Below are 60,948 nucleotides of genomic sequence, written 5' to 3'. Positions count from 1 at the left end.
GCATATTTGGTTGGACTGAATCTGGTGAAAATTGATTAGAAAGTTCTCTTTTTTTAAGTTTCACAAAATATTATGTAATAGTCATTCTTTACACCCGCAGGTAAATTCAATAAAGCAGAGTTTTTGCTCAGATTTCGAGGTTTTATTGGAAATCCAGTCCATTACAATAAAAAATCAACAACCATTGACATAAACAACTACTTTTTGACAAGAAAACTACAGAATGACAGCAATTTACCTTGCCTTTTATTGCTCTTTTCATCCACAAAATTAAGAAAAGGAGATGGATCTTATATTTATTGTGATGTTATTATTCAGTTTGTTTTTAGTAGACTGGTAAATATTCTCCAACTTTTGAATCATCTTGTTTTAATTTGAAGCAACACTCAATGAAAGCCATTAGAAACATTTCAACAAAACCTTGGACTTTCTGTAGGATGATCTTTTTTTCGTAAAAAATGACACTGGTTTCGAGTGAAATTTACACAGATTGTAATCTTAGCTCTACCGGCAGCCAAATTGTGTTGATTTCACTGAGCCATGTTTGAGCGCCAAGCAATGAAATAGACAGGCCTACGTCACATAGCTGTTTGGCACAACTACCCCAAGTCCAAGCTCCTGTTAAAACAGTTTTACAGATGTTTTGATATCACAGTTTGAACAAGCATTCTGAGAGTATTGTTTAAGCAATACACGTCCCCTACCGGTTTGTAGAAAGAACTATATATGATATTATCAAATTTGGCCCCCATTATTCGCTATTTTTAAAATAAATCAGGTACATTAATTTGTTGTGTTATTTTATAAAAATGTTGACATAAAATATGTTTTTCACCTATTTATTTGATTTATATGTACGTACTGGCAGAATATGACGTCAGAAGTGACGCTATTTTCATAATTCAATCAAAATCAGTCAAAAATTGACATTTGTCTTATCTTTTTTCGAATGGGAAATATAGAGCGACTCTTTGAACGAGAACAAACTTTTTGTCACATATAAGTATTGGAGAGATACACTTGTACATCTTTGGTGAAAATATTTTGTTTGTTCAAGCAGTCGCTCAATGTTTCCTTAAAGAAAAACTGCTTCAAAACAAGCCGTTTTATGCTAAAAGTGAGAAAATGGCGGGAAAGGTCAACTTTATGTTGTCATAATTTTAAATTGTGGGCACTAAAATCGAAATAAAATTATGAAAAAACTTCAAATGTATATTTGAACATATAAAACGAAGAATTACAATAAAATGACAATGTTCATTTAAGGGGGGCCATTTTAGGCTCAAACCATATACATGTATAGTCCTTTATGAAAACAATGCACTTTTATGCAGAATATCATTTCTTACCGTCTTCTGTACCCCGAATCAACAGACCAACCCGATAACGAACCCGATTGTAACAGTACAAAAAACCCTGTCGATTAAATTTACAACACAATGCTGGACACTATTTTACAGAACTTATTTGTTTGTTAGAAACAATAAAAGGAATGGTCCAAGTAATGCACGATATTATTACTGACTACATACTTTCCTCGTTTATTCAATACTCACTGAACCCGATAACGAACCCGAACATTAAAAAATTGGAATAAAAAAAAATAATTTTCTCGAAAATGTTTAAACATGACGCTACAAAAGTGTAAACTTGATCTGTAGTTTGACATTTTGAAGCTGTTCAGCAAATTTCATATTATTCTTCAAACGCATAAAGAAAAAAAGTGTGGAAAACTGAAGTGGGACAGACAGATGGACGGACAGACGAACAGACAGACTGAAGGACGGACGGACTGACGGACGCAGAGGAAAGCTATAGTCCTCTCCGGTGAAAACCGGTAGGGGACTAATAACATTTTCAATACCTTCATATTTCTGACTGCACTGTATTTAACTCAGAGTGCACTGTAGACCTTATGCTTTCTTCATATGTGAAATATTGTTTCTTTGTTTAAAAATAATAAAATTAGCAGGTTTCCTTCATACGCATATTCTGATAACACTTTTCCAGGCGAGAGTCGATACATTTTGTAGAAAGTGATCTAATACATAATAGATTTCCCTTTGAGGAATAGCGATGATATATAAGTACGTTTAAAGTATGTTTTATCATTATATTTTTGAATGGATTGCGTAATCTTACTGAAGTGGGCAGATGTGTATTGTTTGAATAAAAAAAAAATAACTGCCATTTAGGATGTATAAATATGATATACATGTTCTTATAACATCTTTATTTGAATCCAAAGTCATTTATGATAAATGAAATATATAGAAAGGGATTGGCAAAGGGCATTGATAAGATCATTTGTTCGTTTTATGAATTCACACCATACTTATTTTAACCGCGTGTAGGTGAAAACTGAAAGGCTCATGAAAAGAAATGACTTACGTTGCCATCTGAGCTGAACTTGCCTTAAATTGGCGAAGGCGTACGAAATAGATTAATCAGAAATGAAGTATACGTCTGGATTTCGAAGACACAGAATCCATAACTTAGACGATTGTTTCGTTGTCAGCTGAGTTTTGAAGAAATACGGTTGACAATTTTTATACACAGTACTGTGAAATCTAGAGAATTCATTCTAATTTTGAAAGTCATGTTAATGTCCAGAGGCTTCATTGCAATTTTTATCAATGATTTATTTTTTTTTTATAAAAAAATATAAGGAGCATACGATACAAAGAAATATTTTGATTTAATATGGAATCAATAAATAAAGCATGCCGAAAAAAAGTTATGATTCACAATTTTTAAGCAGTCACACAGGATGAAACTCTGTAACTGAAAGATGACAGAATGATTACTTGTGACTGCATAAATGGCATATCAATTAGTAACTAATAATTGATAATTAAGATGATTTTAGTTCGTGTCTACAATTCTTTAAAACCAATTAACTGGAGTTGAACTGAGAAAAATATTGCATCGTGCCTTCAGTGAGAGCCTCTTATTGACAAACAATCAAGCTTACATATATGCAACGTGAATACTCTTGTGAGAAAGCAAAAAAAAAAATCCAATAGTCACTGTACAGGAGCATCCCCTCCTACGCTTAAGCACGATTCACTTTACTGTGATTCTGTTGGCGCAAATTGTTGAAGTCGGATTTCTTCTCGACGATTGTAAATGCCGTAATACCTTGGTGTCAATTTAAATGGATGTCCCAATAAAGAGATGATTAACAGTGAAAACTTTGATAACGAATCATATTTAATGTTAAGTATATGGCAACAAATATAATATGTAGATATTCATTTCAGCTCAAAATTTTACTAAATACGCAAGAACTGATACAAAATTATTTTTTTATACATGTAAGTATGGAACCGATATCGATAAACGGACATGTAGTTGCCACGGTTTATAAATTTAAATGCATAGTTAATGCCTTTATATCCCGAAGACATTCAATTTATTTTTTTAAACGCCGCAATTTTGAAGACGTAAGACGTCGTTTGCAAATAGATCAAAAAACGCAGGATGGAGCCCCTGGACAGATGCATGTGTATCCAAAACGAACCTCAAAAGCCATTTGATTACACGACAAATAACTGTATTCAGATTGCTCGCCGATGTTACCAGAGAGATTCTAATTGATAAGTATATCAATTGAAAAAGGCAACTTTATGAAAACAGCAAAAAATACGGTGTTTTTTTTTTGTTTTTTTTTAAAGATTAAACTTTGAAAATGCCGAGTGGAAATCGAACTCATGACTTACAGATTCTTAGTTAAACCTTTCACCCATTCCGCTACGCTGTTAGGTTACAATTACCATAAAGAAACTATATATATAGAATTACATTTGATTTTACAGGATTTTTTTTTTATAAATACGTCACAACATGGAAGTGTCCCATACCACCTTAAATACTTTAAAATATTCTTTTCATAAAAAGACTGGCGGACGTTAACAATATATATATATATATATATATATATATATATATATATATATATATATATATATATATATATATATATATATATATATATATATATATATATACTAATCTCTAATCTCATGATATTGTGTTTGCTGAGTATTACTGACAAAAACGCACGTTTAAATACTTATCATCGGAAATTAACATGAGTCAAGACATTCATAGGTGACTCAGTGAGAAAAACAAATTGAGACTGCGAAACACTTACGCCTCCAAAAGCAGCAACTTTAAGGAGGCGGGTTTGTTGAAAAAAAAAAGCCATCAAATCTACATGATTTATAAGCCATAAAGTATTATTTTTTTTCTTTCAAAAGGCTAAATGCTTACCAAACTTAAATCAGAGCATTTTCCTTAATCTTTTTTTGAAATAGACCGTTTGCTAAAGAGAGTAATTAATTTAGTTTTAAAATGGCCACGTCCATGTTACTCTCTTACAAAAGGACGAGAAACATTACGTAGTCGACATTCTAAAATGGTAAATAGTATCTTAGATATTTCCCCCTATTTAGGTGAAATCTTCGATCTAGTTTTTTGGCCAACGCACGCAGACGACCTACATAGCTAATTACACATACACACCTCTTGTACATGGTTTTTATTTACTGAAGTTTGACCTTTCGTTTTGCCTTAAATAAAGCAGTACCTGGTGCACCGACCTATACATGTACATATACCATTATGATATTAAGGGGCTAAGCCACGATTTGAGCTCGAAATTTTAAATTTTATTCCTCCATTTTAAATGTTTAGAATGGTTAATTTGTGTATTTTTAATGCTTTTCAAAATATGAAAGTCAAATATTTAAAAGTTACAGGCAAGATACACAGTTTGGAATTCTTTGTGGTTTCAACAAAGTTCGAGTGTTGTTATAGTTTGCATATGTGTTTTATTGTTATAAGTTTCAATCAAATGTTGCTTTCTTCTGTTGATAATATTATTTATGAAAACATGAATCGGTTAACCTTCTTTGCCATAAGTCATTTTGTAAAAAAAATGGTAATTCCATACTGTACATTATTTGTAAACAAATAAATTATACGACTTGAGCTTTGTTTGAAAACAAACCCTCTGTATGTCCCTTATAACTTGACTTCTATTATAATCAAATTTTGGTATATCATTTAAAATTCGCAAGCAAACCATTTTATACATCAAAGATAGAAAATAAAATTTTGATTTAAAATCGTGTCTTTGTCCATTTAGCCTTCTTGCACTGAGGAAGTTTGTGAAATATTTTAATTCAACGACACTTAATTTTATCCACCCTTTAACAGTGATATAGACACTATAATGGCTTTTTGGATAACTTTTAATAAACTTCAACTTAATAATTCAACTTTCCACAAGGGTCGAGTCAGGTAAGATATCTTTTAATTTTACCTGCGGAATTTATAACTTGACTGAAGTCGATTAAAATAATCTATAAAGCTTTACGCATTTCAGTTTTTGACCAGATACTGAAAACTATATATTAATTGTTTGCTGAGAATTTGTGGGACTTGTATATTGCCAATTATCGAAGAGAAGAATGATACAAAACACTTGTCTGTTGCTTTTCAGTTAAAAACAACGATGACAATTTATGGAAGAAGAACTTTTTGGAATTCGAATAAAGTTACCTTAATTGTATAACTGCATACAGTCAAATATTCAGCATGCGAACCTAAGACTGGTTGAATTCTAAGGTCTCAAATTGTCTCTCATTAAACTTAGTGGGGCGTATTCGAGACGTGTACAAACAATCTGCAAATGTAGAGGGGCGAAAATAACAAGCGGCGAAAATAACCCAATGTACAGTTAGTAGTATTATACTATGGGGTAAATCCAATAACTGGAACAAGTGCTAAAATTTGTTATTAAAGTGATCATGTACAAAGAAACAAACACATTTTATATTCAATATTTGGTGTTCTGTCTGAAAATTTTAAGGATACCATACGTACGTGCTGATACTTATATTGTAAAACGCACCTGAAGTATATTTTGTAAGCAACATGTAAAATTTATGTACAGGACAAAAATATAGCTTAAGGTCAAGATCTAGTAAATGATTGCAGACTGTCTTTTTGGTGCTAGAACCATAATGACATCATAATTGATTTGATGAATCTTTCCAGCGTTTTACGGCTTTAAAGAAATTATGTAGAAAATAAAACAATATTTTGACATTCTATATTTAATCATAGGAAAAGTAATCCCAGTTCCTATATTTAATTTGAAATCATTTTAAAGAGGAGGTCAAGAGCTTGTTTAATACCGTTTTTTTTGAGACACAGTAGGTATTCTAGATATATTTCTTTTGTCAAAAATGGACAAAACCCCAAGATTTGTTACTTTTATCCTTCATATTTCATAGAAAATGGTTGTTTAAAACATGATTTTCCATTGGGTCTTCCAAAAATTTAAGCCCCGGTACCCCCTATGAAACAAACATATTGTTATGAAGCATCATTGCCTGTTGGCACCTTTCATTTACTAGATTTTGACCTTAAACTCGCTTCAATAAAAGCCTTTTAAAAGATATAAAAAAAAAACACCTTGCATCATAATTTTTTTTTCATTTTAGTAGTGAATAACAAATCACATTAAATATTTCCGTCTCGTAAATTGCAGGTCACATTTCCCTCTGTGTTGCATGAACATCTCAAGACAACATTAAAAGAATAAAATCACTGTTTTTTATAAAATGCACATAAAAAATAGACTTCCAAAGATATTCGTCACGTCACCTTTTCGTGAGAGAAAATTTTACTGTTTGCACTGATGTTTACGCATGCATCAATAAAAATCGTATGCTCTACAGCACGATCTTTGTTTTTAGCTTCTAAAAGCTAGAATTTTGCTCTCTCTTTGGTGAATTGAGAAAATTGATACTCATGAAAAGAAACAAGAAACAATGACTTTAGTTCAAAACAATAAACTGCTTTCTTCTTAGGGGATATATTGCTTTATATTCTTTAGCAGATAAAGTAAATAATTTTTAATTTCATTGATCATAAAAGTTATGTACAGAATTGTAATAATACTAGTACATGTAGCAGTTTCTGCAGGAAATACAGTTTTAAACAAACCACTTGGCATTGCTTTAAATAGTTTATGTTCATAAATATCTCATTATTCAAACGATAGCCATTAACTAGAATGTAAAAAAATCTACATTCTTCAATTTGTCAGGTTAAAGGACGTTCGAAAAAGACATCTACAGATATGGATATTTATTCTGCATTGTTAACGATTTGTGTAAACGATCCGTTTTTGTAATAATTAAAGGAAGACAATAATTCAAGTTTGCTTCAATCAAGGCTTCTTAAAAGTCTTTCCCACAAAAAATATAGCTAACAGAAATTTAAAAACCATTATATTTTTGTCATTCCATTTTTTCATGTTAAAGAACGTTCGAAAAATATATCTACAGGTACGGATATCCATTCTGCATTGTAAACGATTTGTGTAAAAGTTCAATTTTTGTAAAGGACGACAATAATTCAAGTTTGCTTCAATCATTTAGGCTTCTTAAAGTCTTTTCCCCCCCAAAAAAAAACTAACAGAAATTTGTAAACCATTATATTTTTTTCATTTCAGTAGAAAATAAAATTTTCGTAAAAAAAAATCAGTACGAAAATGCAGCTCATATTGATTTAAAGAACAACATACAGAAATTTGTAAACCATTATATTTTTTTCATTTCAGTAGAAAATAAAATTTTCGTAAAAAAAAATCAGTACGAAAATGCAGCTCATATTGATTTAAAGAACAACATACACAATAAATTGATTCCCTGTCTGTTTTTTTTTATGTTTCACCAATGACAGAACTATCTGACCAACTGTCATAACCTTACATAAGACACGTGTACATGTATTCGTCAATCACAACATTTGTCTTTGGTCTTTCCAAACTAGTGGATTTTTCTGATCTTTGTTGATTGTCTATCTGTTTCACACTCTCGCCAGGAAATCATTATCAGAGTTTATTTTCAGCGATAAATAGCGTAATAAATGAAAAATAATAACATGATAAATCTGCATGTAACTGGTCATGGATGGTTCCTCGGACTGGTACATTAGTACTACATGCCTGCTTGCGTTAATTAAATTTCATTACGTCAAGATTTCACTGTGTTGCAAAAATCTTAAATTTTAATGGCTCTCTACCTTACTTTTAAAAAAGTATTTGAGAGAGCAATGCATACAAATGTATTTACATAGAGTTAAACACTTAAACAAGTCTATGTACATTAATGTTGTACAAGTATTTGCATGTATAATGTGGTGACGTCATCATTTATACAATATATAAATTGAAAAGTCATCAACATAGTATGACTGGAATCTAGTCCTCAGACTTTGCGAATTTTTTTAGGGTGAAGGGCCGAAGCGCCGTAGTACTACGTACTAAGTCTTCATCTTAGCAAAATTGTAGCTGGCTAAGTACGTATTTCGTCATCGATGTTTCTGTTGTTGCAGATTTTGATGACTTTAAAATCTGATAAATATAGTCTCAGATTTTTTTGCTGGGTTGGGGGGGGGGGGGGTGCGGTGGTGTTAATTTATTTTTATATGCAATTAAAGTTTTAATTTTTTAGGGGAAGGGGGTTGAAAATGCCCCCCCCCCCTCCCATTTCACTGTAGATCACCCAATGATACTTTCGACTGATAGTATGTATATGCATACAGGACATACCTGTATCTTAGTGACCGCTGTTTATCTTTCAAATGAAATCATACATACCTATATATGAATATATCTTAAAGATAACCTGCAATGCTTTATTAGCATTCGATTAACAGTGTGGTGATAAAAACTTCGGGGTACATATATATGTAGTATCAGCTGTTCGCCATGAAAAATACTCTCGTCTTATTAACTTTGTTAAAACTGGGCTGCATTGTTACAGCCCAGGGGACATGTAAAAAGGTGAATTCCTGTAAGTGTAAGCTGGACGATGGGAAAGTTATAGATCTGGACCCATTGGCAAAATCAAACGGGCCGGCGTAAGTATGGACGACCTCCTCACGTGATAAGATCACGGTGTTTACTTTAAAACCAAGTGTTTTTCTCTATAAAATGAGACAGATTTATATGCGAATGCATTTTAAAATGTCATGAAAAGTTTAAGGTAGCCGTCTGTCTCTGCGCAAGCATGTCTCGCTGTCTGCCTTATGTCTGTCTGCCTCTCTCTATCTCAGTTTCTGTCTGTTTGTCTGTCTGTCTCTCTTCCTCTATCTCCATGCGGGTAAAAATTAAGGTACTTCAGACTACAAAATACGCAAATGTATAATCCATATAATCTTTATTTAACACATAGTTGTACCTCTCATTGCGTGATTTTGGCTTTTAAATATTAAAAAAATGTCTCGAATTATGATTGTTTGTTATCATTTACATATATTTGTCATATTGATCATATGACATAAAAATAAAATTGAAGCCAAACATTTCTTTATCTAATGGATATATTACGTGATAATATCTGGCTTTAAAATTGACTGTCTGTGTATCGTGATTAGATATATACAACAAGAGAACTAATTATGATATCTATTTTTAGATTCCTGGACGTGAGTGACAGTGGGGGTGTGGACCTGTACTCTTGGAATCCTTGTAAACCCTTCTCAGAGGGCTCATGTTCTAACGCTGCGGTTAGAAATATTACTTCCTTTCCCCTCTGTCTGTCTCACTGTTTGTTCATCTGTCTGTCCGTTCTTTCGTATGTCTGTCTGTCTGTTTGTCTCTCTGTCCGTCAACAATTACTATTCATAGGCTGTTGTAATCATTGATTTATTGTTGATACATGATTTCTGATTAATTCTTTGCTAGTTACAGCTAACAAATACTATGATAATAAAGACGTTGATGACCGCTATGTTGTAGGTTTGTCAGACTCATTCAGGAACGCAGTACAACTGTGGGACCCAGGACAGCGCCCAGTTTGGTTACGATACCTCAAACAATGTGTACACCGTCACTTATTCTGCTGACACTGTCAGTAAAAGCAACGAACTAAGGTACACACATATAGCATACATTGTATATATAAGGTATATATATATAAAATACAATAATGTGTACAGCATCACTTATTCTGCTGTCACTGTCAGTAAAAGCAACGAACTAAGGTACACACATGTAGCATACAATGTATATAAGGTACATGTATGTATATAAAATACAACAATGTGTACAGCATCACTTACTGCTGACACTGTCAGTAAAAGCAACGATATAATGTACATTTGCATAGAATACAACAAATTGGATGTATATATAAGGTATATCAGATACAACAATGTGTACACCATCACTTATTCTGCTGACACTATCAGTAAAAGCAACGAACTTAGGTACATGTACATGTATATAAAATTCAATTCTGTATTGATAAGATATGTATAACCTGTAACAATGTGTATAACATTACTCAGCTGATACTGTCGGAAAAAGCAAAGAACTTATTATAGGTAAACACGTGTAACATCCGATGATGTGTACATTATCACTTACTTAGCTGACATTGTTAGTAAAATTAATACAAAAAAAATAATAAATAAGGTACATTATTTAAAACCCATTTAACAGGAGCTTGGACTTTGGGAAGTTGTGTAAAACTGCAATGTGAAGAAGGCCAGTCTATTTCATTGATATATGCAAAATACACCTAAATCTACACTATATGATACGAACTCATATGACAGTGCCAAATAAAGCAAACAAATTAGTAGTTTCCATCAACAGTGTGTAATCTACATTGCACCATTGCTTGCTCAGACGACATTGACAATAAATGAAGTGACCAAAATATATTATAATATCTGATAGTGTATTGATTACATTTATCTTTAAAACTGTCTTACTGGACACTCTCAGCAAAACAGGTGTCCATATATAGCTGACACTGTCAGTTGTAATGTGACATCAAGCAAAATGTACATATTTAACTACCCAGCTACCATTGTCAGTGGAAGCATCAAACACTATTCAATGTAGTTTACACAACATGTATAAGTACCGTTTTATTGTTTTGTTAACTAGGCTAGCTTTGTCAGTACTGCAACGATGTATTAAATATCAAAATTATAGTATTCAGTATAGAATATGCATCTTACAACTAACTGACATTGTCGGAACAATCTACAATTTAATGTAGATGTACGTAACATAACATGTATGTAACATTACATGCACATAGCATTTTCTATACATGACTTAAAATACCGTAAACTTCATTTAGAACCATTTTAACAAGAGCTTGGACTTTAGGTAGTTGTGTAAAACAGCAATGTGACGAAGGCCTGTCTATTTCATTGCCGGTCATTTATTCATGACATTTTGAAATCAACAGGATATGGATTTTAATCTAAGATGATGCAATTTGTGCATATTTTTTTTATACTTGTTTTAATGCAAGAATCAGATATATATGTCATACCGAAAGTCCAACTTCTTGTTTAAAAAATCGTTCTATCTTGTTTTTGCAGAACGACTACACTGTACTTATACTGTGATCAAGGCCCGGATATGTTCCAACCAATAGGGGAAGCTGTTCAAGGAACCTACGTTTGTAGAACTCTTACTATCAAACCAATAACATCGATTTAAACCAATAACATCTTTCATAAGGAGGATTGGTTGTCAACAAATTACCCTTTAGAACTACCTTTAACATTTAAAATAAATATGAATCTTTAAACGATTTCCAATCCTCAACAATGTTCGATAACTCTAAAATATCCGGATTTTTTTTTATTCGTACTATAAATCTGTCTTTTGTATAGACAAGTTTAATAAGTCTTATAGTAATCATATAACACCCAGCATATGTTTAAGCCATTTAACTTGAATTTATACCGAGCTCTCTTATAAAGGAGATCAAAAAAGTCTAACAAAAATTGTCACGACCATCCAGCCGCCTTAAATTGTAACAGCGGCTACAGTGTATATAATTTATTAAGGTTGAATATCACATCATCAAAAAATGGCTGACCTCTGATCGAAACGACATTTCGTTTTATGTAAAGGATTTTATCGACGCTAGTAGATTATAACTTACTTCGTAGCCGAGTGGATAAAGTGTCGGACTTAATTGTGATGCTTACATCCGAGTTCTAATCCCACTTGGGCTTTTGTTGTGTTTTACTGAATTGAATTGTTTAGATATTCATTTTTTCATCCCTAAACTACAAATTTTTGGCTTATTTGTCATATATACAGTTTATTCATCATTATATCATTCATAAACAAATAATTACAGTTAATTTGAGTAACTTTTTCCAGGTGTGTTATTCCACCTTAATCTTGCAACTGTACGGCATGACCAAATATGGGGAAATATTGATGCATATATATCTAACAGATGCACATGTCTGTGTATGCGTCCTACCATGTACATGTATAAACACATACAGCAAGTCGATTGATGATACGTCATTTTACAAAATGTTGCCCCCGTTGTATGAGTAATTTCAAGAAAAACATCCGATTCGGATTCTGAAGAAATAATTAAAATGTATTTCCTTGTTGTGACGTAAAGGAAATTACAGTTCTGATCATCATATTATTATGATAACTATAATCAAATATGTTTTTGTATAATCTTTTGAAATGTGAAATAATTTTGAATTAACGTTAATTATATTTTCCCTGTTATTAAAACTCGTCTGAAGCAACAAATAGCAATACTTCCAACGTTTCGTAAAAATTAAGTGCAGTTAAGTTTCATTTTTAATTGTGTTTATGTAAAAGGAAATCAATAAGCTGTTATAAACATATTATATAGATTAATTGAAAAAAAAAATAATGAATAAGAAAGTCAACCCAAGGGCGTTTACATTGTATGTTCTCACTTATCCATAATTACTTTATGATGCATGAGGTCATATAATTGTTGATTCTATTACATGAGAATGAATGATTTATAATTAAAATTTGAAATCATAATTATAACTATGATATATCTTATTGCATGTACTAGTAGATGTACTGTAACATGCTTATATGTAAATTTATACGGTCATGCTCTCTCTCTCTCTCTCTCTCTCTCTCTCTCTCTCTCTCTCTCTCTCTCTCTGGTACTCAATGCTTATTTCAATACTTACAGGCGCTGATCTATAAAGGTAAATACGCCTGCCCCAGGGAGGACACGGGGATATCTGCCGGAACAATACTCATCATTATGTAAGTACTGAGTCAGACCGACGTTTATCCTCCCCCCTCTTCATGTACAGTAAATCAGCACTGTGCAAATTGCCATGTATCTTCATACAATTCGAAAAGGGCTTGATCATTAATATAAACTAATTACTAGCTGGCCTTGATCGGTTTTTAACTCCTTAAAAAACCGAACACAAATCCAATACTAGTATGTATACTCTAAATAATATCATTTTTTAGAGTCATGAAAGATAAAACTGAACCATATTTGTATAATGATTGATTAAAATCATATTTTTATTTCTGTGTAGTGTCCTTTCTGATATATTTCATTTTTTTCAAATAGTAGTCATGTTGTATATTTTATTTGAAAAAAATGAAATATATCAGAAAGGACAGTAGCATTGATTCAAAATGCTATACTGATAGAGAGTTCAGTAACTATATATGTTCATGGCTTAATATTTTATCATTATTCAATGATATTTCTCGTTATTATCTAAATTACCTTTTTATCCTTGGCGCAAAACCTAGTAACTATTATATAATAGTAACTGTTCTCTAGCCTTTATAGGACAACCTTCATTGATGAAAAATAACAAATTATTCTTTCATGTTGATGAAAAAATGATTTCTTTATCTATACATTAATTTCATTTTTTTTCTCCCTGTTATCAGATTCTTTAGTTTGGTAGCCGTCTATTTAATTGGAGGGGTCTTATTCCAAATCTTTGTCAGGAAAAACAGCGGCAAAAATGCGATTCCAAACGCCTCTTTCTGGTTGGATTTCCCGGCCCTTGTTAAGGTATGCTGATTTATAATTAATTTTGAATAATAGAACATTTTTAACACGTAGGAATTATTAAGAGCTTACCACTGAAAGTTTCTGACAACTTTTTGTACGCATGTCATGTATTTGAGTTGGTCTTTTTGGTTTTGTTTTGTTTTTTGTTCTCGTCTGTTATTTCGTTTGACAATGTCTAGTATATGTATACATGTACCATTGTGATTGTACATTTTTCTCTTTCTAGGATGGTGTGTTCTTTATTGTACGAAGAGGAAAAGGGAAGGGCACCTATAACAGTATCTGAAAACTTGAATCATACAAACGTGGACTTGAGTAAAAGTAAAAGCAAGGACGTAGCTTAATACCCGGAATCCGTCCTTCCCAATATTTATTTATTGAACTGAGTGTATTTCATTGTCCACTATAATAACAGAACAACTTGATCTTCCTTTCGTTGTATATACATGTAGATAATTTCGATATTAATATACAGAAAGTGAACACCGGTAACAATATGTTAATCAATAACTATTCATTGAACAAGTTTTTTTGAAATTCCAAAACCAGTTTCACAATGCGCATGAATTCCTCTATGAATCGTACTTAATGAACTTGTCATTAATTGTATGTATGTGTAACTTGTATCGGCTCCTTGATATACATGTGGATGATAGTATATGAAAGAGAGAACAAATTTAACTTTTGTAAACTTGGAAACTTTGAAAGATTAAAATATGCTTTTAGATGTTTTAAAAATTATACAGTGTCATCGATTTTTCTTTTATATCTCAAGTGACTTACAAACTGTCTGCTAGATACATATATTTGTGTTTCTTTGGCATGCAAATCCTATTTACAGATTATTTTTATCTAAAAAAAAAAATCGTCATAAACATGTACACATATGCACATTTTGATTTTTAAAAAATCAATATTTTTGTAAAGGACACAAGCCTAAATTAATAATTTCTCCACGCCATTGTGAAAATGACGTGACTTCCAGTAAGCCTTTCAATCGCTACGGCTCTAAGCTATTGATCATATTATATAATCAAAAAAATTAATGATAAAATGCATTAGTTCTAATTTTCTTTGAAACGGATAAATTCATAGTTTCTGTACTGGGTGTGGGGTTCTTAATGTTTTCGCTTACTTTTTCTAGACTTTATTCTACCTAATAAAAGATTTTGATGGCATTTTATAAATGAAGAAAAGCTTCTACAAGTCTAAGGTGTGACATCAACACACCCTCTTCCATGATCTCTCAAATAAAGAGCTCAAAACAATCGCTTAAACCGATAAAAAACATGCAACAGCTGCAAAAACGGTACAATTAATATGTGAACATACATGATGGAAACTATATTTATTGAGCTTATTCCATTTAACATAATATTATATGTGCCCGTGCCTATGAAAATGATTTCTTATCTTCATTTGATATTTAATCAAAATGAAATATCGCTCAGGCATTAAACATTTTAAGGGGGCCAAGGAAATAAACAAAAGCTGCTTAAGATCTTGAATTTCAACTCTCCATATCATTTTCTAACACAGTCACAACAACGTCCGGGGCCAATAATAAATTCGTTTATAAATATGATTTAATTTTATTACTAATAGCTGGATCAGTCGGTTGACCGTCAAAAAGGTATGTATTTCGTGCCTGCACTTAAAAACCTGTACATAACATGACCTTATAAATTCCTTTTGTTCAAGCGTCCTAAATAAAATTAAGACTTATCTCTAGCCTATCAATTCATCATTATACATATGAGGGTCAGGGGGTCTGCTTTCACCTGTGGTCAGATGTTACTACCAGTGGCGGATCCAGGAATTTGAAAACGGGGGGGCGCAGTTAAAGGCAGGGGGTCTGGGGGCCGCCTTGAGGCCCCCAGTGGGTCCAGGGCGAAGACCTGGTGGGGGTCCAGGGGGCGAAGCCCCCGGAAGCTCCTGAAATCTAGATATTTTGAAAGGCAAAATCATGTTGTCTGGAGGGCCAATTTTTACTTATTTTCTCGTCATTTTAGTCACTAGAAATGTTACCAAAATGTTATGAGACATTTATACTCTGTCCCAAGATATTTTGGATTTACATTTGCCTTAATTGCTTGATATTCATAAATACCTCAGGGTTCAAACGATGTTCATTCAAAAGTATGAAAAATTTCCAAGATTTCTTAGTCGAAACGCCCCCGTTAGCTTATCAGGTTTCAATACAGTGCTAAAAAATGTGATGTCTACGGAGATTTTGTATTGCAGCAAGCCCGGATGATAACGTTGAAAAATTGCGCGACGCATTCCGAGTGTATTCCGAATGGAGAAAAGATGTAAACATTCCCCATTATAAATCTCCGTAAGGAATCTGTTTTCGTTCCTGTGATTTTTTCTGAGTGAAAGATGATAATGTGTCGATGAAATTATCTTGGAAAATATCCCTTTCAACTCAATTGCACTTCTTTCACAGGTATGTGTATTTTTATTAAAAATCGTCCTAATGTGCTGCATAAATATCTTGGGACAGACTATAATTTTGAAGTAACAAAAGCTGCAGAAAGTTTCAATTGAGCTCTTACAAATAAGAAGTATTTATTTCATTGTATCTGGGATAAGACTTTTAACTAAATTTTGTTCATTTTGTATGCTTTTGCAATTTTACTCAATAATATTGTTATTTGTCATAATTGTCCAGGAGAAAAATTGCACCAATGAGTTTGTCGGTCGTAAATAATTAAAATAAATAAAAACAAGAAATACTTCAAAATATCGTACACAATTATAGGTGTAATTACTAAACTATATCGAATAAAATAACACTTCTACATGAATATGCCTACAAATTATAAATCTTTGTATTTTTCATTTTACAAATTGAATTTAATATTAAAGTAAAGCATGACTTTATATGATCAGAAAAAAATTACCACAAAAAAAAAAAAAAAAAAAATCAAACGGGGGGGCGCGCGCCCGGCGCGCCGGCGCTGGATCCGCCACTGACTACATGTAAATGTAATCGAATCAACTGGGAAACGAACTGTGTAGACACCGCTTAATTCGTGACCTCTTTCGGCAAACTGTGTCAACTTCGCTAGACCCTCGAGTACGAAGATGGTGCGAGCATGGTTTATGGACGATTCCTCCGAGGATCAGAGACAACCACACATGACGGATCCACCGCAGTTCGTCTCCCTAGACGACCTTAAGAAGCTCGGGGTCCTCTATTTTGAGGTGGGTAGTGGGTAATTTACGAGACCGACGAATCCACAATTAGCAATTGTTTACGACAGAATCGGGTTTTGGACACTGACAGTATTGTCATTGCTATGCGTTTTACATAACGTCTAGCGCTTGGGGGAGGAATGAACAGTTACACAATGTTGATAAATTATACAATCTCTGATATTAATTAACCTTCATACATTGTACCTGCAGTATTCTCTTTTGAGAAGTGGACAGGCATAGCCTACATCCACATGTAGGCTTATATATAATATGCCTGTCCACTTCTCAAAAGAGAATATACCTGCAGCAGCTACCTGGTTAAGTTTTACATATGCCACCGGCTCATATTTGGCGGGGAGGTGGGGGGGGGGGGGGGGGGGTCGTTCGACCAATCTACCAGTTCACACTTTAAACCTGTTTGTCCTATATTTGTGTTTTTTTTTCATTTTTTTGGACAGAAAATTATTCATTGTTATAATTTGTTTACATTTGGAAATGTTTAGTGAATTCTACTTTCATTGCATAATCAGAATAACATCGATAGCTACCTATCATAATTCATGTACATATCTGTACATTCAGTATTAACTTGGTTGGGGCAATTTTTAGATTTGTAAAAAGCGAACGGTATTAGCGAACGAAGCGAACTCTACCGGTAAGGCGTGTGTGAATAGAAAATTCATGCAGACCAGTTGCACATTCATTCAAAGTATTTTTTAGGTGACAGTTACTCGGACCAGTAATTTCTTGTTTATATCGGTTCTCTGTAAATATGGTTTCCCATTTCACGCTCTCGCGAGAACAAACAAGATAATTCAAGACTATGTACATGCATTGTAAATAAACTGCCGACACAACATAAGATTAACGGAGTTATCACCCTTTAACCTCTGTATTCCAATATACAATTGAGTGATGTCACAATGGTTTTCTTGAACATTGATCAGTCAGATTTTTTTTTGGCATCAGTAAATTTTGACCCACAATGCAGTTCATGCATTGCTAATGGCATTCTCACGTTCCCAAGAGAATCAATGTAAAACTTTTGAGAAGCAAATAAAATGTGTAATTTAAGAACGTACTAAATGCTTTTTACTTAAATAAAACGGTATACTACGCGTAGTTTTAATTATCAGTGGAGTTTTTAAAGGACCATACAACACTAAACCAATGCTCTGACATCACAATCATGTTAAATATGGGGAAATACATATAACTCAATGTATTTACTGCAAACTGAATAACCGAAATATGAAATACTCTCTAAATATTGCAAAAGCTAAGGATTAAGGGCATTTTTTCAGAAATATGAAACTGTTGTAACTTGTACTCATTGAGTTCTCACATTTGATAGATTTTTAGAAGGGTCAGTTGATTTCTGCAGAATTTCCGGTATTCCTGACCCTTGTTTTTTTTTTTTGGGGGGGGGGGGGTGTTACAAATTAAGCCTACCAGACAACAATATAAAAACTAAAATGCCGAAGTGAACAGAAGGGATATTTGGATCTTAATTATTTAACGACATTGTATCCTAGATTAATATCATAGAATCATATATCAATTTGAAGTATTGCTTACCGGTATATACTGCTGCGTAGAAATTATGAATATTGAAAATTAGTAAGATATAATATATATTGTATTTGATTTGTATTCAAATTCATTTATTAATAAGTTGTTTTAAAGTGAATTGTTTTAAAGTGACATTATAATATTTTGTAGAAATTTCAAACTTAAAATTCGACAGGATTATACATTTTTTTTTAAAATTAGTCTTGTTTTTGTGTAGACAACATTTTTTTTATGATATGATTGAAAAAAATATTTTTTCAGCCACTCATAAAGCGCTTAATTTACAATTTCTTCTAAAGACATTTGTGTAAGACTTTGAAACTATAGATTAACAATGTTAACAGTCTTCAAGTCGTACAAAAGAAAGAAGTCAAGTATGACTATCTGTTTTTGCACAAACATGATGAAGAAGAATTACAGTTGTTATTATAGTAAAATTGTTTTTTCTTAACTTTGATTTATAAATAATGAAACTTTTTTTTGCAGATTGACTCTGACCCCAAAAAAGCGGAGGATCAAGTGAATAAACTCCGGAAAGACCGGGGCTATACTTACCAGGACATGATAACTTGTAGCAAGGATAAACTGCCAAATTATGAGGAGAAGGTGAATACTGTAGACAGAATTATTTTTACCCAGGGTTGTCTCTAAAAATTGATGTAGAAGGGAGAAATAAAAAAGGAGAAGGGGGTCTGGAGGTCTAGCTGATAGCTTATAGATTGTGTTTGAAATGAAAAAAATAGCTGGGTAATTACGTCACTTTAGGCGGGGGAATTACCCGGCTCCCGGGTCTTAGAGATAACCCTGTTTACCACATGAATTTTTTCTCCTTCTATATTTGCAAATGGTTTGGCTTATCTCTAAATTTGCCCACTCAAAGATGTGTTACATAAATTTGATATTCTTTCTAATGGAGTAACAAGGGCAAAAGGGGTGAAAATAAAACAGAAAATTCTAAGTTGTCAGTAAATTAATGTTTTTTTTTTAATTGTAAAGCTCTTCTTCGTCAATGTTTCCATGTCAAGTCTAGATAATTATGTAAAATTGAGGTTTTCCCTTTTAAAAGTCTTACAATAAAAATAGTTGAAGCATTTTTGTGACATATGCTGTGTATATGCTGTACACATGTTGCTTAAAAAATCAGACTAAATTTGACTTGTATGGTCATTGTTAAGTCACTTAAGTGTATGATTGTTTTAGACTTGGGCCACACCAATATAATTTCTTATTCGTTGGATCCCGCACGCTCGTATTTAAATAAAACTATAGAAATAATACTATTATTAGGGCCCCGCAAGGATTTGCGGGTGCCCTATAGTAATCACTCTGTCCGTCCTTCTGTCTGTCACTCTTCCGTCCACAAATTTTCTGTTTTTTTCTAATAAAATTTGTTATGGTTGCCAGATCAAGTTCAAATTTGGTATGGTTGTTCAGTAGGCAGAAATACATATTTTGATGCTAACTTTGGTTCTCTATGTCTTCTGGTTTGGAGCTTGGGTGGTGGGGTAGATTCCTCAACTATGCATAAGAATGAATGAGCAAAGAGAGATAACTGCTGAGAATGTTCCCATTGTATACTAGGAAGGCTGTGCAATATTTGTCCTTTGGGATTAATTAACCTTCCACAGGAAGAACATCCTAAGCTTTATCTTTATCTGTCACATTGAGATTAATTACTGCACTGCCTGTGTCTGCAGATGAACTTTGTTTTGAAGTTAAGGTCAGTTTTGAATGATGTGTAGTATTGTGTACATTCTTTGAAATATGGATTTAAAATATAATATTCATACTTTATTTTGGTTAAAATACAGTACACAATGAGTTATGACAATTTTATCGAATTCTAAAATCAAGATATATATTAAGATATCCTTTTTCACTATTTTATTTTTTAATTATTTATTTTTTTTTTCTGCCTTAATGCTGTTAATTTTAACAGGTAATCAGATAATTATCCCATTCTGTCATTTCTGAAAAAAAAATCTTATTGTAAATTTAGAAGAAAAGGATGAGAGAGCAGAACAATTAATCCCCTGGGATTAATCATCTTGCCTGCTGCAGAAAATTTAGAGGCTTAATTATCTCTATCTGTCATATGAAGATTAATGAACACCTTTGTCTGCAACTGATGTTTGTTTTGAAGTTGAGGTCAACCCTGGGTGATACAATGTATTTGCATTCACTGAAGGATTGCATTTTTTAAAACACCTGTTTAAATCTTTTTTAAATACACATTTAATTTAGTTTTTTTTATAAGACATGAGGTTATCCCTGTTTTATGCAGATACATAAGGTTACTATTTAGAGTTTTTGGACATTTTGGAATTATCTTGAAATTTTAAAAATACAGTTGTTACTTATTATTTTCATTTTTTTTTTACCACCTTATATATATTGCTGTTCTTTACATCTTATGCCGGGAATTTATTTTTCATCATTGTTAATATAAAGTGGATGGAATTCAAAGTTTTTTTCACTTCTCTATATTAATTGTCATAGCGGGGCCCTTCCTGACTGGTCAGTTTTCTAGTTAATTTTCCGCATCCATGAAATTCTGCGCTGTTTTCTGTTCTATTTCTGCTCTATTTTTAGCATTTTAAATAATAATAATTTATAAACAAAAAACAATTAGAAAAAATAATATCGTCCGCACAAATTAATTTATGTACCGCCTTAAAATTTTTGCTACAAGAAATAATAATTTTATTATTTAATTGTTTGCCCGCTCGTACCTTTTTCCACTGGATGTCGGAGAAACAAGAAATTATATGGGTGTGGCCTTATTACTGATTTATGGAATCTTGATATATACAATCATGATGTACATGAAGTCCTCTCTGTGACTTATCTGATTGGACTTGAGCAATCTCATTTGGTTCTGGTGTATAATGAAAGATTTTTTTTGCACCAAAATTCCATCAACAAATTAATGTTCAATACTTTTCCAGCTGATATTGTGATATTAGGATATTCTGTCTTTATCTTACTGCCAGTGAAGACAGTATAAATAATATCTATTTCTGAATGCATCTAAATCAATTATTTTTTTTTGTCTTTCAGCTTAAGGTCTTTTTTGAGGAACACCTGCACACAGACGAGGAAATCCGTTACATCACGGAAGGCAGCGGTTACTTCGACGTCAGGGACAAGAATGATAAGTGGATCAGGATCGAACTCGTCCCCAATGACCTTCTGATTCTACCTGCAGGAATCTACCACAGATTTACTTTAGATGACAAGGTGAGAGCAGGACGTTTGGTGAAAGGACAAGTCTAAATACCCTAGCTGTAAAACTAAACCTTGTTGAGATTAAATTTTTTTTTTCATTATCTAGCCCATTTGGTCATTTTTTTTTTGTTTAAAAAAATGAAATTAAAACCATGGAATGTATGCTAAAATCATTAGAAATTTGGTACAGGGGCAAGTTTTAATATTGTTACTTATTAAATAAATAGAAATAATTCAAGAGTGACCAAGACATTAGAATTTGCCTAGTAATTAACTCGCCTGCTACATGTAACAACAAGGGCAAAAGGAGCAAATATTTCCTGTATAGTAATACAGTAATCTAAACAAAATTTGGGTTAGCAACAATATTTAAACTTGCCCCATTACCAAATTTTTAATGATCTTTTTTTAAAATTGGAGGGTGCATGGTTATAAATTCATAATTTTTTTTTCTTTAAAACAAATATGGCAAAGTAAGCTAGTAAAAAGGTAATCTACCACTGCAGGGTTAATTTTGCCCTGTGTATATTAACTAGTGCTGAAACGAATGTTCGAATATTCGCGAATGAATAGTAAATTTCTAAAATTCGAATGTATATTTAGCATTCGAATATTCAATCACATGTTAAACACCCATATCAAGCACTGTAAACTATATATGCAGCATCATGTTATTTCATTTTACTCGGAACGAAAGTAAATATATAAAGCCATCTATGACTGCCATGCTTGGTAGAGTCTATTACTTAACCCAGTAATAGACTCTTCCGCCATGCTTGTTAACCTTGAAAGTAAAAGCAGCTGGGTTTACATCGAACGGAGACAAACATTCTAGATTTTTCAATTCATGTCAGACTCTGAAGAAAAAAATTGCTTAACTGTTTGAACGAGTGTGAGCTATGGAGAGTTAATATCGAAAGGTACATCGAAAGTTTTTTTTAAAAGATACCTCGATATAATTTGTTTTTTTTTTTTAAATAAACAGAACATTTCCGGAGTTACGAGCGTTATCAGTTTTCTGTTTAATACTTTATCAAACATGGCGGAAATATTTGGACTGACTTACGAAGTTACGTATCGGTCTCATACAGGAGTCAGGACTGCAGTATATTATTAAAGAAGTAATAAATCTTTTGATTGTAGTTGATGGAAATTTTTAAAAAATCAGTATATTATTATTTGCTTAAAAATGAAATGCGCACTCAATTCAATGGATACTCATGCATTAAGTGTCAACTTCGAACTGACATGTTTAAGCAGTCTACACATACACCCACTTCGTAATACAAACTATCATATATGCTTAATACATTGTCTATGACGTCTACGAATATTCGAATACGAATCGAATAGTACTCACGAATATTCGAATACTGATTTATGGTATTCGTTTCAGCACTAATATTAACAAAGAGTTTTGTCCCGCCTTTAATTTTCCCCGACACAGTTGTGCTTAAAGTGTTTGGAGAAAGGGCAACTTTAATCAACCCAAAATAGCCAAATCTTGTCAATATTAGCAAAATTTTTCTTTTTTCAACTTGTTTTGCCTATTTGGTTACTAAATACATGTAGTTGCATTTGACCATGCATGCTCCTTTTGAAGTTTTGTATGATCCTAATCATGCATGCTTCCAGCGAAAATACTTTGCACATGGTTTCAGTAAAAATAGTACATTGTAAAGTTTAGGGCCTGGCAAAAAAAGTATAGGTTCTTAGACTTCAATGCATTAATTTAGTCAAAATTAATGTTGCTGCATCAGGCACAGAGATTAATTAAGTTCATCTACAAAATAAACAATTTGATATTAAAACATTTAAAAAAAATCATTGATTACCCGTTAATTTTTCTCATTTACATGAAAATGATCCAACCAGCAAAAAATCTGCTGATGATATTTTGTAAGAACAGATACATGTAAGAAAAAAACGTCATGATTCTCAGTACTTTCAGTACTTGAATTTTTGTTTGTGTTACAGAACTACATTCAGGCCCATCGTTTCTTCGTGGGAGAGCCCGTATGGACACCCCACAACCGGCCCGCTGATGATATGGAAGCTCGACAATCCTACGTCAAGAACTTCCCAGTGTCTGGTTAATTGCTTGGAGATGCGTTCATCCATAAACTAACTACTCAGATGCCATATTTAGATTTAGAATTCCAACATATGAATATTTATCATGAATATATATTTCATTTGACAATTTGCTGCACTTCCGGGGCAATGGTTTTGGGAATTTAGTATATTTTGTGTATGGGTTCCAACTCTTTAACATTACAAAAGTGTTAAACAGTCTATTCCACCCTATTTTGCAAAATACTTTTTCAAGTGCCCTTGGATATATTTTCTAAAATTCCAATTTTGATATCAGATGGATGAAAACTATTTAGTTTTATCCAGTGTACAATTTGATATGATACCTGGTGTATCGATTTAATTGATAAATGATACATTACTTATAAATTTGGTATATCAGTTCAATGGTACCTTGTCCATGAATTTGTCAACAATATCTGAATGGTAAATAAGAATTCAGATTGTCTTTTTCACTTTGAAAATAAAGCCATGGTATTGAAATATCTACTTTTTACTTTTTTGTTTTTTTGTAATAATAAAATATACACTTTATAAAAAAAAATTGTTATTATAGATATACAATATTTAAAAAAGATGATGTTATTTAATCATAAATCTATAACCAGTGAACAGAAAGATATATATTAATCATTTCATATATATTTGTCTGCACTGTTTAATTGGGTTTTATTGTTAATTACAAGTATAATTTAGGTTGTAAGAAATTCTAATAGAAAATGAAATAATATGATGACCTAAGAATTTTTGATTATTCAAATTATAAATGAAAAAAAAAATTCTCAGCGTGACAATTAATTTTTTGTTTTTGTGTGGTTGTGCATGTCAAATAATTTTATTTTCACTTTTGTTGTATAAATTATTTTAATTATTAAAAAAAAGATACTTTATATAAATATCTGATTGCAATTGAACTGTATAAATATATATACAAGCACCAAATTTGTTTTATTTTATCTAAAATGGTTCATATCATGCACAATAGGCAGTAATGGTAATGATTCATCCATTATAAAATGTCTGGCTTTAAGGACAATTCTTTAGTGATTTGAAGTAAAAAAAACCCCAAACACACTCCAGAATGGATTGAAATGAAAAATGTATCTGAATACTCTATCTATCTATCTATCTATCTATCTATCTATCTATCTATCTTCATGTAAAATATTTCATCAATCTTGAAGGTTTTTTTGCGTGTTGCAAACTATTAAAAAAAATCGTTAAAATGTAACCTCGTTTTATTTGCGGATTATATTATAATTATTAAACGGATTTTGATAGCAAAAGACACTGGACATAATTTCTGCATATTTTTTACAATGTGAAATTTGTAGCGATATAGCAAGAACAAGACCCTCATGAAAAGAACTGTATAAAGTGGTTACTGTACTGCATCGAGCGAGTGCTTTTTTTCTAGTAAAGTGTCAGTCAATAATTACAAATTAAAAAAGAAAGAGATGGGCTAATTCTCTGACTAACAATATGGTGGTAAGGGACACCTGTCAATATTTATGTTGATTAAAGTATATTATAATTAAAATACTTTCATCGCTTTAAAATTTTCAAACTTCACAATATTTAATAAAAAATAACGTTTTAGAAATTTTTGGAAAGGTAAACATTTTGAAATCTCCACCGGGATTTGAACTCGTGACTTACAGAATATTTGTGAACCCTCTTACCTACTGCGCTACACTGTTCGGTGATAATTTTGGAAAAGAAACCGTTTATAAAATTACACTTGATTTTATTGTTTATTCGATATAGCACGTCACAACATGGAGGTGTTCTATACCACTTTAAAAAAGAGTTAATTTTTTACTTTCCCCCCCCCCCTTTTTTTTTTAAAATTTGAATACCCAGTACTCTGTACCCTGATAGTTTGAGAATTCAAATGCAACAGGCTTGGATTTTCATTGATTTAGAAAATATGTGGTTGTCCAATGTGTTCAATATCAATCCAAATGCTTTTTGCATGTGACAACATCACAGGTATGAAAAATACTTGATGCGCTGAATACTATTTAAGCGTCTATGATCATCTAATGACGGATATTGCAAAAATAAGTCTAACAATAAGTGGTACATATTATTACGTACTATTTTTTGCAAAGCCACAGTTGTTAAAAAAACATTAAGGAGACTGGGTGGTCTACATATATACCATCATGTCTATTTAAAATTTTATGATATGGTTTGTTAAGCTGCAAATTATTATTAGGAATAATAAAGTTCATACACTTTTCTTTTTTAGTTTGAGTATTTTCCTATAATTTTTTTATACAGACCTCTCCGCTAAAAGAGATCAGTACAGTCTAAAAATGGCCACGACCAGTCGGCCACCAATTCCTCTTAAAACACACAAAAAAGTCGTATGTATAAGATTCGCCTTCCCGTCTGATATATTTGTAAGAGATAAATTAAATTGAATAAAAAAAACCCCACCAAAACAAAACACATACACAAAAATATTTTATTGAGCATTAACTAAAACTATTTATTTACTGCATATATTCTTGTTATTTGCTACTTCACTGTGTATCATATATAGTGCACAGTATCCAAAAAGTAATCAAAGTTAAGCCGAAAAGTGAAGAGCATTTCAGAACCCATGCATAAAAAATGTTGTACATAACCGATCTAATAATCCTTAATGCACATTAGACGAAAACCCAAACAATGAGAAACAATACGATTTCTTCAACAAATGCAAGAGTGCATGGTCAGCTAAATGCACGTCTTTGAACTCGATAAAGTTGGGAGTTTTATAAGACTATTGGAATCGCTCTAGCTCTGAGCGTAGATGTAAAGATATCCGGTTTTTTTTTTCAATGAATGGTACATGTTCAATTAGAGAACTTGCTATTCCATTTCACAATTCGGGTACAAATAGGAAAGGAAGTAAGCCAATGCCTCTGTGACGCCACCTACAGCAGCATTTGTTGTTGCCGTCGCCCCTATATCACCCATGCTCTGGAGATAAGCGAACAGGCTACCTGCTGCTGTTGAAGATGTCTGGAAATAACGAAAGAAATAAGGAGCGGATCCTAAAATAAGACTGGTGTTCTCACTCTCTCGTAAGACCGACCAAGTTTTATAGTTAAAAAAAAAATTAACGAGGCCGGTCTAATTTTTTCTGCCCTAGATTTTTGAATGAAATTTTTGACAAGAATTTCTACTGATATGATTATTATTTTAAGATAAAAAAAAAATCAGACATTTGCCACATCGTGTGTTTAAGGGACCATCTCAAATTTTTAACATAGGACCCTATGGGATTTTGCTTGAAATGTACCAATTTTGCTCATTTTTTAAACTTCTGCCCTAGGGATTTCTTTTTCTGTTCTACATATTAAAGCTATTGCTACAAGGCATCAAATGGTCAAATAAAAAAAAACCTTTTACCTCCTGGTTTGTTCCAGGGGTCATATCAAAGTTATTTTTTGTGTGCCCAATTTCCCAGTTTGTTAGATAATGACTATTTTTTATTCGACAAAAATGGAAATGGTGATCTTTATTGTAATATTAAAACATTCAGACATATTAAGGGTCATTAATATAAAATACATGGTTAATGTCTTGAAATAAATGAATTATCCTAAGCGATATTTAGGCGGGTTAAGAAAACGTGACAGAAGGCTAGGCTTGCTAAACCCTCTTCACGTTTTCGACCCGAGCCCAAATAAAGCTTATACTTCGAGACATTTATGTTTATTCCACAATATAATATCAATTTTACGCATCAAACGAGCTGTTTTCAACAAATTTCGCTGAATGCCTGCAGTTGAAACTATCACGCCATGGCGTCAACAAAGCAAAAAGATGACGTCACAATACAAATGAAACGCTGCGCGAAAGCGTGCGTACTCGTTCTGTACTCGGCCTCGTTAAGCTCACAACTTCTAATGTTCAATAAAAATCGCAAGAATTGTTTTCATTTATTTCAAATCATTGTGAGTTTTACATGTGTATTGCGGTAAACGTTTACAGAAACTGCTTATAAGATTAATACCATAAATGAGATTAAGAAACTACACAACGTTATGCATTAATTTAGTAGTTATGAAAATAAAAAAGTGTGTAGAATGGAAACTAACTGTTAATGTTGTTAAATCGTGATTTTTCGAAAGAGTAATAGAGTAAAAAATGATACATGAATAGGTTTTCTGTAACAAAAGCTTAAATTTTGTTTTATCTTGGTTTTCAATTTGAATAAAATATATTTTCAAATTTAAATAATTTATAAAAGTATGATTTATGATAAATTTACATTTTTAATTTGTGGGGACACATTTCGAATGCATTTAATTCCTTTTTTAAATGTTTTTAAAAGCAAAACAATTAGACATTGTAAACGTTCTGAAGTCTTAAACTGCTTTCAAAATCAAAACTTACTTATCAAAGAACGAATAAACCCCACAATTAACTTAATTGTAACTTTTCCAAAAAAAAAAAAAATACAAAAAAAGTTTTTGACGTACATGGTATAACCTTAATTAACTTTTCATGTAAATTTTCACTTAGCCTAGATAAACACAATGTATGTGTGTGTTTGAGAAATACACGTATTCGTAATTGTATATGTACATATGTTATATACCTTTATTTGCTCTCATATTCTCTCTGCTATTTGGTTATACCTGCATGTATTTAGATCGTGCCCGTTGGCAGATAGAATGTTGTTCACTTGATGTATAGAGAAATGTTTAACCACAGGCGTAGTCACAACGGTGACGAGTCTGCCTCCCACCACCATGTGCATCATAGCTTTTTTTCGGTGAAACAAGCGGCCTTTAGATACAATACATCCATACAGGAAAACAATTTCATGATGTAATAATGATCCGTTTTTGGTTGACTGGGGTTTATTATGCAATTTTTCCAATAAAGGTCTGTTTTTTATTTGTCCTCACTGATGCTCGCTTAACATATGTAGCTCTCACGGGAGTAAAATTTAACTGAATGTTTCTTAGATGTTTTTTAATCAAATTTACATCTACACAGTGGAAATGGTATTAACTTCTTTATTAGTGTGATGAGAATAGTTTTGAAGATTTTGTGACTTTTTGGTTTATTTCCAACAGATTTGTTTGTGTTTTATTTTATCTATTCAGGGTTGAAAGTTCAAGTGTATCCTTCTTAGAGCAATATTTAAGCTTTAATTCAATAATTTTCACTGCATTGTGTTTACTATTACTAGCTGTTACTTATTTCTTTTAAGTTCAGGTTTCATACACTTTTCATGTTAAATTCTTAAAAATATACTGAACGTCAGTCTTTAAATCTCTGATTGTCGTGTTTCCAGAGTGTAAATATCGAACTTATTATTTGTATTACTCCCCAACACCAGTGGATCTGTTTAAGGGGTTGAGGGTGTGCGGCCATCTTGTACATTTGAAGAAAAGAATGTAAAAAAAATTCTTGAACTGCCTTGTTTCTTCCCAAAGCTGACGAACACAGTTGCCAAACGATAAAAAACAAACAAACAAATAAATACCGGGTATGAGGTTCTGTGGGTTGTTTTTTTATGCAAATTTTGCATACAAGAATAGAACAATGGATGACTTTTTAACCATTCAGAAAAGCTGTCAAATTGCGAAGTTGCAGACTTATTTTGAAGATTTAAATATCTGAAAAATATAAAGAGGGTTCAATAATATCCTCTACAATCATTTGTTGAGAACAAGCTTAAGTTTTGCACGTTAATATTGTAACTTTACCTCATATAAGTGAACCCTATTTTTATCTGTCGGCATGCGATCTATTCTAAGAAGAGGAAAACTTCAGTCTTTGCTTAGAACTCCTGCATCTATGGAGACACATTGACGTTATATTTTCTTTTTTAGAAAAATAAATGTCAATTCAAAACAATCTGTGTTGAATGTGACATACATCACCCAAGTTTGTTTGTTTGTTTTGTTTAGTTCTATTAATTGTAAATTTAAGCAAATTCTTTTTACAGACAAGGTAGGGGTTCAAAAAATGATTGTCTTCAGTAGAAAATATACTTATACTTTTCAATGAAAATATAACTCCAATGTACTCTCATAGGCACACACAAAAATATATTGTAAGAATGGATAGTTTTTGAAGCCCATTTAAAGAATAGGGCACTTTACATTGAAACAAAGTTGAATCCTTAATATACAGTTTTAGAACTTTTCCTCAACAACTGGTTGTAGAGTGGACAACACCAACTTTTTCATATTTTTCAGATTTTTCAATCTTTAATTTAAGTCTGATGCTGCACAGTTTTAAGTGATTTAAACGTCGTGCATTATTCTGTTCTTGTGTGCAAAATTTGCATACAAAACGAATAGAACCTCGTATTCATTGCTTTGTTTGGCAACAGTTTTGGACTTTTTCGAACAGACACATGCTAGTTAAAGAAATGTTTTCCATTCTTATCCTTAAATGTACAAGATGGCCACATATCCCCTATAAACTAAATGCTCTTTTTTCTTGGAAAAACTGCACGAGAAACTCATAGTGTCAGAAAACAATGGTGTTGCGCCACGTTTAATAGATAAAATGGTCTGTCCTGTGTTAAAAAATAATTTACGACTCACAACTAAATTAATTAATACTTCTTAATTATAAGCTAAACAATGGTTCAAACTTGTAGTTTTAAAATATCATTACAGAAATCAAAATAATTGTAAATAAAATGGTTTTATATAAAATTTGACAATGATCATTCTAGGAGAGTGAAAATATTAATTCGCGTTTATGTCAAACGCAGACATTGTATGTTAAGAAATTGATGTATTTTTTAAAATTTTATATTTAATGTTAAAGGAGGCGTGATGGTAAAACAATCACGCATCAGATGTACCTTTAAAGTTTGGATATGGTATTTTTAGACACAAGCTCTCAATTGGTAGGAAAAAATTGGAAATATTTAATATATAAATATATAGGTCACTAATGGTAGTTTGCAAATTTATCTTTCATTTGATTGAAAGACATGTTTATTGTAAATTGTCACTGAAACGATTTGTCCATGATAATAATATTTTTAGATTCAGTGCAATATTTTCTTATCCCTTGACATGACATGCTTTCGTAACACCATAGAGGTATTACAGCTTTGCATATGTGTTTTGATAAATAAATTATATGGTGATTGGGAGGTGGTAATACATTGCATATTGTTAAGTAAATGATGCAGTTTAAGCATTCTGGGAATGTCTTCAGCGTACTATTTGTTTTTAACCATGTAAAAAAAGCTGACCTTTTATATTTCGTCCGAATAGTTTAGCATGAAATGCTTAAATTCTTTTCAGATCTGGGTTATGTTTTACGAATGAACTTACGCTAAAGTTCTTTCAGAATAGTTTTATATGCATATAAAGTTGATAAATTATATCAAATGATGAATTTATAATTGTTTTAATTTCAATATTTTTTTTTAATAGCATTTATCAAATTTGGTGGATTTTCTTGGTAAAACAGGATCTTTTAGTTTGAGTAGTCCTTGCATAATTATCCTGGTCTTGATAATCGGACCTTTGAGTGGGTACATAAATCCTCAATTGTTTCTCAATCGCTGGAGAGATTAAAAAAGATAAGAAGCATATATTTGTCTATTTTACCTTACGTGATGATGCATTTCCACAGTATATAAATTCAGTAATAACACTCTCCTCTTCAAAATTAGGTCAATGATTCAAGACAAACAACAGCATTCTTTTGTCTTTTTTGCAATTTTTGATTATTTAATTGCGTAATTAAATATAAAATTAGGAATAAAAATGTGATAATAATTATAGTATTCGACTTGAATCCTTTTATTATATTTTCCGAACTGTAGAATTATTATCATTGTACTGCATTTACAATATGAGCAACACAAATGTACGTGCCCTTTGAAATTGGATAAATGTAGCCCGCTTATATTTCACTTGATCAACATACATGTATATAGTATTAATAAGTTTTAGATTCGATCACCTAAAATAAAAAAAAAAAATCCGTAAGGGCTGCTGATCGATATTATACAAAAGTGAAAGAGCAATAAACATTACAAACAACTCTACTAGATAATGCTTTTTTACAGCCAGAAGATCAATGTTCACGTTTGATTGAGATAAACAATATTGTTTATTATTTATCAATACAGATTATATTATACGCAATACTGTTTTGTTGTTGTTGTTGTTGATTTTTTAATACAGCTGTTATATGTATACACTAAAATACTTTCTGTAGACTATACACTGTTAAAGTGGTAATTACAGAAATCGGAAGTGGAGGAGGTTCACTCACTACCAGTTGCAGTTCCTTTTCCAAAAATCGTGACTCATAAACTCAATATGGTCATAAAATTACAGATTATTTAATAGGATACGACATTGTCATATATCATGCATTCTAAATCGGTTAATTTTTCTTGAATACATCATGTCTACATGAAGCATGTAAAGAAAATTTTTAAGACACTAATTATGCTAATGATAACTAAAGCATTTATTAAAAACAACGTCGAAATACATGAAGTACAAATATGACATATTAACAACTTAATATGTACGAAGTTACAGCAAGGATACACTTTCATTTTATTTGGCAGATATCATCTTAAACGTTTATTTTACTTATAAATCATCAGCTTGTTGTCTTTAAGCTGACATGAATTCTTAAAAATGTTTGGTCGTCATAGTATTTCTGATCGCCCCTCAACTGCTACTGGGGTATATATACCGGTAAAGAAAGTTACGGTCGGTTGCTTTATGATCGAGGCATTAAGGATACACGGGCATATAAATGGATGAGCTACACTATTTTAAACAATGAAAAAAAACCCCGAATTCTACATTCAAAATAAAATAAAAGAAGTTATATTCTCTAACTTATTACAAATATACCCGCATTATCTTGCAAAGATAAGGCCAATATACTTCGCGTACACATCGGACACGTGTGTCATTCACATAAAATGCACAAAGTATGCATTCTATTGTAGACCCCGGCTGCACTTCACCCAACATCGTCCATGTATATAAGAGATAGTAAATCCAATACTAAATAAGTAATAACGTCATTTTGATAAGTTTTTACAGGTAAACACTTTTTTTGTCTGATCACAAAGTCCATGCTGTCACTTCACGATTCACTTCAGTGGAAGTCTTGCGCACGTGTGATAGTACAATAGTACGACACAGGGAACCGTTTTACAATAGTCGAAATTTTTTTAAAAGATATGTGTGCCTGAATTCCAGTATGTTTTGTTTTCTCTTTCATTGGATATTCCTTACCATTGCAGCAATATTTTTAAACGCGTTCCTACAAGTCTTTCCGTCCAAGGTAACGTGTTCGAGAACGAAACACTTGAATGCGGTGTCGGTGAAGCATGAGTAGTGTTCACGGCCTTCTCATTGTACTGGTGAGCGGAACTATAGAAATCGAAAACTTATATGACAATTGTCGGATTTAAACGGAAATTAAATAAATATTTATGAATTCCTGTCTGCTTTAAGGTAAAGCCAATATGTTCTCATGATACCCTTTCCCTGTAAAATAGAAAAATAATAATTTGTTCTTAAAAGGGATAAGCAATTCGATTTCAAGGAACGTAATGCAGATTTTTTTGTTTGTTCTGTGTTCCTATATATATCGCAAGTCTGTAACGAGATTCTATCTATGCTAGCAGAACATAAAAAACAAAAAGATATCATTTTTGGGAGTTGTTTTTAGTCAACTCTCTTTTGCAGTTACTCAGGAAAACCAAAAAAAATGTTAGGACCTGAGCACAGATCAAGACTTGGTACTTGTAAATATGGATGTATTCGATTTAATGTAATCAGGAGCATTGTTTTTCAAGGAAACATATTTTAAAATATCTTGAAAATATTAATAGTCAGGTTTTAAATGATACGAACAGTTAATATATTTTTTGACGCCGTATGTATTCCTACGCCAGAATTCAATAAGACTGACAGCAGTAGCGTTTGAAATCAAGGGCAGACTACCAATCCAAAAAATTACAAGTACTAGCGTTGACTAAACTTTCATTATTATTTGTTTGCTAAAGAATTGCTGGGATACATTTTTCAAAACGTATTTCGATTACTAATATATAATAATTGCTAGTATTTAATGGCGTTAATTTTATCTTTAAATATTTCATGTCATGATTCATATTCAAGTTTGCGTTGGTAGCTCTAAAAAAAAACCCCCAAGAAATCATGTTAGGAAAACATGGCGTAATAATAAATAGTGCTAAAAACTACTTGGCATACAAAATACATTCCTTTGATATTGCAATAAATAATAATCAATAGAATCAACTCCCGTCAGTACTTTAGTACTCTGATTTTCTTTAATCTTTGATTAACATGCAAATGGGCGTCATTTTGATCAAGATTATCAAAACGACTTATCAAATACAATACTTTGATTTTCTTTAATCTTTGATTAACATGCCAATGGGCGTCATTTTGATCAAGATTATCAAAACGACTAATCAAATACAATACTTTAATTTTCTTTAATCTTTGATTATCATGCAAATGGGCGTCATTTTGATCAAGATTATCAAAACGACTTATCAAATACAATACTTTGATTTTCTTTAATCTTTGATTAACATGCCAATGGGCGTCATTTTGATCAAGATTATCAAAACGACTAATCAAATACAATACTTTGATTTTCTTTAATCTTTGATTATCATGCAAATGGGCTTCATTTTGATCAAGAATATCAAAACGACTTATCAAATACAATACTTTGATTTTCTTTAATCTTTGATTAACATGCCAATGGGCGTCATTTTGATCAAGATTATCAAAACGACTAATCAAATACAATACTTTGATTTTCTTTAATCTTTGATTATCATGCAAATGGGCGTCATTTTGATCAAGATTATCAAAACGACTTATCAAATACAATAATACATTATTGATACCTTTGAAATTGAAAACTAACTAATCAATACGTGTATTAGACATGACAGTAAAAATCCAATATGTGCCTGCATGTAATTCACATTTTGCACAATTATACATTCTAATAGAAATATCAGATACTTTTTTTTTTTTACCTTAATTTGCAATTCTCCTCTCTCTTCAAGCAAGAAATCTTGATGGTTGTTCAGGAGGTTTCGAGTATTATCACTGGTATGAATTCTCATGGCTAAATATTTTATTTTTTAAAAGTTGTAATTAATAACAGTTTCACATGCCTTGTGCTATTATTTCAATAAAATATCAAATATCAATTTTATTTAAAAAAAAATCATAAATCAGAAGGTTTCGATGACTTTTACAAGTATTAATTCTCATGGCTAATTAGTTTTAGAAAACGAGGAAGATGTAATTAACAACAGTTCAACATTCCTTCTGCTATTAGTTCAATGAAAAATCAAATATCAATTTCCTCCTAAAATAATGGAAGAAACTTAAAAGTGAGTAAATGGCATAGTAATCCCATTAAGACACCTCTGCAGTCCTTCCATTAACATTAAGATATTTCCCTTGTTTGATTAGTTGTAAGAAAAGAAAACAATGCAAATCCCAATCAAACGTTTTTTTTCCAAATCTTCAAACGTATAATTATGATTTTTTAGCCATATCTGTGTTACTTGGTAACGAAATGTTCCATTTTTAAGATTTAATACTAGACCACTAAGTCTAAAAAATACCGCTGCCATCCTGTCCCATAAAACTGAAACAACAATCCCGCTCTGGTATACAATGGAATCATTAGATTTCGTGGTGGCTTACTGGAATTCTTAAGCCCCCCTCATCTAAGAATTAACGTCCCCCTGGAATTAATAGTTGGGGTAAAAAATTCACATTTCCTAATGTATGTATGAGAATATAAGAAAATACAAAGAACTATGTCCCACGAACCTGCAATCTACGAGAATTACTGGTCCCCTTCCCCCCAATTCCATATTCTAAAAATAGCCCCTATTAATAAGAAACAACAGTACCGCCTTTTGTACTAAACGTACGTTCTCCATTGGATTCCATCCGTGACGCAGTGTTTACAGTATCGCCAAACAGACAGTACCTCGGCATCTTCTGACCCACCACGCCTGCGCAAACTGGACCTACCAAACAGAGCTATCAAATAAAATGGACTCTAGGTCGCCATTTTATTTATCACGAGAACGCTTGCAACGCAATTAAAAAGAAGGTAATAAGGCAAGACGTGCATATACCAAATCTTTAGTTTTTTAAACAAATTGATACCAGCTTATATAAACTTTAAAAAATATTTTTTTTTTATTTTTATACAATGATATTTTAAAAAAAAAAAAAAATAAAAAGTTGCAAACAAAATGTAAATCAATGAATTCAATTATCTATGATGTTGTATGCGGTTACTTATGTAAACGAGGCTATTTGAAAGAAAAGTTATCAATATGATTAAAATAAACCCACAAGTCACAACCAGTTATGAAATAATGTTATTGCTACACTGAAAAAACGATTTACCTCAATAAAGTCACAAATTTATTACGTTTGAATAATGGTGAGCCGCTTATAGAAAACAAACCAGAATGTATTCCGATCCGTACACTGAGGCGGTGATCCGGTATATGTTTGATTTTGAATTTTTTCGCGTTCTCTAGAATGGAACACGACATCCGGGCTATTTCCACCACGTGTTGATCGCCATTCCTCGTTGGAAGGCCAGATACTACCATATAGGCGTCACCAATAGTCTCAACCTAAAGAAATTAATACGCAAAAAATAAAACTCCAACAATATGTATAATTGTTTATTTATCAAGTTAAAGAACACATAACGGTGCTAATCAAACTCATTATTCTAAGCAATATTAAAATAAAAATAGTATTCGATATCTCGTTTCCCCTTAAGCGCATTATCTATCTTCAGGCAGAGAATATAAGTTAGTTAGATCCAAATGTCAAAATATTTTACCTTGTAAACATCAAAGTTTTCGATTGTTTTGTCAAAGCAAATGTAGAGGTCATTTAGAAAGTCGATCACCTAAAACAACAAATACACGCTTACCATCTGAAAGTTTTTTTTCTGTCCAAAACAATAATAAAAACTTTGCATAAAATATACAATTAGTTTATTTAATCAATTGCTATAAACTTAATTCAAATATTCTTTATATCTCTTCAAGGTGCACGAGTCTTTGATTAAGATTTAAATTGAGATTAAATAACAAAATCAATGTACGCCAAAACTTGTTTTAGCGAATATCAAGGGACTGTAGAAAAAAACTTAGATATAGCCCCAACTCATTTTACGTTTATAATGAATATGTATAATTTACAATCTTAAAACCAATTCGTATGTTATGAAATTAATATTACCGCCATTTACATAAAAATATTGTCAAGGAAACCTTTTCACTTCTATTTAAAAAAACCTGTGTTATGTTTCAATTGGAGTATTTAATATGTGTATCTTAAAATTTTATCGATCTTCAATGAAACTTGTAATGGAGAATATTCGTTATCATATAAATGATAGAAATACGTTATAATTTTGCTAGCAGGGATTTTAAAATTACTTCGTTAGAGCCGTAAGTTTGTTATAGGCGTGCTCGTAATATACGTTAATTTTCTGTATATTTAAATAAGAACTTTGCCGAAAAATTAAATAAGAATTCGTTAAAGCCCTAAGTTTGCCATTTCCGTATTCGTTATATTCGAGTTTTTCTGTAAATAGTTTCATCATCTAGGATTTTTTCTTATGTTTCAATATGTTTCCAAACCTACAATGTTTGCTTGTTAACTATGGCGGTAACCGATAAACAATTTATTAAACAAAAAATATTACCTGCAAAGGGGTACTCTGTGATGACAGGCTTGTAAACCCAACGATGTCACTGAAGTATATGGTGACACACGCGTATGCCTCTGGCTCCACCATGCAGCCTGTTTTTAATTTGTCCGCCACACTTCTGTAACAATAAGAATAATTGATTTGTTTGATGGTTCATCCACACCAATCACAACTTTGTTTTTTACACAAAATTCATACACATTATGGAACGATACAAATAGTTTTGTTTCGAAAACAAACACTAATATAAGCATATTTTGGAGAGTTCCTTTCTTAAAACCAGAAGGTTAACCTTAACATGGCCTTTGACAAAAGTTTCGTTCTGTTGAATGGCTAAATATATAAATGTAAACTCCCTCACTATAAAATTTAGAAATTATTTTGATTAACTGTAGTACTACATTAATGTTTACAGGGTTAATTTCGTACCATGTAATTTTCACCCTTCAACACTTGCAAAGGGGTTCGCCTTAACTTGAATTCGACCGGACACAGTTGTGTTTTAAAAGGAGATTATTTGAGGCATTTGAATTCGCCTAGTCTTAAATTTGTAGAAGTGGCAGAAATATAACGGGGACAAATATATCCCTGTGTATAGTATCATAAGGTTCAAATACATGTACATGTACCTTGGAAGAATCTGGTAGAGCAGTTCATCCGACTTCCTTTTCTCTATTATCAAGCTCTGTGTTCTTTCTTCCACCAAATCTTCAAGATTATTGGCATACTCCTCCATACGAGATAAAAGCATATCGAGCAGTCTGTCTCCAGATTTATCCCTTCAAAGCAGTTGAACATCCTCTTTATAAACCAGTAGTTTAGATGTCAATAGAAGTTCATTTGTCCAACAGATTTATACCTTACCAGTGTAATTTTCGAGACTGTTTTCGCATGAACTGAAATGATGGTCTACATGTTGGATCCTCATCCCAGCAATTCCTCATGAGGTCTATCACGTTTTTATCAATCTCTGTTGTGTCCAACTGTGGTCGGAACTGTTCATCTCCGATAGTTTTCAAATTCATTACAATTTCTGTAATGGAACTCGTATAATATACTCGTGTAATATAATATATATATTATGTACACAATCTAAAAACTGATACACTATATATATATATATATATATATATATATATATATATATATATATATATATATATATATATATATATATATATATTTATATGAATTTGATTTGATATTTACTCAATATTTTAGTATTTTTGTTAAAATAAGGATAAATAGAATTTTCCGAAGAATCGTTTTTTTTTAAACAAATAAAATAATTCGACCAAATCAAATAAATTTTAATTATATTTGAGTTCATTATAACATTATATAAGTGGACTGAAAAGAGTTTACCTTCAAGTGTTAGAAATTCTTTCTCATTTTCATAAGGCTCTTTTCGGGAAACCACCTCATATATGATAATACCAAAACTGTATATATCAGCGCATTGCATCTCTATGCAATCGGAGCTAGTCTTCGATTTTCGAAGAAGTTCGGGGGCCACCCAAAGACACTCTTAAAATAATAAAGTTAAATTGTATTTCTGTTTTTTTTTTTTTATTTTTCACAGATTTAAAAAAAAGTTGCTACGTGTTTTAAAATTTGGATTTTCCTTATAAGCTTTCTTACTTTCACTATGGAAATCAATATTAAAATCTTTTAAAGACTGTAATCCGAAATTGGTCACTTTTAGAACGAATCTGCTATCGATGACACAACTTCGACTATGAAGGGAACCGTGAAACCGTATGTTTGAAGAATGAAGGTATTCCATAGCCTATTGATAATGCAGTAATTAGCAAATTAATGAAAGGAAAATTGAAAAGTTAAAGAAATGTAAAAGACCATGGAAATGGAAAGATTCGGTAGAGCAATATAAAAAATTTAAAAGGGATTGTTACATTACCTGAATGATATCGCGAATTAACGAAATGCTGAACTCTCTATTCAATACAAATGCCTCATTGCTTAGAATATCCTGAAAATGAAAATAAATAAATTTTAATTTATTACACCACTTGTACTTGTGGATTTTGTTGTAATGTTGATCCACATTTTGATATGTTTATTTCGGAACAACATCTGATATCAGGTTGTTTAAGTAGGAACTTGATATTGTAAAAAAAAAACAACTAAATCCATGAACGTTTCTACTCACCCTAAGATCCCCTCGAGAACAGAACTCGGTGACGGAATAAAGACCGGAGTCATGCTCTGTGAGTCCAAGGAATTTGGTCAGGTTATGACAATTAATGTTCTTCATCTAAGGGGAAACAAACCGAAGATATAATTTTAATTTATACACACTGTTGTTAATAGTTCCGAACCGTCAACAAATTAACCATTGGACAGACTTGAAAATTGAAAGAATTATTTTTATCAATAAACATTTGTTCAGCAAAGCAATATTATTTGTATTCTTATTTTTAAACTTTAAGTTTTACTCTTTTTTGCACAGAAGATACATGCATTCATATAGCTTTACAATGATAACGGCCTTAAAGCAATTCTAATGATATGAGTGATACATGTAGCGAACCTTAAAAGGTTGTTGTTTCATCTGACATCAATTATTTTATGAAAGAAGTATAGTTTAACTAATGTAACTTTTACATGTATTGTTTAAATGAATATAAAGGTAACAGGATACAAAGTGATGCCATTAAATAAATAGCGTCTATTTGGGAGGGTAACAGTCGAATATGACACCCCGAGAAAACCATTCGCTCCACGTCGGTTGACAATACTCGTAGTTTTCGAGGAGTGTCAAAATTAACTGCTACCCAAACAGGCACCATTTATTTTATTATAGTAAATGACTTCATTAAAAAAATTACTGCTTTTATATATAAATGACGTGGATTCTACTGCAAACCGTACGTCAATAATTTACGCGCATGCAACACTTTGTTGTGTTACCCGTTGCCATTTTTTTTGCTAACGCTGAGATTAAAAAAACTGCGTCTAAACCAATCAAATTTCAGTATTTAACAAAAAAGTATAATTAATATGTTCTTGTTTACCTGTACAAGTTCAACATAAAATGATTTAGACGACGGGGGCTGCTTTTTGTTGAATTTGTGTAAAACAATTTTGGAGCTCTGCAATTAGAACAAAAGATTATTGATCAAAAGTATCAAATCATCAAAGATTATAAGCAGTGAAAAATATCATAGCATTGCTTGTTTCTAAATACAAATAATGATAAAGTAAGGTATTCAAAGCATTTTATATAATATTAACACATTAACACATGTGATATTTAACAAAGTTGTTAATAAATAGTACTATGCAAACCAATTATACACCAAACGTGTATTTTCTGTAGAAAAAATGCTTAAGCTGGCCGACTAATCGATAAACATATTTCGTAGTACAACATGTAGAAACAGATATACTTTGAAGTTAAAAAACGGGTTTATTTAGCCATAAAAGCCCATACAATTGGAACAAAAATCTTTAAATGTTTATATAAAAATGTGTCAACGTTTTGTCTAGTCAAACCTTTACATGTATGTAACTTAAATACCTTATAAATGGCAACTTTTTTGTCCATGATCATTGATGTTGAACTAATGTCGGATAAAGATTTCAGCTGCAAAAAAAACAAGAGGCCCATGGGCCACATCGCTCACCTGAACAGCAGTTCCTTGTAACATTACATTTCGTAGCATATGCTTTTTCTATTTTAAACATTGAACCCCTTTCTGGGGACCCAGTTATGGTCCGAGGTTTATGGTTGGCTTGAACAACATAAATAGTAACATAGGAATGAAAATATGTAGCACTGCGGTGGGACCGCACGTACACAACCAGAAAAACTGAACGTAGAAGAGTTCCACTTCAAGAGGAATAACTCTCAGACTGTACAGAACATCAAGAAAGATAACTCTTGGTTCCACTACATTAGAGTTTACACAATTTGAGGATCCTTGCATAGTAATCTCACAAACTGTAGCATTATAGTTCTCGAGAAAAACTTTTTAAAAACATTTTCAATATATCTTTCTATGTTAAACTTTGAACCCCTCTTGGGGCCACAGTATTAGTCCAGTGCTAAAGTTTTTATTATTTGGAATCTACATTATTTAAGGATGCTTGCATAGTTATCTCACAAGGTGAAGCATTATAGTTCCCAAGAAAAAGATTTTTCAACATTTTCCCTCTTTATTTCTATGCTAAACTTTGAACACCTCTTGGGGCCCCAGTATTAGATTGAGGTCACGGCTTTTATAATTTTGAATCTACACTTTTTGAGGGTGCTTACGTAGTTATCTGACAAATTGATGCATTGTAGTTCTCGAAAAGAAGATTTTTAAACATTTTCCATATATACCGGTACTTCTACATTTAACTTTAAACCCATCTTGGGTCCCTAGTATTAGTCAAGGGGTCACTATTTTAAAACTGTCGAACCTTCATTATCCAAGGTTGTATGCATGATAGTAATCTCACAAATTGAAGCATTGTAGTTCTCGAGAAGAAGATTTTTTAACATGTTACCTTTATATTTCTATAATAAACTTTGACCCCATCTTGGGGCCCCAGTATTGGTCCGGGGTCACGATTTTACCAATTAGGAATCTACATAAGCGAAGGATGCATGCATAGAAATTCCACAAACTAAAACATTGTAGTTCTTGAGAAGAAATTTTTTAAAACTTTTCCTTTATGTTTTTTAAAATGTTTAAATTTTGAACCCCTCTTGGTGCCCATCAATTGTCCAGGAGTTACAATTTTTTGAATCTACATTATTTAAGGATGTACATGTATGCATAGTAATATCCCAAACAGTTGCACTATAGTTCTTGAGAAGAAGATTTTAAAACATTTTCCTATATATGTTAAAATCTAAACCCCTACTGGGGCCCCACTTTTTGTTCGGGGGTCACAATTTTTACAATCTTCACTATATATACAACCTTTTGTGTATGTATTGGCATTTTTGGTGAAGTGGTTCTTGAGAAGAAAATTTGTAAACATTCTTCATATGTAGTTATATGTTAAACTTTGAACCCCGCCTGGGGCTGTAGTTTTCGTCTGAGGGTCACGATTTCTACAATTTAGAATCTTCATTATACATACAAGCTTTTGTGTAAATATTGGCATTTCTGGTGCAGTGGTTCTTGAGAAGAAGATTTTTTAAACTTTTCCATATGTGGTTCTATGTTAAACTTTGAACCCCGCCTGGGGCCCCAGTTTTGGTCCGAGGGTCACGATTTTTACAATTTAGAGTCTTCACTATATATACAAGCTTTTGTGTAAATATTGGCATTTCTGGTGCAGTGGTTCTTGAGAAGAAGATTTTTTAAACATTTTCCTATGTATTTCTATGTTAAACATTGAACCCCGCCTGGGGCCCCAGTTTTGGTCCGAGGGTCACGATTTTTACAATTTAGAATCTTAACTATATATACAAGCTTTTGTGTAAATATTGGCATTTCTGGTGCAGTGGTTCTTGAGAAGAAGATTTTTTAAACATTTTCCTATGTATTTCTATGTTAAACTTTGAACCCCGCCTGGGGCCCCAGTTTTGGTCCGAGGGTCACGATTTTTACAATTTAGAATCTTCACTATATATACAATCTTTTGTGTAAATATTGGCATTTCTGGTGCAGTGGTTCTTGAGAAGAAGATTTTTAAAACATTTTCCTATGTATTTCTATGTTAAACTTTGAACCCCGCCTGGGGCCTCAGTTTTGGTCCGAGGGTCACGATTTTTACAATTTAGAATCTTCACTATATATACAAGTTTTTGTGTAAATATTGGCATTTCTGGTGCAGTGGTTCTTGAGAAGAAGATTTTTTTAAACTTTTCCATATGTGGTTCTATGTTAAACATTGAACCCCGCCTGGGGCCCCAGTTTTGGTCCGAGGGTCACGATTTTTACAATTTAGAATCTTCACTATATATACAAGCTTTTGTGTAAATATTGGCATTTCTGGTGCAGTGGTTCTTGAGAAGAAGATTTTTTAAACATTTTCCTATGTATTTCTATGTTAAAATTTGAACCCCGCCTGGGGCCCCAGTTTTGGTCCGAGGGTCACGATTTTTACAATTTAGAATCTTCACTATATATACAAGCTTTTGTGTAAATATTGGCATTTCTGGTGCAGTGGTTCTTGAGAAGAAGATTTTTAAAGACATGCACCCTATACTTACTGTTTCGCAATTATCTCCCTTTTGAAAAGGGCTGTGCCCTTCATTTTAACAATTTATAATCCCCTTACCATAAGGATGCTTTGTACCAAATTTGGTTAAATTTGGCCTGGTGGTTTTTGAGAAGAAGTTGAAAATGTGAAAAGTTTACAGACGGACGGACAGACAGACAGACGGACGGACGGACGGACGGACGACGGACAACGGGTGATCAGAAAAGCTCACTTGAACCTTCGGTTCAGGTGAGCTAAAAAAAAAATCAACCTTTATACATTCCTTAAAACAGGCTTTATCACAATTTTGGTCAAAATTATTTTTTAGACTTTAATGTTTACAATGTTTCAAAAAGACATATTTGATAGTCAACCAAAATATGTCACTCATTATGTTTTAAGCGAGTTATAAAGCTTACAATTACATGTATTTGCTATTTTTAAAAAAGCTTTTGTTACCATTTTGAAGGTCGAGGTAGAAATTCTATTTTTGACATAAAATGAATGTATTAAACATTTGGAACTGTTTATTTGACAATGTGCTTGAAATGAACAACCAGATAGACAAACCAGTTTGAAAAAAAATCCGGTAAATTGAACATATGTAAACAAAAACAGGTTACAAGCCTTCATTACATGACAAAGAATTGTGAGCCCTCTATCTGTCTCAAACTGACTGATCTTCAATTTTTATTTGAGCACTAAAAATGCATTACTAAAGCATTGTAAATAATGAAAAATAAAAATTAAGAAAAATAGACTTTGACCAAAAAAAACATGACCATGTCTCTTTAATTTTGTGCTTTAGGCAGACACAAAAAAGAATATCTATTCATATCTACCTTGGCTTCAGACAGACACAGATTGGAATATCTACTGTAACATTGGGATATCCATGAAATTTCTTCCCAAGGTATTTTCCACCAGCTGCTTAATAGTTCGGCATCTTTCGTCCTTTTCCTTTAAATTATTTGATGCAACTGTACATCTACGTTTGTAATCACGTTAACTTACATATCATTTTGTGTTTCATGTGAAAATATTTAACTAATAAAATGTTTAAAATCATCAGTAATGTAGTTAAAGAAAAACGGATTATTTTAAAAAAAAATTATATTATAAAAATTACATCTAAATTTATGAACAAAAAGTCCGATTTTGTAATAACATAATAGTAATTATGTAACAATTTGGAATTTTAATTTTTATCTAGATTAAACTTTTTATTTGATATTCATTTTTGTGCCTTGCTTATATTTTTTATACTATCGTGTACAAATATTAAACTTGATTATAATAATTTTTTTTCACAAAATAAAAAGATGTATATGTTGCATAAGAATACAAACCTATAGATAAGAAAGACTATATTGCAGACGGAGAAGATCAGTACGGACAGTACAATTGAGAGCACCATAAACGAATTGTTATCTAAAATACATCACATGCATGATTAACAACGGCCTGTATAACATGTGAAATAAAGATTATAAATCTAATATAATTTTTTAAGCAACGACAATATTTCGTAGGAGATAAACTGCTTTGTGGATACTTTATTTTGCAATGAAGATTCTTACTTAAAAAAAAACCCAAACAATACAAGGTCTACCAGAGAAATTTAAAAACCGATTATCGACGAGATATCTTCGCGAGAAAGAACTGCTTGCTAACCATAGTACTTACGAGGGTTGATTTTATTGATCATCATGTATTTCCAAACAACGATTTATATTTCCGCATGGCAAGTAGTTTTTTATCGGTATTTGAATAATGAATAACATTTTCTTTTGGATATGAATTCTTAGGCTTTACCGACAAGAATTCCGAACTACAAACGGAAAACCTCAAATTATCTATGTTATGTGATCATATTAAAAGATAGAATAATGATGCATTATGTATGATAATCAGTAATCGAAGAATATTTGAAGAGAGTCTTTAACACTGTGCCGGATAATTATGCCGGTGCCAAGGTGACATTTTTGCAACCGCTGAAGATGCAGTTTCAGAAAAATCCATATATACCATACGATAGACCATTGTCTAGAGAGTATATAACCACTTTTGTTTTTAGTGTGTTTCACCTGAAAGGTGAGAATTTACCTTTAAATATTAATATCCCATAGGAAAATGACAATTCCTATAGGAGAATTGATTCTCCTACAGGAAATATTGACAATCCTATAGGATTTTTTAAAGTCCTGTAGATATTATATTTCCTATAGGAGAATGGTATTTCCTGTAAGAATTTGATTCAGATACGTACTTTTCCTATAGGATATCAAGTTTTGCTATCGGATTTTATCAAGTCCTATCGGAATTGAAATTCCTATAGGAAGTTCTTGTATTCCGATAGGAAATTTTAAATTACCTATAGGAATACTGTTTTTTCTATGGAAATTTTTTTTTCCTATGAACATTCATTTTTGAAAGGTAAGTATCTCACCTGACAGGTGAAATACAATGATAACAAAGGTGATTATTTACTCCTTAAGCAATTGTCTAGCATATGGCATATTTTAATTTTTTGGTATATGCAGTATAGACGGGTGTAAAATGCCACCTTGGCACTGGCATAATTATCCGGCACAGTGTTCTGTGTATCCAAGCTAATTTTTATACAAACAAATAATAATAAAGTTTAGTCTTAGCCAGTACTGGTTCTATCTTTTTGAACTGTGGCGTAGGAATACAAACAACTACAAAGGTATTTGAAGACTATTTACAAGGTATTGATAAACGTTTCCTTAAAAAATCCCAATGTTTCTAAATGCATTACATCGACTCTATCGATTTTTATTTTCAAGAAATGCATTGTTAGTGGTCATGATTTATGCTTGGGTCTAAACCCTGTTAAAATTTCGGTTTGCTAAAAAAATTACATTAGAGAGCTAATTAAAATCAACTCCAAAATCTGTTTACCGCGTATCATTGGCGTTTACTTTTCAAAAAAAAGTTGTAGATCAGCGTTTCAATCTAGAAGCAGTTGTTTTCAACAAAAAGCTGTTCTAAAAAAATAGTGCAAGATGTAAACCTCATACCCTCGGAATCTATGCATTCTAATGCGTCACCAGTGTATCCACATCGAGGTTTGTTCGCTGGAGGTCCTTTGCCGTTCGGCCAATGAATTGTATTAGAATTGCTGAATTGAAACGGTATGGTTGCCCCTCCATAACATACCGGCTGCAATGTTTATTTCATTGTAAAATGTTGGGGTTCCACGATTTTCACACAACTTTCCATAAACTATATATCACACCTTTACTGGATTTCTCAGATGTCATATGAATATGATATCTAGTATATTTAAACAATTTCAACAGAATGCTTTCTTCCGTGATTCATGTGGGGAATAAGGATTGCGACATTGCAGAAAAAATGAGTACTGTGCATATTTTTACAGAATACAGATACATTTACATCATTGTATGGTTTTGAATTAATTCTTATTTTGTAATAGACTAGCATGTTGAATTCGATCATGAATTATATGTAAGTAAGAATGTTAGCAAATTATGGTATCATGTGTTATGGTTGTATTGACTTCTGAAAACAGATTTTTTACCAATAACATTTGTTATATTGCAATTAAAGATTTTCAATTTTTGGCTATCGTGAGTTTATAGCAAAGGCAGGTCATGTTTGATATTTATTTCAGTAATGTAACTTTTTTTCTTTAAAGTGAAATCCATACACTTATATATATGCTGTCATTTAACTTTAATTTACCATTGTATCATATTTTGAAAGGAATTATCATGCCCCACACTCTAAAAAAACAAACACAAAAAACAATCAAGAACAAAACTTACAACAAAGTCTTCAATGTATGGATCAAAATCTAAAAGCATCCAGTTAGATTCCTTATCGCCATTGCCATTTATATATAAATCTCCGTTGATACCTACAAAATAAAGGCAATAAATATTATTTAAAATCTCGTCAATATTTTTAAATGTTCATTCTAATAAATGGAGCAATTTTAAAATTATGAAATGAAATGCTATGATATTTTCATCATTTTGTTACCGACACGTTTTCTTGACAATACCACAGGAAACAGTAAAGCAAGAGGGATTGAAATCAATTACAATGTACAGCATCGATCAGACCCAACTTAACAAAAAGTAAACCCCAAAAGTATACCCCAACTAAACCATTGGTTTCTTTCTGGGTTTACTCTGGGTTTACTCCAGGTTAACTGAAGTGGACCCAGGGTAAACCTAACGTAAACCCAGAGTGGACACAGAGAGTAAACCCAGTCAGATGTAAACCCCTAAAAGCAAACGCTAACTGTGTATTCGGAATATACAAGGGGCAAATATTACAGGCAATAGGATGGTAAGATAAGAGACAGGACTGCCTCACACTTCAGTGCCTAAAGTTGACCTCAAAGGCAATTTCCAGGTAATTCCAAAGTAAGACCCGCGTAACCCCAAATTAAACCTCAAGTGGACCCAAATTTTCAAAAAGTAAACCAAGAGTAAACCCTAAGTAAACTCCAAAAGTAAACGCGGGGTTTAGTTTGGGTTTACTCTGTTGTTAAGTCTGATCGGTACTGTACCTGTTAAGAGAACTCAACCGAGGAATTTGTGTTTTTCAGCACGTGCTTCGGATTGATGTTATCTTTATGTGATTGATATTAGTCCTTTGTAATAGCCCACAATGAAGAGCAGTACAGAACAAAAGAAAAAAAAAAGGAATGTCTTTTGAATGTCTGTGTCTAAAATGTTCTTCCAACAGGTTATACTCAGTTTATATCTATCGCTCATTTGGTATTGATACTGTTTTGAAATATCTTTAAATATTGATATTATTATATATATTAAATATCGCTCACACAAAAGTAATTCTTATATTATTAGCTTTAAATATTGACAATCTGTTACACAAAAGTTATTCTAGTATGATTTTTCATTTCTCTAAGCTTATCGCGGCGATTATAATCGACAATCAAGTGGAATGGTATAAAACGTATGCGACTGATAGTGAGTTTGAGATATTCCCGCACATGTCTTTCTATTAAACATTGAGGAGGGTCAGTAAGCACTATAAATCTTTTACAATGTCAGCATAGTAAAATCATTAATGATAACATTAAAGGTCTTTTTTTCAACCTGTTATATACACATTTTGACCCAGGTGTGGACCCGTCTTTTCTTGGTGATACATATTTCTGAAAGTGTGAAGATGCACTTCCTGTCATACAAGTTTCAATTTGTTTGCCTAATGGTCATTTTAAGATTTTTTGAAACATTGTTCTCTCTTCCAATTTAAACAAAATCAAGCTTTCCCCTATATCCTAAATGGGCAAATTAGTGGTCTGAAAAGCTCACATGAGCCTGTGAATATATGTCTGGGGCTTGTGTTGCTGAGACAGAAGTAACCTTTTTATTTAAAGAGACTTGAAAACATAAGTGCCTGGAATCAAATCAAAGTACATTTACAACTAAATGTCTTATTGGATATTTTTTAATTGTACAACGGGTTTTATATTGTTTCTGCAAAACTCGATTTTCTAAAAACATTTATAATGCAAACACTCTTGTATAGCCTTGCAAGAGTAATTAAGAAAAATGAATCATTCCATAACCTTAATAATGAAATCCTTTTAAATATCCTTACAAATTAGCAGTCATTATTTCCCAATACAGTTAAAGAATATATATAAATCCTAAGAATGATATCTTTCAACGAAAGGAAAAACACCCAGTGCAATTTCTTCACACCGTCAAAAGTTCTGTTCCAAAGTCTTTTGCTGAGTCCAAAACCGTCTTTAAAGTCTTTTCCGGCTTGAAATGCTTCATTGACAACCTCTCCGTAAAGTGCAAAAGCCTCATAAAAAGCGGTCGCGGGTGGATTAAGCTATTTAAAAAAATGATATCAAATATATTGGTTTAAACATTTTTCTGTTTCCCTCCAAAATAATTGATATATTTGCGAAAAAGAAATGAAGTACAAAATTTACTCCTCATTAGAGAGTCTATTTGGGAAAAGTAACCGTAAACCTCTCTTAAATTTTTGAAAAATCCTTGCTAAGAAAAAAAGAGACGTCTAATAAACAAGAGACATATAGACCACATTGCTCATCTGAGTAACAACCACTGACCAAAACGATTTAGGTATCTAATACAAAACATCCAAACAACCTAGGTAAATAGGTCTTTTTCAAAAAAGTTTCAAAAATTTTCTCCACTTACACTTTATATTTCAAATTCTGTTAAACAACAAGTCCCGTTTGCTGTTTAAGTATTTAAAAAGTTTTTTTCTTTATTATTCTATTACTATTTAAACTTCAACCTATTTTTCCCTTGTTTTGTGACCCTACTCTCAACCTGGAATCATGGTTATAACAAACTTGAATCTATACTATCTGGGGATGCTTTCACACAAGTTTCAGGCTTTCTAGATCTGGCAGTATGGGTTATGAAATTAAGATCTTTTAAAGACTTTCTCTCATTATTTATATGTACCCTCTCCCCGAAATTAAGGATATGTATAACCCCATGGGATCATGATTTGATCTAACTTGCACTAACACTATCTGGGCATGTTTCAACTTTTCTGACTATCAACATTGGAAAAGGATACTGTAGACGTATTTTTTCCACGGGGTCATAATTCCGCAGAATCACAATATCAATTTAATCCGAGGGTAAAGATTTACGTAGATTCTTTGAATGAAAAAAAAAATCATGTGAATAATTATTATAAAATTTAGTTCTGAGCGATTTTCATTACCTAGAATTTTTCCAACTTTGGACTTAAACTGTAAGAACTGTTCACACTGTGAACAGTAATAATCGGTTGTGCACTGGTCGGTAGTCATTAGTTAGCCGTCAAGATGTTACGACGCTGGGTAAAATCGTCTTGTGAATCACCATATGATGAATATTTACCAATATATGGGTTCACATCTTGTTTAAATTATGAGTTGATCAGTTTTATCAATTCAAAGTCAGAGAACAAAGGGATCTAAAAGTTGCAGTAAAAACACGGGTCTTAGCGTGTAGTTAATTGGGTCATTGAAAGACAAACCCGATTGGGGCTATTTGTCGTCTGACACGTGCCGTTATCTCAAGCTGAAAGAAAGCTTTACTTTCATGCAAGTAAATTTACAGAAGATTCAAATCTTTAGGACAATAAATTATTTATTATGTGAATTCTCAATACAAATTTGTTTCAAATTGACAGTTTGCATAGATAAAAAACGATATACATTGGGTACACGTATATGCAAGTGTTATATAATGAAGTAACTTCCAATTATTCTTATTCATGTAATTTCATTCCAAAATGCACTTTAAGTACACTGGGAAAAAAATCCGCGGAAAATTTGTGCCCGCGTTCATAGCGTAAATTAATACCACGGGGACAAAAGTACCTCTACAGTATTTAAAAAAGACATTTTTTTTTCTTTTTATCCCTGTTTTAATGTTCACGTTCACCATTGCGGCCCCACCTTTATGTTTGATGTCAGGTGTTGAAAAAACTTAGATCTAAACTACTTGAGGGTGATTTTCAACAAGTTTCTGCTTTTCTGGTCGAATAATTTTTAAGAATAATATTTCAAAAAAAAATTTCAAGTTAACACACTGTAACAAAAAACATTTAAAGCTCCTATTGTAGCTTCAAACCACTTCCCAAAATCAAGATTTGAATAAATACTAGCCGCGGAGTCTTCTGCACAAGACTTACATTTTTGACAAAATAGTATACCTGTTTTTTTAACTTCAATATTTTCAATAAAACTATATCTTGTTTTTCTGAAGAATAAACGTGACCCTCAGTTAAAAAAAACTAGAAATCTCTACACCTACACCTTTTTAGCCAAGAAATTTGTCCAATAAATCTGGAAAAGATGAAAATGCCAAAAGTTCACAACAACGACGATAACTACAGACAACGACAGACAACGTAGCCTTTTGATCAGTGAAAGGCACTTCGGCCTTCTGCTTAGTTGCACGTAAAAGAATAAAAGATGATCTAATGTTTACACAGCCTCATCTATAACATTTGTTTCCCGAAATGCAGATCTTATACATTTTCAAAACATATAGCTCTTAACAATGTATAAGTATATATTAAATGGTTGTTATTTGTTTATATATTAAACTAAACGTAAATACTTTCATGAACAAAAAACAGTCACTTACATCTTCGTTAAAGTAGCTAAAATTGTATTGTTCTAAAGATCTCCTTTTCAATTGCAAGGAGAATTCTTGATATTGCTTTGTTTGTGACTGGTATAAACCAATCAGAAAAATGGACTCAAATGCCTTTTTCACTGCCTACAAGAAAGAAAAAGTATAGGTAATAATAAAATGGAACATTAAAAAATCTGGATAACAAATGAATAAAACACGTCCTTTGCAAGATTCATTATGCTATTGCATCAGTTGAATTTATTGTAGCCATCAAAATTTTACACACATGTTTTTTGAACTAGTATAATTTATAAGAAAGAAAGATAGATAGATAAATAAATAGAGAAAGAGATAGATAGATAGATAGATAGATAGATAGATAGATAGATAGATAGATAGATGGATGGATGGATCGATCGATCGATCGATCGATCGATCGATCGATCGATCGATAGATAGTATTCATACATGATATATGTACATGCATACTAAAAAAATCTTACTGGATTTTTTTAGCGTCCTATACGATTTTTTCCGAAGGATAAGAAATATTCGGAACTCGGCAAAGTTGATTTTTCTTATAGAAACGTTAGTTTTCATGCGTAATGATTACTTTCTCAATATTTTCAACAAAAATATTTATATTCATTTAATCTATTCGTCCGAATAAAAATCAGAGAAATATTTCATATGTAAATTATTTTGACATAAAGAAATGTGTATCTTGCATGAGAGCTAGATCACCACAATATGAATGAATGAAATGAAAATCTAAAAGCAATAGTTTATGTAAAGCGTTTTACAAATAATGATTTTATGCTACTGTAATTAAGTTCTTTTTGGATTTTGTGGTGGTGATAGCGAAAACGACAAACAGTAAAATAAACAAAACAAAATGAATTTATTTATCAACAAAACAAATTAAAATAATACAACGTGAAGATACTCACACTCCCAAACACACAACCTCACTCTCTCACTAAGTAGAAATGGAACTTTAAAAAGTAAATCAATCAACACTGATAATGAAACAATAGTGAATTAATTTTTAACACACTCAGTTGTCAGTATCTTTATGAAACAAATGCATGTAAATGCTTTAAACGCTAGCTATAGCTATAACAGTATGTGAAGAAATAAACCAAAAATTCAAAATTACCAATACTGTTACATGTAATTTCACAGGAAAAGTAAACTGGAATGTTATCTGTAATTGAACAATTAACTTTTATCACTAGAAAATCTGATAAATCATTTAATCATTAAATAGTATTGAAAGTTTGGCTTCAAATAATTGCAAAAGCCACTCTACAAAGTCAACACTGGGCCTCCATAGCAAGCAAAACACATAAACAAAACGTTCCGTCTCCAATCCTGGACTCAAAGGTCTCTTATTGGAAGACTGTCCACACAGGGTCTCCTAACCATAAAAGTTCGTCAAATACGAACTCCCGTGCGTCCCACTTGCGTCACGCGCTGCTCTGTGAATGGTTCTCGGTCCTAGTCCACATATGCTACGCTAAGCCTTCAACTGACGTTTCTACATTGACCGACCGGCTTAAACAATATAACTATCCCTGTACTGAAACAATAATTACCTATTCTAAAACCAATATTCATTTATACAACGAAAATAAACACAGACCACACCCCCGTAAATATACCATGAAAGTGAGAAAATACATACAAAAACTTACTGGCTGGAGAAAAGCAAATGCCCAAATGCCCAAACAGATTCACAGTAATTTATGGCTACCAGTCTACCAGACTTACTTCTGGAATTCGCCAAAATTAACAAACTGGACGACGAATTCACCAACGTGGCCGCACACTTGACAAGCAGCCACGGCTCTAACTCACCAAACCGGTTATGCTAAGAATAGCCCTAATACCGAACACTCTCGATTGGAAATATGGAACAAAACTTAGTCCAAAATTACAACAATTTACACGAACAAATACAAAACTAAAATTAACTGAATTCAACTTCATCACAGCTACTATTTAAACTTAAAACGTTATTCGAAGAATTTACGCTTACAAATACAAAAAGACATTAAGGTTGGATTAAAAGCAATACTAGCACTTGCTCTGAAATTATCTCATTTTGATCATGCACATTTATATTACAAGTACACAATTACAAAATAACATGAATGCGCCAATTGGGAAAAATTCTTGAAGCGTTTTGTAAAATAGAGAGAAAAATTCATTAAAAAAAGTTGTAAACATGCAAGTTCAAATAAAATGATTGTCTGGTAGTGCAAAACAGCGTGGGTTTTCACAAAAAAAAAACAAAAAAAAACCTAGGATATAACTAAAAATAAGAATTACATTTAAGATAAGAATTACATTTCCCTGTTCTTGTACATATAAAAGAGCAAAATTTTTTGATGGAAAACTAATAATTATTGACAAACCTGTTCATCCTCATCTCCTATCTTCTTCATGATATTGCCATTTATATAACCGTTGAAATTGAAGAAATATATAAAAGCATGATCTCCCTCGGTCATTCCTAGAGATCTAGCTGTCAGTAGCAACCACCGTAAAGCCACGTTGTCACAAACAACTAGATAGACTAGACAAAATGAAAATTGAGTATAATATATATATATATATATATATATATATATATATATATATATATATATATATATATATATATATATATATATATATATATATATATATATCAAGTGTGAAAATCAATGAAATTCGTATCACGGGATCCATGTTTTACTTCGAGAGATCAAGAACTTCGAGAGATCGGAGTTTGAGAAATCAAGATCTTTAGTGAATTTTCTTAGTTATATAGAATAAAAAATCCGCACCGTGATTTCTCTTTTCGAGATCAAGAACTTCGAGAGATTAAAGTTCAAGCCACTGAATGTCACCTTTAGGTATACTTTTTGTATTGTTTATTTTGACGACAAAGAGTAAACGAAATGGCGGGATGTGAATCATAGATCTTTCTTTTTTAGGTTTGGATTAAATTATCGAAAAAAAGGTAATTCAATATCTTTTGCTAACTTAATCAGTTTAATTTTCACCATTCTAGCCATTATAGCCTTTTTAGTACCATAATGCAGCTAATGTGAAATTGTACTTTTGTAATTCAAAACTTGATGTTATATAAGAGTTATAGAACTAACTGCATCATTTGAGGGGTTAAAATACTAATGCAAAAATGCGTATGGGTCAAAAACAATTGCACGAATAAAGAACGCGTCGTTTTTTGAAAAAGTTTATAATGATTATTTTTAGATAAATCGTCTTAAAATATATTACCTCGAGATGTTTTATTTCCCTCTTTCAGGACATTGTGATATCCATCTTCTGTTTCAGAGGAAAATTGAAGAAGTGTTGATTTCAAACCAGCGCTTAAAATATTTGAATGAATATTTTTCGCAAATCCTGTGTTAACATTATATACCGTTTGCTTCAGTCTCTTTCCTTCTCCCTCATATAATACTGAAACGTCTGTCCAATTAAAGTAAGAAAACATCTCCACGTAAAACTGAGCCAGTTGGTTATAGTTGTTTACAAGTCTAGTCAGTGTCTTAAAAATTGTTTTATCATCTAAAACCTCATAGGCTCCGCTAGTTGCAAACACAGGGATATTCCATTCTGCCGCCATTCTACCTATGAATTCCATAGCAACACTGCAAGCTGAAATTCATAATCAAATCTTTACAATTATGCTTGAAGACAAAAATAATGTGATTGTAAGATTATTGCAATATGTTTGGAAAGTATCTTAAAAAAGATGCAGGTCTAATAACGCATTATAATACATGGTGAGTCAACCCCCCCCCCCCCCTCAAAAAAATAAAATTATATATAAATACATTTGCTTACTTGGTCCGATTATTGCTGTAATGTTTTTCAAGTGATGCATCTCAGCTGCTATCTTTCCAAACAGTCCTTGTCGAGTTGGATCACACTCCGATCCTTGTAAAGAAAGATAGTTAATAATTTCTACATCCATGTCCTTGCCGACGAATTCTTTTAGTTTTTGAACACCTAAATCTACGGCTGGTCCACTCCTATGTATGCCAAATGGCACGGTATCATCAGCCTGAAATACTCCAACTGTTACTCTCTCTCTTTCTGCCAACACCACATTAAGGGATAGAAGCAAATAAACCTGAACAAGCATATTTCTGTGTTTTGAATCTATCACTTATTTTCTATAGTTCACAAAAATAAATCCTTGCCTTTTAAACTTATACTCAGGTAAGGTCTTGTTGAACTGTGCGTATACAAATTATATGTTTTTTCCAGATATCAAATTATAAATTAAATTGCCATCATAGAGTCTTTCAACGTAAAAAAGGTCTCAAACTTACAAAGATGACATTCTTTAATTGACATATAATCCTGCCATTATCTTAGAATCCTTTCAAAGCCCTTTGATTTATCTAATTTATGGAAAGAAAAAAGAGCACTTACCTCGAACAAATTTAAAAATTATTCTTAAAATAGCTCTCAGCATACAACATCTTTTGTATCGTAATCATGTTTTTACAGCTTGTTATCCCGTGGAAGGCAATACTTGGCATGAAGGAAAATATGATGGTTTGCTAAAAAAAAATCTCTCTCTTCGAAAGTGATAGTTAAAAGGGTTGGCGAATACTTGTCCATCATACATAGATAAAAGCTTAGGTGTAGAGGTGATCATAGGTTGCCATAATTGAATAGGTCTTAGGTTTTTTACTCTCTCTTCTCAATTTGCTTTGAATTTACATGGATAAAAAATTGTATTGATTTTTACTCATTACACAAGAACTTATTGGTTTCATAATTAAAGGTCTTTTGTTTTAACAAAACACGTACTGACATTGTTTTAGTGTGTTTAAATGTGGACGCAAACGTCTTAGACATTGACATTTTCAATACACTTTTTCAAGATATTCAGATGTTAAAAAGAAATAAATTAGTTTCCCTCATATGTTCCCTTGCGACATAGACATTTAACTTACATCATTTGTTATTGTTTTGTGTTTGTGCCCGACACTAACGAATAATAATAGATAATGACACTTAGGCATATTTTTTGTATTCACTATCGTCATTAAAACAGACCTAGACTTGATTTGAGATTACAAAAAAAATTACTGTTATTTTCATGTATAAATTGTTTACTTGTGTATTTTGAACGATTTATCAACATTTGCATGTTACAATGATCAGTTTGAAACACGCTAGAAGCAAGATGCAGGGGAGAAAAAAAATCATTGGTATGCAAAACATAGCCGTCCTTTTGACATGATAACTTGTGGCAATCAAGATAAACCGATTCAATGTGTTCATATATAGTTTTGTCAATAACAAAAATGCAAGATTTGATTGAGACTTTACAGTACATGTGTAAAAAAGAACAAGATTCAAGCTTTGTTTACAAAACAATTAACCCTAATCTCTGTAGCTTGCTTGTATCTTAAAAAAAAAAATAATAAAATGGAAAACTTTGGACTCAGACACAATTTGAGTTCAAAAATGTTTGCCTGGAACAAAGTTAGGCTCAGTATCCTGGTATGGTTGGTGTTCTTTTTTATATATACCATAAATCATATTAATCCTTAAAATTACGAGGCATATTTTGTGAAAGAAAAACACCCTTCTTGGGGGTTATTTCAAATGATGATAAAACGCATGTGCTCTGACGTTTGAGATAATAAGTTTTATATTTAAGATATAACATTGAGTAATTTTCTTTTATGTTAGATATTGATCAGACATTCTACAGATGAAAAGAGTGTTTAATGTTCTCGTTGCCATATATGAGTATGAACAGTTTTGTATTGGGGCATGGGATTAATTGATCATCTTGTTACTCCTTCAAATATCTTTTTAGATAGTCTTTTGTGGGTTTATCTGAAAAACTGATAATGCCATAAAATATAAATTGAGAAATTTACGATCAATTGAGTACTGCAACAGTTTATGTCAACAAGACATGCAAAAACATCATAAGAGCATATTGTTTTAAAACAAAAATGTCGTTGCCATATCTTCCTAATATAAAAGTTTTATGATGGAACCTTGGGCTTAATTTTTCTTACAGTCACTAAGATTAAAGGATTTTGTTACACGATCTTAGTTCTTAATTGGAGGAAAAAGTGTGGTTAAAGTTATTTTTTCTGCAACACTCTTTAAACAAAATAATCATGTCTAATCAATCCAATCAACCAAAGATGAGTTTAAAAAAAAGGGTAATTAAATGAGATCAAAGAAAAGAACTGTAGTATAATTGCAAAAAAATGCTTTGCAGATCAGAAGGCTTACTATTTAGGATGATACACCGATTCACTTTTGACATATAATTGAGCTTCGCATGGGGATTCTCGAGTCTAAAATATGAAGTCACAATATCTTAAACTGCATGAACAATCACATGTAATCAATATACAGTAAAGTTAAGGTATTGATGGACATGGTATTTTGGTTGTAGCACATAATTAAATTTTGAAGTCACCTTTTTCCGATCCATTTATAATTGAAATAAAAGGTACGCAAGTAAACAAATTCAATTACTTTTATTTATTGTTTGTTCTGTCATATTAATTTCCTAGCCACTAGTATTTCGTTTTCAACCTAAAACTTCAAGTTACTTTTTTGTTGAAAAAAAAATAATAAGGATTAATAATCAGTTTTTCTATACATATTTTTTTTCTAAAAGTCGTTTCTACCACTCTACACGTCCGTATTCGAATCAATAAAAATCCTAAATCCGATGTAGCATGAATGATAATTTCGACCTGATGTAGCAATTTGCGATATGTGTAGCAGTATGGATGATTCGTAGCAATAAGTGGTACAATAAACAGCAGAAACAATTTTTGCGGTAGTCATAAATGAAAAGGGGACATATGGCTTCTTGTGAAGTCATAAAAGCACTATTTGCATTTTAAAAGTAAAAGTTTTTCGAATAAATAAAAAAAAAATTAAGCACGCGATTTGTATACTGATAATGCACAAACGTGTTTAAAGTGACATTACAATGGCGCCCGAAAAATCCTTAAAGGTGCGGTTACACGATGTGGTTTTACATCAATTTTCAATCGATTTGCTTAAGTAATTCGATTGAAATCGATTGTTGAGGTGGTCACTCGATAGGATTTTACGATCGATTTTCGATGAATGAAACCTTGAAGTTTTCATTATGTTTGTTGTACAGGAAAAAGTCATTGTGACGTCACGATTCTCCCCAGAGGAGAGTCGATTGAAAATCGGACGCACTTCATATTTCAATCGACGTCACTCTTTGCTTTCGACTTTCGACTTAGGTGGTCACACGATACGATTTTATTCGAAAGCAATTCAGATGAGAAAATCTAATGGAAAATCTAATGGAAATCGTATCTGACCGCAACTTTAATGTTATGTGTTGATATGAACCATATATACGTAGAAAAAAAACTAACTATGCTACCGAAAAAATAGTTTCAAAATATTTCCTTCGTTTGTTTTTTATAATTTTCATTTTAGAGAGAAATTAAGAGAAGTTGCTATTTCTTGTTAATGTTGAATCTAGGTTAAGGGTTGGGAGATTTTAAGTACTTGTCATTAGTTTGTTTGCTCTTATTTTGTTACAAGTAACTTATAAAAGGGTTGTTAAATTTGGTTTTCATTTACTTTAAGCGTTTTTTTTTTATATCTGGTGTATAAATATTGAGAATTATGTCATTTTCATACCGTATTTAGAAATAAAGTACTTTTAATTCTTAATAATAATGTAGAAGTCATTCAGACATAAAAAATGCATTTATATTTATAATTTCCAGTTCTTTGAGGAAAAAAGGATGTCTATCTGTTTATCAGACAATAGTTTGATTTTATAAAATGGTCTTCAAATTGAGATTTCATAGAAGCAAAAATGTGTGAATGAGTTTCATATTGTTTAATTTCAAAAAAAAAAAAATTAAGAATCGGTGGGTGTATATGTTATTTTGCATGTGCGGGGATTATTTTGCATGATAATCAAATTTCTGAATTATATAAAAAAGGAAAAATGCTTTCCAATAATTAGTAAAATCCTTATTCACTGTTAGCATAAACTGATTTATTCTATATCCATAAAATCAGAATTCTTAGTTTAATTGATTTTATTTGTTAGTAGATATATCAAAGTAGAAATATTTGAAAATATACAAAGATCACAAATAATAAACAAAAAAACATAATAATAAAAGCAGTTACATGTAGCAGATTCTTACATGTAAGATAGGAACAACAATAAGAACGAGACAATTACAATATCGATATGTATTTGGTAACTGAATAACTCATTTCATTTTATTCGAGTTCTTAACGCAGAACAGTTTAAGATAAGATAAAAGATACATTTATAAATCAAGAGTACGGAAAGTAGATAAACTAAATGACTTTGATTTTTATCACATACATACATATAAAACATAAATAATAAATAATATTACAAAATGCACATTAACACAGATCCGAAATAAATGACTAAGAGAGATCGAAGTACATTTATCCATAATTGATTTCCGTATGAAATGGCTTTAACTTATGTAGTTTACTTTACGTATGACATCACCTCCATCTTTCGATGCATAATACAATGTATATAAAGAAAACAAAATATGGTATATGTTGCTCTTTGCCACCAGCGTGACTTTAATTGTTACATAACATTGTAACACATTGCGTAAAATTATTTAAAATTATATCAATTAAATTTTAATTGAATTATGTCACAATTCTGCATTTGATCTTAATATGATGTAATCTAATAATTAATTTCCGAATAGTGATTAATAATAATATACAAATATGAATTTTATTAAATGGCTGTATTTAGAAACTGAAATCGAAATTACGTA

At 31.7% G+C, this 60,948-nt stretch overlaps 3 protein-coding genes across 3 annotated transcripts; 2 read left to right on the top strand and 1 right to left on the bottom strand.

The window, feature by feature from the left end:
- The first annotated feature begins 8,754 nt into the window (after positions 1-8,754).
- On the top strand, positions 8,755-14,589 carry LOC105337411 (cation-dependent mannose-6-phosphate receptor). Its single transcript, XM_034454512.2, has 7 exons — positions 8,755-8,943; positions 9,501-9,591; positions 9,824-9,957; positions 11,428-11,506; positions 13,047-13,123; positions 13,778-13,904; positions 14,131-14,589. Exons 1-7 carry the CDS (start codon positions 8,792-8,794, stop codon positions 14,188-14,190), a joined length of 720 nt encoding a protein of 239 aa, XP_034310403.2. The 5' UTR covers positions 8,755-8,791; the 3' UTR covers positions 14,191-14,589.
- A 2,342-nt stretch (positions 14,590-16,931) lies between these two features.
- Positions 16,932-24,489, top strand: LOC109619887 (acireductone dioxygenase). Its single transcript, XM_034454513.2, has 4 exons — positions 16,932-17,114; positions 19,167-19,286; positions 21,741-21,920; positions 23,886-24,489. The coding sequence occupies exons 1-4, from the start codon at positions 16,995-16,997 to the stop codon at positions 24,003-24,005; spliced, it is 540 nt and encodes a 179-aa protein (XP_034310404.1). The 5' UTR covers positions 16,932-16,994; the 3' UTR covers positions 24,006-24,489.
- Positions 24,490-32,453: 7,964 nt separating this feature from the next.
- LOC105337402 (atrial natriuretic peptide receptor 1-like) lies at positions 32,454-56,282 on the bottom strand. The gene is made up of 23 exons (XM_066073671.1): positions 55,958-56,282; positions 55,388-55,768; positions 54,517-54,677; positions 52,106-52,240; positions 49,679-49,814; positions 47,762-47,853; positions 46,991-47,132; positions 45,296-45,377; positions 44,789-44,906; positions 41,323-41,388; positions 40,817-40,894; positions 39,952-40,056; positions 39,700-39,771; positions 39,423-39,570; positions 39,147-39,308; positions 38,646-38,814; positions 38,411-38,560; positions 37,776-37,899; positions 36,903-36,971; positions 36,513-36,687; positions 35,965-36,063; positions 35,050-35,141; positions 32,454-33,514 (listed from the first exon to the last, which is right to left on the bottom strand). Exons 1-23 carry the CDS (start codon positions 56,256-56,258, stop codon positions 33,458-33,460), a joined length of 3,114 nt encoding a protein of 1,037 aa, XP_065929743.1. The 5' UTR covers positions 56,259-56,282; the 3' UTR covers positions 32,454-33,457.
- Positions 56,283-60,948: the final 4,666 nt, after the last annotated feature.

The sequence above is a fragment of the Magallana gigas genome, chromosome 10, assembly GCF_963853765.1.
Source record: "Magallana gigas chromosome 10, xbMagGiga1.1, whole genome shotgun sequence".
In the NCBI taxonomy this organism is placed as follows: Eukaryota; Metazoa; Mollusca; class Bivalvia; order Ostreida; family Ostreidae; genus Magallana; species Magallana gigas.
The sequence above is the reverse complement of the archived record's forward strand: the minus strand, read 5'-3'. Positions and strand labels throughout refer to the sequence as shown.

Excerpts from the sequence above, each read along its gene's own strand:
- LOC105337411 (XM_034454512.2), top strand. The coding sequence starts at position 8,792 with ATGAAAAATACTCTCGTCTTATTAACTTTGTTAAAACTGGGCTGCATT. Across the intron at positions 13,124-13,777 it reads GGAACAATACTCATCATTAT|ATTCTTTAGTTTGGTAGCCG; the intron begins GTAAGTACTGAG and ends CCCTGTTATCAG. Across the intron at positions 13,905-14,130 it reads ATTTCCCGGCCCTTGTTAAG|GATGGTGTGTTCTTTATTGT; the intron begins GTATGCTGATTT and ends TTCTCTTTCTAG.
- LOC105337402 (XM_066073671.1), bottom strand. The coding sequence starts at position 56,258 with ATGCTTGTTCAGGTTTATTTGCTTCTATCCCTTAATGTGGTGTTGGCA. Across the intron at positions 54,678-55,387 it reads GGGAAATAAAACATCTCGAG|TCTATCTAGTTGTTTGTGAC; the intron begins GTAATATATTTT and ends CATTTTGTCTAG. Across the intron at positions 37,900-38,410 it reads CTCTACCAGATTCTTCCAAG|AAGTGTGGCGGACAAATTAA; the intron begins GTACATGTACAT and ends TTATTGTTACAG.
- LOC109619887 (XM_034454513.2), top strand. The coding sequence starts at position 16,995 with ATGGTGCGAGCATGGTTTATGGACGATTCCTCCGAGGATCAGAGACAA. Across the intron at positions 17,115-19,166 it reads TCGGGGTCCTCTATTTTGAG|ATTGACTCTGACCCCAAAAA; the intron begins GTGGGTAGTGGG and ends TTTTTTTTGCAG. Across the intron at positions 21,921-23,885 it reads GATTTACTTTAGATGACAAG|AACTACATTCAGGCCCATCG; the intron begins GTGAGAGCAGGA and ends TTTGTGTTACAG.